General features: G+C 39.0%; 2 protein-coding genes across 2 annotated transcripts in view; one reads left to right on the top strand and one right to left on the bottom strand.

The window, feature by feature from the left end:
• Positions 1 to 3,382, top strand: part of LOC137181789 (forkhead box protein B1-like) — a 5,085-nt gene extending 1,703 nt beyond the window's left edge. The window contains exon 1 of the mRNA XM_067587824.1: positions 1 to 3,382. This exon is cut by the window's left edge and continues 1,703 nt beyond it. The gene's annotated coding sequence lies outside the window, so the exon portion shown is untranslated.
• A 20,052-nt stretch (positions 3,383 to 23,434) lies between these two features.
• On the bottom strand, positions 23,435 to 32,296 carry LOC137188807 (scavenger receptor cysteine-rich type 1 protein M130-like). The gene is made up of 7 exons (XM_067598394.1): positions 32,224 to 32,296; positions 30,907 to 31,022; positions 30,735 to 30,864; positions 30,359 to 30,640; positions 23,851 to 24,156; positions 23,621 to 23,659; positions 23,435 to 23,505 (listed from the first exon to the last, which is right to left on the bottom strand). The coding sequence occupies exons 1-7, from the start codon at positions 32,294 to 32,296 to the stop codon at positions 23,435 to 23,437; spliced, it is 1,017 nt and encodes a 338-aa protein (XP_067454495.1).
• Positions 32,297 to 72,089: the final 39,793 nt, after the last annotated feature.

The raw sequence follows: 72,089 nt of genomic DNA, 5'->3' as shown, positions 1-72,089 counted from the left end.
GTCAGAAAGTAAAATAATTTTGTTCTTTTATATTTTTTTTCTTCACATTCCTTCAGACTGTTGAACAGCTCAGATCATGTGGTGATAAATTATCCGGATCTTTTGTGTTTGCAGCCTTTTCTTCTCAAACTGAAAGAAAACTCTGCAGATTAATGACTTTTTAAGATTTGTTTCTTTGCCTTGTTCGGCCTCTCTGTTGTTTCTTTTCTGCTCCTGAAAACAAAAGTTAAACCCAAAAGGAAGTTTCATTTTCTCACATTTTTCTTCCAAAAAAAAAAAAAAAAAAAAAAAAAATTTAAAAAACACAACAAAAGTCAAAAGGAAAAATGCAAACTCGCATTTGGTAAACCAAATAATTACACAGTCTTTTGTCCTTTTTTAAAAATTTTTTTTTTTGTTTTTGTCGATATGAACAATCGCAGAGAAGATGAAATAAGACTTGAAATCATATATTTATGTCAGAGGTTCTGCACAGTTCAAAAAGAAAACTACTGGAGATATTTGACCATGAATGCAAGGATCTACTGTCTCTGATGCACTTTTTAAAAAAAACTGAAATCTAGATGTTTTTTATTCTGTAGCTGACAGCCTGTTGGTTTAATTTAAAGGTTGTTTTTTTTTTTGTTGTTTTTTTTTTTTAAAGCTGTGGTGTTAAAATGACCCACTGTCTGTGTATTTGTACTGCTGCATGCTCCTCCTGTCTGAAAACAGAAGAAATATTCAGTGTTTGTAAGTTTATTATTTTGGGCTGAAAGCATAAAGCATGAACATGAACACAGGCTTTTTATTCCCTGCGCTCTGTCTGCTCATCCATTAAAAAAAAAAAAAAACCTTTCTGGGAAAAAAATACTTTTAAAAAAAAGCAGTGAAGAGGCCTTTTATTCACCTGCACACACACACACACACCTGCAACATGTCACTATTCTTCATTACCCCCATTTTTGGAGACTTTCTTGATTTATTTTACATTTCACAGAGAAATATTATAATTTTTACTGTATTTATCTGATGGCTGCAGTTTCTGGATAATTTACAGATTCACATTTTAAATCTGGTTGTCGGAGAAAAACCTTTAATCTCTATAATGTCAGCATGAAATGAATTTTTTTTTTAAATGCCTTTTATCAGCTTGTGGACAAGATGACTCTCAGATATCATCAGAATAGTTTTTAAAGGAGAAACTGTGCAGCAAAGTGAGAATTTAATATTCTACATCTGATCATATGTTTAAATACAGAGATACTGGTTTACAGTGATCATGTCTAAATGTACAAGAACAAGTGAAATTTGACTTAAATCATCATCTTAATACAGTTTTTAAACAAAAATATATTTTGTCTTCTTAAAAGCGGAGCTGAAACTGTATGATTATTTTATCATCAATTAAATCTGTCAATTATTTTTTCTATTAGTCTAACAAAAAAATGTCAGAAAATTGTGAAAAATGTCCGTCACAGTTTCCCAATGAGACATCAAACCAAAAGCAAAGAGATAAAAAAAAATTCAAGTAATTTACAAAAATATAAAAGAAAATCAGCAACTGAGAAACTGGAAACAACAAATATATTTCTATTATCAAAACAGTTATAATAGTGATTAATTTTCTGTCAATTAACATGAGTTGATATTTTTACATTAACTTTTGTCACATACTGACATTAATATAATCCTTCAGTTATTACATTTATATATATGTTGTTCATATCTCACAACTTGTAAATCATCCAACTGAGCTGAAAACTGAAAAAAAAAAAAAAACAAACTGAAATATGTGAGAAGCAACAACATCTTTAATTTTCTGTAAAATATTTGACTGAATATTTACAGTAAATTATTTGCTACAAGCTGCGTCACAGAAAGCAAATATTTATTTATGCAGCAGGAATATTAAAACTTCTTCACAATAACAACATGTACAAAGCAGATAAAAACACAGAAAAAGTGACGGTCAACATGCTGGTTATGTTATCTGTATGTCATTTTTATTTATTTATTTATTTATTTACGTATCGATTTATTTAACACTCACATTTTTTTAACTTATTTTAAAGAAAATGATTTTTTCACTAGAAAGCAGTCGATCTTTACTTCATGTTGCGTTCACAGGAGAAGAAAACAGAGAAATAAAAATAACAATTGTGAGACTCAGCTAACAATAAAAAAAATAATTTACAAAGATTTAAAATTATTCTGTAATCATAATCTCCATAACTGAAAGTGCAGAATTTAATGAGCTAATCTGTGTTATGACATAAATCACACTGTAAATTATATGATGACAAACATGTTAAACATGTAAATGTGACTCTTTGTTCCTGTATGTGCTGAAAATTTGAATATAAAAACAATGAAAAGATGCATTTTACATATTTATTGAGCAGTTTTAAAATGAACAGACTTGCTTTACATTTATTTAACTTTGATTCTTGAAGAGTCGTGCAGCGATGGTGTTTTCTTTCCCCACATAATGAAACTAAAAGTCATTATTAAAGCTCCAGCAGGACTCAAACAGAGACTTCGGTAACTTTTCTATCTGTTGTCTGCAGGTTGTTCTCACACATCAGAGGACATTTGCATAAAGCTGAACCATCCTCGACTTCCACACAAGACATTTGAGTCTTGTTGGAGTAGAACCAGGTCAGTTTTAGACGTTTAATTCACCTCCAGTGTTAATCTGAACCAAACCAGTTCATTTCGTCTTTATGTCAACAATCTTTCTTTGACCTTAAACGTGCATTGATTGATTTTTTGGGGCCACTTGAGGGCAGCAAAATAAACTGCAAACACAACATCTGACATATTATAACTTTTTAAAGTAGCTGAGGCTAACATGCTAGCCACGGCCTGGTTAACCTCTTATGGGGCCCTGTTGACCCCCGACTATACCACTGTAATATCCAGCAAAAACATTTGGTGTGTGAATTCTAACATTGTTTTAATTCCACAACTTTAGCCTATTTGTTCACAACAGATTTATTCTTCACAAACACAAATAGGTGGTAGTTGAACAGAAATGTTGATGCAACAGCAGTAGGCTATTCTACTTTCAGTCCACTATAACTGAAGAAGACCACTGTTTCATCGTTTGTGGATCCAGTCTCCAAGTGCAACACAGTGGTCTACATATATTCACATATGAGTCACTTTTAGCTAAATTAGTGTTAAAGTAAGTGTAACTCTATCAGCCTTCACTTACTGATGGGAAAAATAAAAAACAAAACATAAGCTTGTGTTTACACTGTGCTGGTTAAGGCCCCCATGAATCCTAAAAAAATGGCCCATGGTTGAACCTAATTGCTGACCCCTAATCATCTGAATATAATATATATAATTATCTCTGTTTTATACACTGAACAATCAATGGATTATTAAAGATGATAATGACAGCTAAATATATTAAAATCTTCAGAGTTCGTCTTCAAGACCAGGACCACAGAATGGACGATGGAGGACTTTATTGGAAGTCATTGCTGCTAATTTGTAACTAATTTGAGATCAATCACATTATGTAGACCTAAATAAATCTGGTCAGCTGCCCGGTTGGTGATCCAGCATTAATGTTAGCAATCAGCCGCCTACTTCCACATCCAGCAGACACGGAGCAACATGATCGTCCCATTAACACTATTAATAATAACTTCTGGGGTTCCTCAGGGTTCTATTCTTGGTCCTTTATATTTTCAATTCACCTGCAAACCTGTAACACACAGCTCCTCTGATCAAAACAACATCAGAGGTTGATGATAGCTTCAAAAACGTCACAAATGACAGTAATGAAAAACAAATCATATCTCATATCAGCATTTCCTGATCTAACACCTTGAAGCTAAAGGTTTGCTTGAGTTTAGGCGACTAAAACTACTTAATTAAAGCTTTATTGATGATTTTTAGCCACTTTTGGGGCAACACAATACCTGAAAACATATCATCTGACTTATGACCAGCTTATAAAGTAACTGTTCCTCAGGTTTCTATTCTTGGTCCTTTATATTTTTGGTTAAAGCTACATGAATTATTTCTTACTTTTGTCCGTTTAGCAGCAGCATAACAGACTTAAAACACAACATCTGACATACGATGAGTTTATAAAGTAGTTGTGGCTAACAGGTTAGCAAACAGCTACCTACTTCCACATCCAGCAGACTCAGAGCAACATGTTTGTGTCCACCTGATGAACGTACATCAAGTCCAATATTCTCTCTCCTTTTAGCTCCGGTTTGTTCTCCACCAACTCCTGAGAAAAACATCTGGCTTCAGCCACTTCAGCCTGGTCTCACCGAACTCCGTATGAATATTTCATGTGTTCTCACTAAGATGTTTTTACTTTTCACGTGTCATTTCACACCATTTAGGTTGTAAATTCAGTCACCAAAAACAACCTGTAGTTACATTTGAGTGACAAGGGAAGTGACGCATTTCAGATGACGCCAATATAGTTTGACTTTACTTTCTTTTATGAGGTGATTTTGGCCTATTAGGACATTTTAGAATTAGGACATTTTACTGCCATTAAACTGGCCATTTTTACTGCCATGTTGGGGCATTTTTACTGTATTTTAACCCAAACAATGATCTTTCGCTAACCCTAACCAAGTGGTTTTTGTGCTGAAACCTAACCAAAAAAAGTTAGCAAAATGCTTAAAATGTGGCATGAAATGAGGCACAGAAAGCTTAAAATGACACACAAAATGTCCTTAAAAGTGGCGTGCTATATGCCATCCCATGAGATCACATCGCTAACTTTGTGTGTCTGCTCTTTGCTGCTGGGCAGGTAGTGAACAGTGGATTTATCAGAAAACTGCTGAGACTGAACCAGACTGGAAACGTGCCAAAAAAAACAAAACTAGGACCTAAAAAAGACAACCGACACCTTTTACAACACACATAGTGATTTGATCCGTTGTCAAATAAAGCTAATGAGTAGAGCAGCTTTAACTAAATGCTATAAATTGCCGAAACAGAACCATAAAAATCAGAATCAACAAATCTGAAACAAGTATCTGACCCTGCTGTGGATTTCTTAACTTAACCTTAAAATAAAAACATTTTTTTACTTTCACCTTCACAGTGAATGCTGAATTTAATGTGAAACTCTGGAGCTTCAGAGGTTAATGTGTGTGTGTGTGTGTGTGTGTGTGTGTGTGTGTGTGTGCGATGGCAGTTTGTCTGTTCAGTTTAATCGACTCTCCGCTGCAGTTTCTCTAAACGCTGAAAGACGACAGACAGGCTCTTCTGAGGGGAGAGAAAGCTCATCTGAAGAGCTTTTCATTCTTCCAGAGGGACGGAGGTCTGGTGTGTAAACACTGGCCGGTTTGTGGAGAGTGAGCGGTGAATTAGCAGCAGGCAGCGTCTGGGCGGCTGTAAGGGATTATCCAGTTAACACTTCCCTGGTGCCAAACACAATTGTGCGCCGTCAATGCGTATAGGTCTTTGAGTGTGTTGCCGAGAGACGGCGACTGTTACCGTAAAAATGTCAGTTTGTGAACACCCTCCCTCCCCCCCCCCTCAGCTTTGTGACCACACACACAAGTAAAACAAATGACATTTAAAGAGGAAAACTCTCGCCTGCCGTTATTGACATTCCTGCTCAGAGAGGAAGAGTGAAGAAGCAGTCCTGAATTCAAATATTTACTGAGGTAAAAGTGACCAAGTGTTAGAAGTAAAATACACTGAAAGTAGTAAAAGTACACGGAGGAAGGAGGTGAGGAAGAGTTGAAAACGTCTCTCACTTACAGTACATGAATTACCTGAAGACTCACCCAGACTTTATAGCAGCTATAATCAATGTTTTTACAATAACAGTGTATGAAATGACACATAAATGACTTTGTGATGAAACTACAGAGATTTATCAGTGACTCTGCAGCTCATTGTTTATCTGTCCGGCTGCAACTTTACTGTTCTGGTTCACTCTCAGCGTCTCATAGCGTCGTTTTGGGCCGCAGCAGGCAGCTGTTTTCATAGAAGAAGCTGTAAAAAGCCGCTGAACACTACCTGCTCACAGTTAGCTGTAGACTAGCTGGTGAACATAGTGGAGCATTTAGCAGCTAAAGAGCCAGATATTTCCCTCAGGAGTTGGTAGAGAACAAAAACAGAGCTAAAAGAGGGAGAGAGAATATTGGACAGAAACACGACTCCAAATGAATGATAATGTTGCTCCGTAACTGCTGGATGTGGAAATAAACAACTGTTTGCTAACAAGTTCAACATATCAACTTAAAAGATGATGACATGTCAGTGTACATCAGTTAATGCAGGTTTAAAGTTTAAAGATTTTTATTATATCAAATCCTGTTTTCGTTACTATTTATGATCTGCATATTATTCTGCAACAGCTATTCAATGTATTTGCATTAAATAATTATCTCTCTATATCATAGTTTTCGTTGTTAGCGGCAGAGTCGCTAACGCTAACGCTGAGCTCAGACTCCAGGAGTTTTAAAATCCTAAATGGTTTTGAAAGCCAGTTGCATCACATAAAGAGAAACTTCACAGATGTTCTTCTCTCTAATCTCAAACATGCACACTCTGCAAGATTTGAAAATAATGGCACATCACACACAACAGGATGTTAGACAGATGCCAGAGGCAGCGATGATCTCAGGTGATGTCAGGTGATCTCATGGGGAAGCAGATGTAAACAACACGGTGCAACAACTTGCTTTAGTAAAGCTCTTCTCTCTCTGTCCGTACGGTTATGATGTCTTGGAAGACACATTATATAAGCACTTGTGTTCTTGCCACATATCGACAAGCCCTTCCTCCGTCTCATCTCTCCAACGCACCTGTACAACAGCTTCCTGTTGTTTCTTGGCGGTCGCCATTTTAAAAGTCTTCTCATTCACTTCCGTCACCTTGTAGACTTCTCTCTCTCTCTCTCTCTCTCTCTCATTGGCGATTGTGGTCCCGCTCAGAAAGTAGTGACATAATCGTCCAGATTTTAACTCCTAAATATCAAACATGTTTGAAATTATCAGGTGACCCTGATCTGTAAATCATCGGTACCGACCGAGGTCCCAGACCAGATTGTTTCAGGTTAAATCAGCCCAAAACTCCTTAATCTAACATTTTCTACTTCTGCTTCTTTACATGAGAAGACTTCAGGGAGACACATAGAGGGGCTTTTATTCAGCTGAGCAACATAACCGACATCCACACTGTAATCATTACCGACTGACTTCTTCATTAAAACTGAACCGTAAACACAAACAGCTGCTGTTCTGTTGGATTTCTGACAAAGTAGCCGCTCAACTAGTGTTTGCTGTTGTGTTAAACCTCACCTGCTGTTACCACGGTAACCACAAGTGTTGCCAAAGTTCATGGGGACTGAAATCTGACGAATTATAACTTTAAACATCAGCGTTCACAGTCGAACGTTTGTTTTCTTCTGTGTGAAAGTTGTTTTCGATCTCCGCCGTCGTCTTTTAATCATCAGTCATACTTTCAGTTTCTAGTTTAGTTCCTGTGGCTCCTTAATTCTGTGAACTATTTGGTCCAATCAGGTTTTTACTAATGATTAACAGATAAAGCATGTTTTGTTGTTTCGGTGTGGAATAAAAACTTTCAGAAAGGACACAAAACCTTGACATGGAAACATATTATTTTTTATTTATCCACATTACTGCAAATATCAAGTTTATCTTTCCTTCCTAAACTATTTTTTGTGATTTATACAGGTCTGGATTTTTTTTTTCCTGTTTTCAGCTTTCAGTTTGAACACGTTTTAACACCTTCACCATGTTCACTGAGGAAAACTTTATTTAAAAGGAGAGAATTTAAAAAAAAAATCCTTTAACTGACAATGATATAAAACGTCTCGTCTTCATGGATATTTTCACTTTTGACACTTTTGCACATTTTCCTACCAGTAAAGTTTGACTTTTACGTGACTCCTGGTGCGACGGCAGTAAAGAAGTACAACAAAAAGTAAAGAGAGCTGCAGAGACAAGACAAGACGCCACCATCGACGCCATGATGTCATATTTTAGTTCCACCCGAGTGAATTCAGACACGACGCGATTCACGACTAAAATATCACAAACACAATTAAAGCTAAATATCAGCTGTACGTCCGATAAGGCTGTAATTAATCACGAGTCCCTCGCTCGTTAATTAGAGAGTTCAGGGAGAGGCGTGACAGCGAGGTGCTGGGAATCCCTCAACAAAACCGCTAATTAACAAACAGTTTCAGAGGCTCTGTGGAGACGACGGCGAGTGATCAGAACAAGAGATGAAGAATATGATGATGATGACACGGCGGTGCACAGAGCGTCCCGCCCCCTGCCAGCCAGATGACACATGGGTTATTTAACAATGATGAATGAATTCATCAGATGATGAAAACACAGTGAAAGAAGATTTTTCCAGTCGTCAATAAGTCATGAATAGACGAGCGTCACACGGCGGGAGGTGAGAGAGACAGAAGGACGATATAAGAAGATCAGAATCTAAAATCCAAAACTACTGACAGGAAATAAATATATATATTTACAGTGACATATATAAAGAAAGAAGATGGATTTATATGTGTGTGTCATGTTTTCTTTTATATTTTATTATTATCAATTATTATCAAAGTGAGCAGCATCTTTTAGTGTCTCTTGGGCCTTGATTAAAGTTTCCCTCTGTGGGAGATATGGGATGTAAAGATGGACAATCTAAAATACTAGAAGTGTCTTTTAAAGCTAAACAATGGATCAAAAGATTATGTGAAACATTAAAGTTGCCTTTTAGCCTCTTTTAGCTCCTAGTTTTGGTTTTGCAGCACATTTCCAGTCTGGTTTAGTCTCAGCTGTTTCATGATTAAAACCACTGTACACTACCTGCCCAGCAGACACACACAGTTAGAGACTCACTGGTGAACATAGTGGAACATCAAGCAGTGAAAGAGCCAGATATTTGTCTCAGGAGTTGGTGGAGACCAAACAAGAGCTAAAAGGAGAGAGAATATTGGACTTATATTCATCAGTTTCTGCTGGATGTGGAAGTAAGCAGCTGGTTGCTAACGTGTTAGCAACACATCAAAAGATACATTCACGCAGCTTTCAACCAAAATATAAAAGGACCAAGAACAGAACCCTGAGGAACACCAAAGGTTATCATTGACATTTAAAATAGGATGATTATTTTGCTCTGTGTCTGCTGGAAGCAGGCAGCTGATTGCTAACGTTATAAGCTGATATGTCATTCTGCTGCCGCCAATCGATGAATTCATCTTTAAGACCACAAAAGTTACAGGAAACAGAAGGTTTGGATGCTGTTTATGTGTTTACATGTCAAGGTTTTGCATCTTCACTTCACATTTTCAGGTCATTTCTTAACATCTGCAGTCCACCATGAGAACACCACAACAACAAACAGTTAAATCTGTTCTTCTTCATCTTTGTCCATGGCTGACAACAAGCTAACGCCAGCTATCATATTTTAGCATATTTATTATAATCTTTGATGAAGGGGATATTTAATATTTATTTATCTTGACAGTGTCATATGATATTATTCTTAACAATCTCATCAAGAAGAACAGATTAATTGTTACCTGATGACCATCTGTGGAGGTTCTGCCATAACTTAATATTTGGATATTAACAATAATATTCACATTAAATCCATCCATCATAAACTTCAACTTTGTCTTCGTTTTGATTATTGTTGGTCCTGAAACCGGCCTATAGACAAACTACTGGACTAGAGGTAAATTGTGGGATACACTTGAATATCGTTTTGGTGCAGTGTGAGGAGAAGTGTGCATTATTGTGGATTAAGTGTGTGTTGGTATATTTCAGACGTGTACTCACGCTTGCTAAAAACATACAGATGTCCATGTGTGAGTTCATCCACTAGATGAGATCTGTACAGTTAACTGTAATAACCTTAAATTTGAATCTGTGTTTTCCCAGCTGACAATAAATTCACAAGAACTAAAAACCCGTCTGTGGTCTAACGGTAAATATGCCCCTCCGAGTGACACCTGAAAGCACTGAGCTGCTGGAGGGGATTTAAATGCTCCAGACTGTAAGTGTGGATATTTGGACAGACTCGTAGTCTTGTTTCATAATGTAAAACTCAAATGTCCTCACACTTGTGGGCTGTTATTGGCTGGAGTTACACACCCAGAAGCATCACAAACACAGCAAAATAATAGTATAATAGTATAGTATAATAATAGTAAGAAAATCCAGGCAGAGTCTCTGTAGACACATTCACTGCTACTAACCTCTGGTGGGTCAAGTGATGATTGAGAGGAATTACTGTCGTATGAGTCTATACATTGTTTTTTAGGAAAATCCTGCATAGGGTACCTTTAAGGTCAGAGAAGGATCCTGGTCTCTGTTTAATACAGAAAAAAGTGTCTCGAGGCTCAACATGTTTCTGAACATTTAAGTCACACCAGCATCAGGTTTGGTCAGTGAACCAACCACACAGGACTCAGGATGTGAACCCGGGTCTCTGCTGTCAGAGTCCTGCATCTTGTAGCCCCCCCCCCATCCACCCCGACCTCCCCCCTCCCACTGCAGAGACACATATACATGTAGCTTCATTCATTCAAAGAAACGTCACAGTGAACATCATCCAGGCAGAGATTATGTTGTAACTGGGAAACAGTTTAGTTGTGAATGAACGTAACTTCTAGCAAACAGAGCAGCTCATTACAACATTAAAGTTTGTCTTAAATTTAATTACAAAAAAAATGAACAGATATACGGGCAATTTTATTTTTGTAGTTTTCAAAACTAAAATTGATATGAACTAAAACGTTAGAAAATGAGGGAACTTTTTTTTTGAGATTTATAGTTTTATTTTCATTTTCAACAATACATCACAAAGACAAACAATACATGAACAGTGAGACAGAGTGAGACAGCTCCATATGAAATAATGCATCACATTAACTCAGGCAGGACTAAATGTAACAAAAACAAAACAGCAGCAACGAAAAAGACAAAAAACAGCGAGAAACATAAAATAAATAAAATAAGACTATAATAAGTAAGTGTTTTTACAATGGTAAACAGTAAGATTGGGGATAAGAGTTATGCATGAGTTGATCCTCCATCCGAGCCCTCAATGTGGGTTATCCATTTATTCCATTTCAACATATAAAGATCTACTTTACGTCAGTTTCTCCAAAGCTGCCGAGTGACCTATCTGACTGTTCCAGCGGTTGACAGAAGCCTCTGAAGCTTCCACTCTGTATCTGAGGGGCTGATATCCTGAAGAAGTGAAGACAAACTCCTGTATGTGAGGGTAAATCCCATAACGTGCATCAGAGAGCCTGAAAATGAGGGAACTTAAGTTGTAATAATTTGTTGTTTCTTGATCTCATTTAGTTCTCAGTTACCTGGAACTCCTGGTCCTGGTCCTCCCTCAGGTGTTGATTGACCCCTCTCTGTCCTGATGTGGAAGCTGGTTTTCCTGTCAAAACTCCTCCAAACCCCCCCCCCCCCCTCCCCCCTCCCCCCGGGGGGCTGATGTGGCCTTTTTCTCTCCCAGCTGGAGCAACATTTATCTGCAATCCTTTTCTCTCAGTAAATGTTTCTTTCCTCCCAACAATAATCTACGACACCTCATCAATCTGCACATCTTTTCCCTTAAAGCGCTGGGCTGCTTTTTTGGCACCTCGGCCTCTCAGAGCAGCTTTGAAGTGTCGCTGTTAGGTGTTAGTTTACGACCAACCGCTGCAGATAAGATTCCTGAATGGGTCATAAATTAAAAGTCAACTCACGAGGAAAGAGAAAGAAAAAAAAAAAAAAGCTGGAGGCAAAAACACACAGAGGTTGTTAAACCTGACAGAGTCTGTTATCACCTGACACATTCTCCAAATACAAGAGAAGATCTTTAACAGCCGAACAACAACTGTAACCTGCTGAATAACAGAGCTGATGGAGGGAAAATGGATACTTTACAATTAGAAATTAGAAATTAAAGCTTGTTTCTGGTGGTTTATTTTCCTGTAAAAGCTTTTAAATGTCATAGCAGCAAATTAATGAACACAAACAGTATTTTGGGACAGACTCAGTATGTATTAGTAAGTAATATTTGATATAAACTATATAGACAAAAGTATGTGGACACCTCTGCTGACTGTTTTCCTGGTTTGATTCTTTTTGTTAACGTAGAAGCATACAATCATATTTTAGACAACAGTGATCTTCCAGCTTTGTGTCAACAGTTTGTGTTTGTCTCTTTCCAGAGCTCCCATTAACAAACCAGCTCTCCCTCCGTCTGACACACGTCTCCCAGAAACTAAAATCCTGCCTCGTAGTGTTATAAACCTGTGTGCAGTGTTCTAGTTAATCTAACGTTGTTACTTAAAACTTCTTGGATTGAATTTCATGTCTCACCTGAAACAACTCAACTCCTCGAGTTTTTTTTCCAACCAAAAAACTAAACTGTGTGAAACCTTTTTCAGAACAGAGATGAACCAGTGATGTTTAAAATATATATCAATACTGCCAACCGTTGTTTTTTACCTTCATCAGCAGCTTTCAAAGATTAATGAAATTTCTAAATATGAATGGGTGAGTAGAATCTAAGGCAACGTTAACGCTGAAGTGGCCCCAAAGCAGATCAGATCCTGGATCACTTGCATATGTGGTCCAGGATCTGATTCATATCTGATCTCTGTCAGAACGCTCAGATCGGACTTCGTGTGTTTTTCTTTATCTCTCGCTTCTCTGCACACGTTGCCGATAAACAAGGAGGAGAACAACATTTCTTATAGAGTCTGACAAAGCTGCAACATACAGACAAATTTTAATTATATTCTAGCACTGACAGAAGGACTTCAGGAAACTGTGATGACTATCGTGATAATACTGTTTACTGTCATATTTTTACTCATAAAAAAGAATCACTGCACATCTCTCCACCAGAATGTTTAAATCTAGTATTTGTACGTAATATTTGGATATGTTGTCCTTATGACTTTATGCTTTTTAGTAAATTCACAGATGTAGAAAACTTTTATTTAGTTGGTATTCTTTATTAAAACACCCTGAACAATGAATCTGTCATTTTTAAACAGAATCAGTATTTATAATGTTTCATAAACCGGTTCAGACTCTTTATCTCAGTGTTTCCTGTGAGTTCAGCAGTTCACCGTGACAGTTTACGGCGGCGCTGAACCCACCTGACGGCTGCAGGGAGCAACGACACCCCCCCCCACCACCACCACCACCACCCCCCCCCCCCCCCCATCATCATGCACAGGTGCGTTATGGGAGGGCGGAGCCGCCTGCCACAAACCATTTAGAGGCCTGAGAGGGGAGGGAGGGGGGAGGTTAGTTAGTGGGCGTGTGAAAAGAAAACAACACTAATTCATTGGCAATAAACCCCCCCTCCCTCCGCCCCCCCCCCCTCTTGTTCCCAGGCAGTGCTGTGCTCAGCAGTCGACCCTCCTCCTCCCTCCTCGGCCTCCTCCCACGACTAATTGTCAGACATGCGGGGGAGGAAGCTGCCGCTGTGCCAGCAGCCTGCGACCAACACGGCTAATAAGCTTCATGATAAACAAATAAATAAACAGCGAGGGCCGAACGTCACAGACATATCAGACTGTTTCTTTGTTTTCATGTTGATTTCTCCCCTTTTTCCTCATTTAAAAGTTGTTGTTTTGTTTTGTTTTTTTGTTGTTGGCTTTTGTGTTTTTTGGCGTCAAAATATGATATATTGTCTGTTAATTCAGTTTTGCTTCCAGTTTGTCAGAAATTCAATTTAGCTAACCTGAACAGTTTTATTAAAATGAGGTCACAACTCAGTTCAAATACTGAAACTAGTTTGTATTTTAATTTATTGTTTGTTGTGCAGTGACAGTTAATTTATAAGTTTTTGTAAGTTTGCTTCAATGGTTCAGTTCAGCAGCTTAAACAGTTGGAAGCAATGACAAATACACCTACAACAATAAGACCTGTTATATATGAAATGAATTTCTATTGAAGCCCAGAAAGTTGTCAGTGGTTCAGTTTGTTTTTTTTAACACATTTTTAACAAACACAGCAAACCATTTAAAAATAATTATTCACTCCGTCAAAAGTCATTTTTCTAGTTAATTAGAATTTTTCTGGAATATTCTTTCAGAAATCAACAGCTGCTTATAAACTTCTACTGCTCTGCTAATTTCCAGTAGTGGAAAGTTAATTTACTCAAGTACTGTACTTAAGTACAGCTTTTAGGTACTTGTACTTTACTTGAGTATTTCCATGTGATGCTACTTTCTACATTTCAGAGGGAAATATTGTACTTTCTACTCCACTACATTTATTTGACAGCTTTAGTTACTTTTCAGATGAAGATTTGACACAATGGATAATATAACAAGCTTTTAAAATACAACACATTGTTAAAGATGAAACCAGTGGTTTCCAACCTTTTTGGCTTTTGACGTCTTCTCACATGCTTTCATTTCAATAAATGTTCAAATGATCCAATATTTCAGCAAAAATCAAAGATTAGAGAAAAAGTCCAAAAACTGAAAACAGATTTGTGTATCAGAACTTTGTTTTTTCTTCTTTCCTCTCCCATTAATCATCTCACCACCCCTCAGATTTATCTGCTGACCCTTTGGAGGGGCCCGACCCCTAGGTTGGGAACCACTGGACTAAACTAGCTAACTGTATATAAAGTAGTGTAAACTAGCTCCACCTCCAGCAGCTACAACAGTAACATGCTGCTCTAACACTGATGCTTCACTATTAATAATCTAATGATGTCATATATAATAATATATCAGTCAGAAGGACCAAACCACTACTTTTACTGCAATACTTTAACTACATCAAGCTCATAATACTTATGTACTTTTACTGCAATACTTTAACTACATCAAGCTCATAATACTTATGTACTTTTACTGCAATACTTTAACTACATCAAGCTCATAATACTTATGTACTTTTACTGCAATACTTTAACTACATCAAGATCATAATACTCATGTACTTTTACTGCAATACTTTAACTACATCAAGCTCATAATACTTATGTACTTTTACTGCAATACTTTAACTACATCAAGCTCATAATACTTATGTACTTTTACTGCAATACTTTAACTACATCAAGCTGTAGTAGGATTTTCCATGCAGGACTTTTACTCGTAATGGAGTATTTTTACATTGATGTGTTGGTACTTTTACTGCAGTAAAGGATCTGAATACTTCTTCCACAACTGCTATTTTCTGTATAGCGACTACATTGATTCTTGATAAGGATATAAAACTTTATCCTTTGAAGGAAACTATAAATGTAAATATAAATTCCCTTCAAGGAAAATATTTGAAAGCTGTTGTTGTTGTTGTTGCATAATCTGCAACAGGAAATAAATTAGGACCCCATGAACTATTTTTTGTTGTTTTAAACAAGGTTCAGAAACCTGTGTCGACCCATTCAGAGTAACAACACAGGTTTATTCTTGTCACTGTATCACACACACACACACACAGGGGAAAACCTTGTTATTTGGGTCACACATGAAATCAAACTCTAGCTGAGACAGATGATTTATTCAGACGCTGGCAGCCGGTCGGCACGGCGACAGATTGTGTTCTTGGTGATCTGCCTGACGGCGCCGAAGGGAAACTGACAGCCGAGGCTCAGCTGAGAGACAGTTTAGATTAGCTTAGCTGACTGAAAGCTCAGGGAATGTAGCTGAAACAACCATGTCTTCATCTGCCGGACTGTTCCTTTAACTGTGAAACTGATACAACAAATATAAAATGGTCATAAAAACCATCAGTTAACCTGAACAGTTTCACTCAAATCAGATCATAGCTCAGTTCAGCAGCTGAAACAGTGTGGTTCAGGTGAGCTAGTTCAGTCCAAAAGCTAAAATAAGTTTGTATTAGTCAAGTTGACAGTAACTGTTAGAAGCTGAAAAGGTTTTCTTTAAATTAGCTATTAATTCAGTTTAGCAGCTGAAACATTTTGGTTTCGGCTGACTAATGATTTACTTCAGCAGCTTAAGTGGTTATGTTCAGGTTAGCTAACGGTTCTAATTAACAACTAAAACAATTAGCCTCAGGGTTAGCTAACGGTTGTGTTTAGCAGGTTCAGGTTTATTAAGCTCCGTTTTGCAGCTCAGTTGGTTTTGTTTGGGTCACATTCAGCTTCTGATCTGGATTTAATAAAGGCGTCTCTGGCTATTTCTCACTGTCTCTCTCTGGCAGTGATAGATATGAGCTCTCTAGCTTCTCTAGCTGCTGGCAGTGAACTTTTCCAGTGAAGCTCTTTTAAGTTTTGTAGAAAGCCAGTTGCCTGATCTGACACCTCGGGAAGGAAAAGTAGTGAAATCTGTCCAATCAGATTACAGTGAGACACATCAGTCAGTCTCTTCAGTGACAGCAGCAATCAGCGACATTTTTGTTGAGTTTGAAGTACAATTATAGCTCACACCTGCTTTGATGTTTGCTTCAGCGTTCACACCTGAGAGCAGCGTGGGTCAACAAGTCGAAGTTCCCTCGCAGGTGAGCGATCAATCAAATGATGTCTGACTGAGCCGCTGCTGTCAGGTGAATAACCTCGTAAACAGCTTTTTTAAACCTTATTATTGATGCATTCAATATGGGTTTAAAAGGTTTCATACAACTGAGGTGTTGGAGAAATCAGCCTAGAGCAACATCATCCTCATAATTAAACAACCACATTGATTGTACATGTACTCCAGAATGACCCAGAGAGGCGTTTTCCAATATGCCGCCTTTACTGGTGCACATCACTGTTAAAACATAATTATGTTTTATGGTGTGACAACACTGTGGTTAAAGGTAGAGTCAGTCATTCTGGAGAAAGATTGTTGATATTTGAACTAAACACCCAAACAAACCCTCCTGTCATGCTCCTTCAGAAGCTCCGCCCCCCCAAATTCATGGACTTGCATTGCCATGGTGTGAAAGAAAATTGAATAGTAGGTTATCATTTTATAAATCTTTTGTATATATGTTACAAATGTTTTCAGACTAAGGAGTCAATGTTTGTTATCAACTGAATGTGATGTAATGTCATCGTCATTTTGGGGACACGTGTTGGTGAAGAAATCCTACTCCTAGGCTAGTTGAACTCTTGAACCTGTTTCTATCTGAGGGTTGCTTGCTGACCTCTGGGGTTAGCTAGAGATATCTTTGTCTTAAGCCTACTGTTTTAGAGACCATACTTGTTTGTAAGAAGGTGTAATGGTTTGTGGAAGTGTCCATTTAGGGACCAGACTGTTTTTAGCTTTGCTTCTGGAGAGGTATAAAGCTGTCTAGTTTGAGTTCACAATCTTTAGAGAAAGGGCTGGCTGAACAACATGCTTTCTCTCCAAAAATACAAGATGATTGTATTTTTGTTTGTGTTTGGACATTTGTATAATTGTTACTGATGATGTGATGGATTGTACAGTGTTTACAACTGCTTCAACAAGTAACAATGTTTAATGCTTTCTTTATGTCTCCATGTGCCTTCTTTCTCGAGAGAAAATTTCCACAACAATGGCAACGACCAAACGAGAAATACGGCGGAATCCAGAGCGATGCGTCAGCTGTAGAGTCACCTCTGATCCTCTCACACTTTATCACAAGCAGAAGAAAAATTAATCTCGTGAGCACAACAGTCCGTCCAAACTCTCCGCCTCTCTGCGGCCGACCTGCGTTCAGCGTCTCTGTCCACAGAAGCAGCCGTCTGTTTGCATGTCGGCTCCACGGGAGGAAATCCACAGTGTTTGTATTTATAAATACATAATGATCATGCATATGATGATACATGATACATGATTCAATACATTGATTCATTGGCTTTATTTCCCTGCCCACCATAGCCAGTGAGCCTGCAGTGAAACAGACAGACTGGGAGCTGATCAATCAATGTACATACAGTAAATGACACACAGTAAAGTTCAAAACACATACAGCGGGATATTCAACACCTTCCGCAATAAACAGCTGTCTTATTATGCTTCATGATTGGTTGATGCTTTTATTCACTGTGTGAAAACTCAGTAAAACCGACCGTGTTCCAAAAATAACTACGTCGCTTTTTCACCACTTAACATTTGCATTCTGTGCTAAAGTACTCATGACAAAAACAACAGTTTGAAAAAACATACTAGCATGCAAATTAATTGCACGAAAAACAAAATGCTGCCAGTGTGTAAAGGCCTTTATGGTATAGGTAGCCTATTGACAACTGGGACTGTGTAATCCCAAATCAGATGGGCTGTTCCAACATCAAGTGACAAGTAGGTTGAATTTTGTTTTTCCACGTTTTTTTCCGCACATTGCTGGTGGCCTTGCAGCCCACTAGGTGGACGAGTCCATCTGGCAGAATTGCCAGATTGCCAGTCCAAGCCTGATTCTACCAAACGCTACATCCAAGCCAATGGTTGTATTACACATGATGACATAGTGTTCATGGGAAATGTGGGATTAGGACTGGGAGGATTGTTTCTACAGCCTGCTCCAAATAGATGCAGTGATATTTAGAGTTTGATTCATTACTAGCCAAGTTAGCGAGTCACTTTACAATGTTAGCCGCCACATTTACTCGCATTTTGTTATTAAAAGGTCCCCCTAACGTTCTGGGAACGTCCCAGAACATAACAGGAACCCTAGAAAATGATGTTTCGTGACGGTAGTATGGGAACTTTAAGAGACACCCTGGGGGCATTTTTTTAGTTTGTTGAGGTTATGTTCTTTCTTCGTATGTGAAGCTAATAACTGGGTAGTTGAGGTTATGAAACACACCATCTAACATGGTCAGTTTGAGATGTAACAGTGGATGTGATAGAAAAAGTGACTAGTAAAGGAACTGTTTTCAGATCTACCCACAGAAACATGTTTTTGTTGGGCTGCATGTTCAGTTCATATAAATTATTCAGAGTGTAACTGGTTTAGTTTCACATTTGCAGTTAGGAAAAGGGTCCTGATGCTTCAACACTGACAGTTGGCTGGTCAGTGCAAACACAGAAGATGTTGCTTTGCTCTCGGATCATATTCAGAGTGACCCGTTGCTTGCAGTGATGGCCTGTCTCACCTTGGGAAAAGCCTCTCAGGCGACATAGATACTTGTTGACCTCCTGATCCAGGATAGGACTCATCATTCCATATCTCGTCGCTCCTCAGGTGACCCGGAAATCGTTCTGGTCCACCATCATGAAGAAAGACTTCTCAATTCTCTCATTACTCAGGATCAAGCCACCAGGAACACGCCGGGATTTTAAACCAATTTGACATAGTGGCCAAATCGTGTAATTACAACTTCCGGGTCTGACAAAGCATTTTTCCTGTACACAATCATGAGATAAGGGGTGGCTGTAAAACAGTGGATACATTTATTTGAGCGTCACAAACCCTGCAAAATGACTCGTTTCACTATCAGAATTTGATCCATTCAGTCCGATCACATTTCAAAAGTCTAGAAGAGCCGCATGATCGAAATGTTTTATCCAAGCGGCAACCTCTGGGGCTGTAAAATGAAGCCAATGTAGAAGTGCCAAAAACTGCAGTTCCTTGAATGACCACTTGCGAGCCAATCCCCATAGACCCCCATGTTAAAATGCCCAACTTTACAGCAGAAATAAACATGTTTACAGCCTGGTACAAACAACGGTTTTGGTCTCTGTAGCTAATTTCCTCTTTCATGACAACTGTACGGGGGGTGAATGTTTTTATAACTCACCCGTTTAAATTTTATTAAGCCGTAAAGTTCTGCATAATGAAGAAAATGGCTGCTTTGAGTGACAGGTCCGCCAGCCGCTAGGTGGCTTGTTTCAGCCATTCGGCCCGCCCCTTTGCCCATTTTTGATTGGCTGGGAGTTAGGCAGCGTCACGCACTGCCAAGATGGCGACGGCCGGAGCGGCTCGCTTTGAGCTTCAAAACCGCTCTTCAGAAACCAACGAGTGACGTCACGGTAACTACGTCCATATTTATATACAGTCTATGGTTTTATCCCCATTCAAGTTAGCCGGAGGTGAGCGTGCTCTATGGGTGCATGGGGCTCATCTGGGTCATTTTTTTATTTGATTTATTTTCTGATTTCCAGTCTTGTCAAATTGGGGTTTTTTTGTGTTCGCTGTAGGTCTTTTCTAGATTGTGTCCTTATGAGTGCAGTCGTAAGAATATTGTTTTGTGTGACTTTTCTAACTCTTTTTCATGTATTGTCACAAATAAATAATAATTGTATTATTTGATTTTCAGTGTAGAGAGGGAGAGGTGCACTAAATTGACCAGAATATCATGAAAATCCTAATTTCTATTGGGGGTCTAACCTTCAAAATGAAACCAGCAAAGTGTTAAAGTGTTATTGATACATTAGAAATTGATTTATTTACTTGACTGTCACATACAATAAATGAGGGCTGAGTGAACATTCAGCAGAAACACATGTGCTTTAAATTCTGTAAAACATTTTTTTTCTTGAAAACAGCAAAACAAAGATAAAACGTTTAATTTCACTCAATAAGTTTTTCTCTAATCAGTTTCTTTAATACAAAAAGCAAATATTTTGAAAAAAAGCAATAACACATTTCAGCTGAATAACTAGTATATAGTATATTAAAGGCAGTGAAGACAAAAGATATAAACTCATCAAACAAATGGATAGATTTTTAAATGATTTAAATGATGACTCAACATTTATCCAGATGAGACCATAAAACTCTGGATTCATGAAAATATTTAAGTAAAAACAGTTACAGCTGTTCACATGAGAGAAGTTAATGATGATAAAATATAACTATATACAGATAATAATGTTACAAATGGTCCAATCAGATATCCTCTCTGCTCTTCTTCTACTGGTCTTAACAAAGGTCTCACTACTTCCTGTTTTGGCTGGATCTAAATCAGAAGCAGTGGACTTGACCAATATGGACGTCATTCCTCGCTGTACTGGGCTGAGACTGATGATGTTCTTCTTCAGTGGTTTGTGGCTCCTTGGAGGTCCTACTCTGCTCCCTGGGCTCCTTCCTCTTCAGCCGGCTCCCCTTCAGCTCTGGAGACACTGAGGTTATAAGAATCCAGCTCAATGTTCTCCTGTGGGTCTGACTTCTGCCCCCTACTGGCCTGGAGAGACATGACAACACAGATCTAAGTTACTGCATCACTCCTCTCTTCAGTTCAATGTAAATAGGCATAGTGCTTCATTTCAACCAGTCCTCTAAACAACAAACATGTGTTCAGTACCTTCAGGATGAAAACGACGACAGCGACAACCAACAGCAGAGTCACTGGCAGGGCGACCAGTCTGATGATATGAACTGTTGGATCTGACGAGACACATTCAGTCATCACATTAGATCACATGACATCATGAGAACAACAGCTCCCATCAAACAGAAACTTTAGTGACGTTAAATCTCCTAAAATCACTGAAGTGTGAAGCAGATTGTTGATTATAAGATCATCTGATCTCCTCTGTATGCTGATGATGTTGGACAAAAACAACTCGTGTTTACAGCCGGTTTGAAAGAAAGAATGAAAGTCTGCTGATTGTCTCTTTAAAGCTCCTGTCTGGTTGAAATGATTCAACTGATCGTTAACAATCAACATCTTTACATGCAGTTAAATCAAATGTGATCCTGGTGAAGCTCTGAGTTCTCCTGATGACATTCAGCTCATCATGTAAAGTCCTGTTTATTATCATTATAGTGCTTATCTGGCTTCACTGACTCGTTTGCTGTCTTTTACTTTTCACTGAGCTTCACACTCTGCTTCAGCTTACCTGTGACAGTGAGAGAGAGCAGACGGCTCTCAGAGGAGAAGTTATGAGAGAAAAAATAGACGCCATAAACACAGCTGTAGCTTCCTTGGTGGCCGGGGTCTGCAGCAGGAAACAGGAAGTCAGCAGAGTGATTGACAGCTGGCTGCGTGTAGTTGTATGTTGTGTTGGAGGAGGTGAAGGTGAGCTGGAAGGAGCCTCCTGGGTACTGAGGCTGGACGGAGCAGCTGATGGTGAAGTTGGAGCCCCGGTGCACCCAAAACCTCTGCTGCTGGGCCTCAGAGACCCCGTCCATGGTAGAAGTCACCAAGATGACTGGTTGAACCAGCAGCTCTATAAACAGAGAGATGATTGGCTGAATTAGCAGGTCTGTAAACACAGGGTGTTTTTCATTATGTTGGCTAATGCTTCCTCGCATCCTCTCTCCTCTTGTAACCCGGATATCGTCCCCCCTCCACCATCATAGAGGATCTTCCAATCCCTTAAATGCACCTGGAGAAGATGAGGAGCAAGGAGAGAGGAGGCTCCTGGAGCAGCTTAGAGTGAGGAACCACAGGTGTATCATACGAGAAAGTTTTTTACCAGACAGCAACACCCCTTTGATCAAATGATTTATTGACTGGTCAGTTGATCTGACTGGACAGTAAATAGTCAGGCTGTTGTAATACAGCAGATCAGGAAAACTACCTGTGGAAAAGGAATGAAAACACCAATAATAGCCGTTCATATGTATTCATGAAATAAAAATTACTGAATCAATCATGAAAAACATAATAAGCCAAGTAGCCTACTCTAATCGTTAATACATATTCTTTTCTCATTTCAAGTATTTAAAATTAAATAATGTACATCCTAAAATAAAGTGGATCTATCATATTGGGCTCTTAGATTGTTCCTATTCTCTGTGCCTTCAGTTGGGATTTGAGTGGGTATGTTTGCTCCAAAGATTTGTACTTTGTCTGTGGTGATACTTCACAATCTTTGTCTCCAGGACAAACTGGTTTTGAACTGCCTGTGGAAGTATTTGCTCCATTTTATACACTTTATTACAGTCATTGTGTATTGGGCTCTGAGTGCTTCCAAAACATGGTTGACCTACGCTCAACAATGTACCTGAACACTGTGTAGTCACTGGCTGCTAAACGTGCTGCTAACACTACACTTTCTGTCTAGATACAGGGTAAGAGCGTGCATTCTTGATTAAAAGCTCTGTTTTGCTGTCAACTTTTCTTTCTTTGGAGCACTTTTCTCTGACTCTTGTCATGCGTCGTCTTTCCTCTTTCTCTGACATGCAGGAGTCAGTCGGCAGAGCCCGGAAGCTCTGCTTTGCCCCTGCACAGAGCAGAGTGGCTTGCTGATCACTGGTGTATTCAAAGTTTATTAATATTAAACGTATTGTGTGTCCAAATTGAACCAAATTCACCACTGCACTCCCTTTGTTTCCCAGCAATGTACCCACCAAGTGTGGAGTCGATTGGATGAACTGTTCAAGAGATACACAAAGGACATACAGACAGAGATTCCTTCCTTTAGTAGATAGTCGGGCCTCCAGGAACAAGCTAACTTCTCTGTCCTTTAGGATGCCATAGTCTTGGAAAAGTTTACAGTTCAGTCCAATGGAATCCACCGACTATCACTGTGACAGAGGCAGAAAAATATTACTGTCATAGATGATGTCACTGATGGACTTACCTGAGCAGATGATCTGCATGATGGAGGAAGAGGAATCTGATGATGCACATTCCCTCAGTGCAGACCCAGAGTAAACACAGTCAGGGCTGATCTTCCATACAGATCTGTGTTGCACCTTTCTGGGTCTTTTTGAAACAGCAGAGCCACAGTCTAGATATCTACAGATTGCAGTTGCTTCCTTTAGGGTCCCAGGAAGGTTAGACACTGGTCTCCACTTTCCCTGTTTCACCTCCAGTCTACCTGCACAGCGACTGGCTCGTCCCACCAACCTGACAGGCTCTGAACAGAAACAAGAGAGTCATCAGTAAAAGAGTAAAGTGAGTTTCATTAGAACAGAAACAAGAGAGTCATCAATAAAGAATAAAGTCAGTTTCATTAGAACAGAAACAAGAGAGTCATCAGTAAAAGTATAAAGTGAGTTTCATTAGAACAGAAATGAAGCCGAATCAAAGCCGCAGCTTTCCTTCTACCTGAGCAGGTGAGTCCAACAGCTTTGCCAGGTGAGCAGGTTCTTCTAGCTGAGTCTGATCTTCCACAGTCCAGGAGAGCAGACTCATGGCCTCCACACTGGAACTCTTTGGTCCACATTGGAGCCTCCACTTCTTCATAGAGCGTCCCCTGGAGGACTGAAGGAGCCCCACACCCGAGCTCCCTACAGACCACCTCTGCATCCTGCTGGTCAAAGTCAGCTTCACACACTGAGGACCACGACTGCTCAGACTTCACCTCCAGTCTGCCTGAACACAGACTAGTCCCATTCACCAGCCTGACAGATTCTGGAGAGAGAGATGTTCTGTTACATATGGGTTTCGTCCTCTAAGAGCTGTTGCTATTGGGTTTATCCCCGCATATATGCGCAGTCATGAAGATTTTATTTTGCGCCACTGTGTCCTGCACAGTTGACCCTCTCAGGTCTGTATCCACAGTATATTATACTGGCTTAATGAGTCTTCAGTGTTTGTATGCAGTCAGAAGAAACTATGTCTGCCCTGGCCCGGGTGGGGGCCATGGCCATATGTCGGACCTGACATATTGGAAAACCCCTCATGTTCTGTCAACAGGGGTTCCCCTCAGGAGAGCTACATCACACATCTCATTGTACACAGACGCCTCTCTCTTCAGAGGGTGGGGGGGCGTGTCAATCTCATGTGGTAGGGGAAATATGGCCAGAGCCTCCATCCCTCCATATAAACTGCCTGGAGCTGTCCACAGTGCTGAAAGTGCTCAAACACTTTGCTCCACTGTTAAAAGACAGACATATAGTGGTGAGAGTAGACAACATGACAACAGTAGCGTATATGAATCGCCAGGGTGGTGTTCACTCAGCTCAGCTGCTGGAAATAGCCTGAAGCCTCCTGCTGTGGTCTCACCCCAGAAAGCATATGGAAGTGAGCCACTTCAGGCAATGATGCCTTTTTCTGTCCCAGACAAAATGGATGTGAGCCCGAAATGGCCCACATGTAAAACAGCAAATATGGCCCAAATAACCCAAATCAAATGTGGGCATTTTTTGGTAAAGATGTGGTGCTCCTAGGTATGTATATTCTGGATGTGGGCCAGTTCTGGTTTATCTGGTTTGTTCTTGAGTGACATATGGCTTGCTTGTTGTCCAGATTTGGGAAACAGGAGCAGACCACCCAAGTACCATCTTTCCATGCGGTATGTGGGCCGGATGAAAGTGCCAAAAGTGTTGGGTGTGCGCTGGATCTGGGCCACAGCAATTTTGCTATCTGGGACGGGAACCTGCGCTCCATCAGAGCAGTTTATATCCCGGGCAAACAGAATCGAGCTGCAGAACTGATGTTACGTGGAGGTCCCTCCCAAAATGAGTGCAGGTTGAATCCCACACTCATGCAAATGTTGTGGAACAGGTTCTGGAGAGCAAAGGTCGATCTGCTCACCTCACCAGAAGATGCACAGTGTGCGCTTTGGTTCTCCACGTGCACATAAGATGAACCTCCACTGGGAGTGGATGCAAGCTCTCCTTTACGCTTTTCCCCCAGTCACCCTGATTCTTCACCTTCTAGTGTGCATTCAGGAGGAGAGTTTAATAGTTATTCTGGTGGCTCCAGAACGCACAAGCATGTCATGGTTCCCAACCATGATACAGTTGGTATCGAGAAAACTATGGCAACTCCAGTGTCGCAGAGACAAGCTCTTGCAGCTGGATGGTGGGATCCTAAACTTCCAGCAGTCATGGACCTGGCCCCTGAACAGGAGCACCTGGAGAGATTAGTTTTGTCCCCTGCAGTGGTACACACTATCCAGGAGGCAAGGGCCCCTTCTACTACGGCCTGGTATGCAGCAAAATGGTCCGCTTTTCAGCACTGGTGTGTGGAGAGGGGCTCTGATCCCACATCGTGTCCTCTGTCCCAGGTGTAAACCTTTCTCCAGCTGCTAGTAGATAAGAATCTGGCTCTGTCTATGGTTAAAACATATGCTGCAGCCATTTCATCCTGTCACAAAGGCTATGGAGAAAGATCTCTTTTTGCACACCTGCTGGTTAAGCACTTTCTAAAAGGAGTCAGATGACAGAGACCTGTTTTTTGACAGGGCAGTGGGATTTACCCCTGGTGTCAAATGTTCTGGGGGAACTCTCCCTTCGAGCCTCTGTCACCGATCTCTCTCAAACTACTGTCCTTAAAAACAGCACTTCTCCTGGCCTAGACTTCAGCTAAGAGAGTGAGTGATTTATGTGCACTTTCAGTATTCCCGTCTTGTCTTGTTATCAGAGATGATGGGAGTGCAGCTACTCTGAGACCGAATCCCACATTCATGCCCAAGATCATAACCAGCTCTTTTTGATCGAGAGTTATTTCACTGGAAGGTTTCTTGCCTCTTTCCACAGGAGAGAGAGAAGAAGTGTCACACCGACTCTGCCCAGTACGTGCATTCTCTCATTATGTGGCGTGCACAGCAAGTCTCAGACAGACACAGCAGCTGTTTCTACATTACAGAGAGCACTTGCAAGGAAATCCTTGACGAAACAGCGCTTGGCCCACAGATTTCTGGTCACGCGGGTATAATTTACTGTGAATGTGGACCTGAGAGGGGCAATTGTGCAGGGCACAGTGGCACGAAAGAAAATCTTCACGACTGCGCGTGCGCATTGGGATAAAGCTATAGGCTATGCCTATAGTCATAGAGTCTGGGGTTACGGTACGTAACCAATGATTTACAATTTAATACTGATCTTTATTTACCACCTTATATACTGTAATAAATATAATACATCTCACTGCAAACAGAAATATAACAAATCTTAGGACGTCCCCTCCTGGAGCACAGCTGGGGAGTCTCTGGTGGCTGGGCCTTGGCCCATGGAGTCTAGTCAGACACAGCCTGAAGAAGCAACATTGAGTCACTCCGTGGACCCACCACCCACAGGGATTATGGAATATTATATCATGTAAAAAGGTATGCTTGAAAACAGGGTTTTGTACCTATGATCTTAATTTTGTAAACTTTTAGATTTCTGCCCGCAAACTTTATGTTTCAAGTCTGAGCATCCAGTTGCAGGCTTGCAAGCTCACTTTCACACGCTGTGATGCAAGAAAACTAGCTAGGAGATCTAGACTGACTATAGACTTCACACTTACAGCTTCATAGAACCAGCTAAAATAACCTCTTCATCATCTAATGTATTAATCTGTATGAATCCCAGAACAGATGAAATCAAAGGTGGACAGAATTAAGATCATTTTGGCAACTCAAAAATGTTAATATGGCATTAGCATTAACTCACTATTATGCTGTAAGCTAACTTAATTTGTTGCTCCCTTTATGTAGCATAACCTACAGACATATTCACTTTAACAAAGATAGTTTTGTGAGGTTGTGGTTCTACACACTACATATTTGATTTGTATCGTGCTCATATTTATTCTGTATGAGCTATCTGAATGTTTCTGCTTCACACTCTGCTTTAGCCTGTGACTCCACTGTAGCCCTTCGCTGGGACCTCGAGGTTTTGAAGTAGATTTCTTCATGAAAGCGTTTTTTATACCAAAGTGAGTCTTTTCTACTTGTCACAAACAGGCGTGAAGTGACAGCTGATGTTTACTTTGATGTTTACGTTTATTATTATTTCTCTGTGTTGCTTCACTTTCACCTCCATCTATTCAGACTCATCTACATGTTTATCCCACCAATTTACTCTAAAGCTTATTTCAGTGGTAAGTCTTCTATTCAAATAGCACTTTGCCTCATATAGGGACGGTTCCAGCAAGCAAGCAAAGTTTATTTATATAGCATCTTTCACAGACACCAGTCACAAAGTGCTTTGCAGTCAAAGAAAATAAAATCAAATACAATCAAAATAAATAAAAATAAAGATGCCAGATAAAATACACAAGGAGAGCAGATAAAATAGACAAATTAAAATATAAAATACCAAATACTATCCAAAAGGCTGTCTGAACAAATGGGTTTTTAGCTGCTTTTTAAAGGAGTCCATAGTATCCAAGGACCTTAAGCCTTTTGGGAGACTATTCCAGAGCGCAATCTCCCTGAGTCTTAAAATGTGTACGAGGTACACTTAGAGAGCCCTGAGTGGAGGACCTAAGAGCTCGGTTTGTGGTGTAGGGGTGCAGAAGGTCTGTAATATACTGTGGAGCCTGGCCATGTAGGGCTCTATAAGTGAGCACCAAAATTTTAAAATGAATTCTAAAATGAACTGGAAGCCAGTGCAGTGAGGATAAAATAGGAATAATATGTGACCATCTGATGGATTGTGTTAAAAGCCTAGCAGCGGCGTTTTGGACAGTTTGTAAGCAGTGTATTGAAGATTTATTAAGGCAGGTTAAAAGAGAATTACAGTAATCCAAATGTGATAAAATAAAAGCATTAATAACATCTCCATTTCATTTCTTGATACCACAGACCAGAGTTTGGCTATGTTTCTAAGGTGAAAGAAGCATGATTGAGTCAGTGCCTTAATGTGAGCTTCAAAAGTCATAGATTAGTCAAAAATTACACCAAGATTGTGCAGGCAAGACCGAGAAGATGAGGATATGGAGGATAAGCCTCTGCCTGATTGTTGACTGAAGATTATCAGGGCCAAAAATCAGGACCTCAGTTTTATCTGCATGTAACTGCAGAAAATCATTTGACGTCCAATTTCTAATTGCGTTTAAACAGTTGTTCAGTACAGAGAATTAGTGAAGTTCATTAGGTTTAAATGAAAAGTACAACTGGATGTTATCAGCATACAAATGGTAGGAGATGTTCTTGAAACTGCTGATGATTTGTCCCAGTGGCAACATGTATATGGAGAATAGAATGGGTCCCAAGACTGATCCCTGGGTGACACCACATGACAGAGCTGCAGTGTCCTACACAAATTCACCTTCAGAGACTGACAAAGACCTATCTGTGAGATATGAGGAGAACCACTCCAATGCAGTTCCAGAAATGCCCACCAGGTTATTTAGCCTGTAGATTGTGATGGTCCACAGTATTGAACGCTGTGCTAAGATCCAATAAAACTACAACAATATCCGGCATCTGCAGCCATTAAAATATCATTAGAGACCTTAAGGAGAGCTGTTTTAGTGGAGTACAGTTTACGGAAACCAGATAGAAATTTATCAAACACCCTGTGCAATTCCAGTGTTTGAACAAGATGCTTTTCAACAGCCTTTTCTAGAATGTTGGAAAAGAAAGGAAGTTTCAAGATGGGCCGGTAGTTCTCTGGCAGGGAAGGGTCCAGGTTTGATTTCTTCAACAAAGGCTGAACAATAGCCTGCTTAAAGAAGCAGGGGACACACCCTGATATGAGAGAGCAGTGTATGATATTGACTATGCAGGGGCTGATATAGTTAAAACCTTTAAAAACATTGAGGTTTGTTGGACATCGAGTGGGCTCGAGGAGGGTTTCATTTGTCCTAACAGGACTGTAATATCATCCATGGACACTGGACAAAAGGAGTCCAAGATGGATGGATTTGAGGAACCACTAGTAAGCTGACTGGACATGGGTGAGATATTTGCCCGAACATTGACAACCTTGTCTATAAAATATTTAAGTTAAGAAGTTATTGCAGTTGTTGTTTGATAAGATTGGGAGTTTAGGGGTGCTGGGAGAGACAATATAGTTTACAGTGTCAAACAGGACTTTAGGGTTTCTCTTGCTGACAGAAATTAGATTAGAGAAATAAGAGGATCTCTCAGCCTTCACCATGTAGTTGAGGGTACCCATGAGTTCTGAGATGCAGTCTGAGTACTTCCAGTTTTATGGCTCACTAACTGGATTTAATTGCGCTCATCCCTACACACAGTACCTGCTCTGGAACCAAACTCCTGGAGAGGGGCTGGACTCTCTTCTTTTCTGGAGTTGCTCAGTGTGAGAGGTGTGGGGCAAGTGTGGGGATACTCAAGAGCCTCCTGCAGAGTCCTGCTGTGTTGGAGTTCTCCATGCAAAGCCAGAGGGTTGCCTCCTTGTGACTATGTGTCACAGAAAGAACGGCTCTGACTATTGTTTGTGCCCTTACACCAAAATGAAGTTCATAAAGCAGCTATGTTCTTTCTACTGTTGTACTGGAGTTACCTCCTGTTGCTGGCCAGAAGAGTGCAGTCTGTTCCAGGAGTTGGACAGTCTGGGAATTAGGCTGTTTGATGGCAATTAATCATGGGGGAAATGGAGATGCAGATGATTCAACCTCTGTAGAACAACCAGACTACAAACAGCAGATTCTCTGACATGCAAACTAGTTTTAATTTGTAATGTAGTTGTTGCTTGTAAGGTGGATGTGACTGAGCTGCTCAGGAGAACTGCAGGGTGTGTGAGTGAACCACAGCAGGTTGTTTAAGGGTGCAAATTATCTCAGCTTGAAGAAATGAGCCTCCAGGAGCAAGCTTCTCTACCCTTTAAGATGCCGTCGTCCTGGATAAGTTTCCAGTTCAGTCCAATGGAAACCACCGACTATCAAAGTGACAGAGGAAGGAAAATATTATAGATGATGTCACTGATGGACTTACCTGAGCAGGTGAGCTCCATGATGAAGGAAGAGGAACTTGATACTGCACAGTCCCTGAGTGCAGATCCAGACCGAACACAGTCAGAACTGATCCTCCATACAGGTCTCTCTGAGTACTTATTTCTTATTAGTGTTGAAAGAGCAGAGCTACAGTCCAACCTCTCACAAGCAACAGCTGCTTCCTTCAGGGTCCAGTCAGAGCCATCCACTGGTCTCCACTCTCCTTTTTTCACCTCCAGTCTACCTGCACAGCGACCAGTTCCTCCCACCAACATGACAGGCTCTGAACAGAAACAAGAGAGTCATCAGTAAAAGAATAAAGTGAGTTTCATTAGAACAGAAATGAAGCCAAATCAAAGCTGCAGCTCCTCTTCTACCTGAGCAGGTGAGTCCAACAGCTTTGCCAGGTGAGCAGGTGCTTCTAGCTGAGTCTGACCTTTCACAGTCTACTCCACACTGGAACTCTTTGGTCCACATTGGAGCCTCCACTTCTCCATAGAGCGCCCCCTGGAGGACTGAAGGAGCCCCACAGCCGAGTTCCCTACAGACCACCTCTGCATCCTGCTGGTCAAAATCCTCTTCACACACTGAGGACCACGACTGCTCAGTCTTCATCTCCAGTCTGCCTGAACACAGACTAGTCCCATTCACCAGCCTGACAGAGCCTGGAAAGAGAGAGAACCATCATTAGTTTTTGGAATATTTACCTGCAACATTCATACTAATAAACCTTTTTCTGAATTTGAAAGTAATAACTGATAAAGAGAGAGAGCACATTCATAGCCTGACTCAAGTCTTTATTAGCAGAAAATATTTCAAGCTATTTGTAGGATTTGAAAATGTCTTGCTCAGGCTCCATCTTGTAGTAGCATGAAGAATGACGGATGATGGACAGCAATGCATGATAGCAGATAAAAAGAAGACTTTATAACTTTAAAAGGAGGTGTCTCTCTCTTATAAGGTAGTCACACCATCTCATAACTCTCTTCAAAGCAGAGTAATGGATGAAGCTACAGCGAAACTCCTCCTGTATTCATCTGTCATATTACTGAATTCTAATTCTAATTGTAATTGCTTTCAGCAGTAGCAGCTCATGCTATCAGACTTCAGCTAAGCCATATGGTCTTTCTCTTTATCTTTGACCCCACAGGAGACGATGATGCATGACTCTTTCGCAGTGTTGGAGGAACTGACCAATGGCATGTAGGTTCCTCTAACAACTCTAACATTGCCCAGGAGAAAACGTTCCTGTGTTACAGTCTCCCCTGCTGCGGAGTCTCACCTGTCGCAGTCTCACTGGCCACTCTGACTGACCGGGCTGAGCACTTCCCCATCAGTGCACCCTCCAATCTCTCTGTGTACAACAACAGCTACAGAAACCCTCTTGCTCCTTGTTCTTCTTGATATGCGATTCAATAATTAGCCAAATATATCTGTTTCCCCAGTGCCAAAATTTTGTGAATGTTTGAACACATCCCTCCCATGTTCAAAATACTTTTGGAAACAATTGAAAGTCTGGGTAAGCAACATGTCTTTTCTGGTCAGATCCCCACATTGAGGCAAGGCTGTGAGGGATTCAGTTGTCTTTCAGGCATAAAACTAGTGGCTACAAAATTCCTGCATTGCAACTGATTATGGCTTCGCTGGCTGTTTTGACTCATTCTGGACAAGGAGAGATCTCTTCAAAACTGAAACATGAAAGCAACTCCTTGTCATTTTTGTGTTTCTATTCATTACCCTGGTGTCCGCCATGTTATCATATGATCTATCCTCCCTCCAGGAAATCTACACCAGGAGGTGTAGATCCAAAGCAGACCAGTTTATCAGACCCCCAACATCCCAATCATGGTCTTTTGCAGTGGTTACCTTCCGGCAGACGTATCTGCTCCCTCAAAGCAAGAACTGAAGGGTTGAGCGGGAGTTTCTTCCTCCAAGCCATATGGGCTATAACTTCATAACATCCTGCCCACAACTGTCAGCTTTTGCTGCATGGTTGTCTGGTTGCACATCCTGCCTCAGGGAAGGACTATGTTTAGCTGTTTTTATCTAGTGTATTTCCAAAATTGAACAATTCTATACTTTCAAGTTATTTAAATACTTTTTAAATATCTTTTACAATCTACTTTTAGATTTTTTTATTGTGTATTTATTAAAAGGTCATACTGTTTTATCAGCACAGTTTGCAGGTCAGGGCTATTAATTTTTTTTTACCGTAGTTGTACCTGCTGCATGTGACAATAAAGTTTCCCTTGATCCTTGATAACCTACATCTCGACAGGACAGGCATAATTCGACTAGAAACAAAGTTCATCCCACACATAAGTGGCCTACCTACCGACTGACTATTGACACATTTAGCTTTTAATCCTCTCTCTGTATTTAGCATCCCAGTAGTTACCAACAATAGGCTACATACCTCCCTCCGTCATCAATCTGTCAACAGGCATAGTCTTTCCTATGTTAACTGCCACCTCTGGTGGATGCTGTTAATCAATCAAGACACATAAGATTTGTCTTACACAATGTCAGGTCATTCCTGAATCTGTCACTAAAAGATCTCCTCATCTCGCTAAAAACATACTACATTGGATGATCATTATTTTGCATAATATTCTTGAGCTTCCTACCCATTCTTTGCTCTATGATCATCCCTAGTGAGTCAGTGGTCAAGCTAATAGCCTTGATCAGTTTATTGAACTTGTTCCTGTTCTCTGAACTTAAGCTACACCCCCAGCAGACAACGTCATAAAATAAAGGACTTGCCAAAATACTCTGATAAAACACATGAAAGAGTGACCTGCTGACTTCAAAAGACCGGAGCTTCCTGAGGAAAAACAGCCTGGACTGGGCCCTTTTAAAGATGGCACTGGTGTTCTCTTTGCAGTTCAGCTTATTATCCACCAGACACCAAGGTATTTATGTGAGGAAACCACCTCAATGGCCTCATATTTAATCAGGACAGGAGTCACAGAAGCCTTTTTCTTCCTAAAATCAATAGTTCTTTAGTCTTACATTTAAAATTAGGTGGTTTTCATCACACCATTTTACAAAGCCATCCACATCCTGTTGGTAAGCTAGGTGGTTATTGTTTGTTTTCTTGTTCTTAACAAAAATTACTTCAGTTTTGAAGATTCTTTTTATTTGCAGTGTCAAGAAGTCAGTATGAGCAGTTCAATTCCCCCAATTATGCCAATTTATTTATGGGAAAGTCTGAAGAGAATTATGTTCACCACAATAACTCTTTTCTTTCTCTGTTGAAATATCGGTTTCGATATATATATGATATATTTTTCATATTCTCAGGTAATGCTATGTTAAGGAGGTGATTAGAGGCTTTAAAAGTTCCCCATACAAGCTCTTAACTTGGAAAGACTGGTTTCCGGTTTCCTTACGACTGGAATGAACTGCAACACAGCTAAAAGTTAGAGAAGCTTGTTCCTCTGAGGGACTTAAAAGGTTTACTATCCGCTATTCTTCATAGTGTTTGTGAGTGTTTTAAGTAGTGTGTCTGTCAGTATGTATGATGGTTGTTTTTTGACTGTGATGTGGATAAACTGTCTTATTGTGATTCTGTGTATATGTGACCTGTTTTCAGGTCTCTATTGCAAAAGAGATCTTGATCTCTGTAAGAGCCATCATTGACCCTATTAAAAATTATTGTAAGGAAGAGAATTTATTTATTATCATGTTAATTATGTTTATTGAAATGAGTAAATTGTTTGAATCGTGAGCTCACATTGAGACATGGCTACTGCCTATGGGCAAAAAGCCAACACTTGCTTTGAGAAACATCACTTACATTAGAAGAAAGTCAGGAGAAAGTTAAGAGTTGAACAAAAAAGGTGTTTGACCATGTTAACGTATTAATTGTGTTAATGTAACAGAACAACAGGTTGGATATTACCGAGTTTTCCTTTTGAGAGAAGCACAGTTAGATTTCTCTTGGATGGATGTTAATAAACTGTCAAAAGATGAATGGATCTCTGCTCTTCTGTGGAATTGTGGATCATTAACTACATGAATAGGCGCCAAAATATTCTGCCTGGCTGGCTTTCCAAAGGGTATGTAAAAACACTGAATTTCGCCCCTATAATCTATCATTTTGGTTTGCTTGAAATAATAAGAGACTTCCTGAATAAATAAAGCTTAATAATGAATATACAGGACACCCAAGTCCATTGATGGTTTAATAGATTATAGAAATACACAGAAATGTGTAAAACTGACACCCTGACCCAGCTTTTTCATTGGTTTTCAAATGATAATGAGAATAACAATGATAACTAGGAAATGCAATTTCTGTAGAAATTGCGTGTGATCGCTGAAAGTGGATTCAGATTGCATAACTGGAAGCTTAACACTATTGAAAAATCTACCAAGATTAAAATTAGCAATGGGTGGAATTGAACCTTCACCCTCATGTTTGTAAGACAGACATGCTAAGCATTGAGCTAACATGTCACACAGCAGTAACAGGCCAGATTTTGGTGTTTAGTCTGTCAATTGCATTGACAAAAAAGCAGTTGAGTTCAGCTCAGCTCAGCTCAGCTCAGCTCATTAAGCAGATTGACATCACCTGGACTCCTTCATCCTTCAACTCTACTGAGTTCTGCCCTAAGCGGGGCTCGAACTCACAACCTTTGGATCTAAAAGAGTTAAGAAGTGACATGAGCTTAAGCCACTGGACTAATCAAACAGGATTTGTAAAATTGGAAAAGATTTTAACAATACATAGAATATTTTAACAACAATACTTATCAAGAATAGCAATCCACATTTTAGGTAATGATGTTAAAGTAAACTAGAGTGGAACTGAATTATGGTACATGATAGAGATGTAAAGCAACTTTGTACATGAGAGCAATATAATGAGGAGCACTGCAGTGAGCAGGTATCAAACACACAACCTTGTCATCTGAGGTAAAGCTGATCAGAGAACAGCATTCTAAACCACTGAGCCAACAGACATTCACGAAAATGAGAGGAAAAAATCTCCATTTTGATGAGGAAAATGTATTTGTCTAAAACTAGAGGTTGAAGCCCAGAGATTTGTACATCATTAGTGAAAGCAAGACTAGTTTAACATGAGAAGGAATGATATGTGTAAAAAGTGTTTGAAGGAAGAGAGAAACTGTAAGTTTAAGAAACCGGAGTGAGAGGAGACACACATGCTGCAGACTGTATTGCAATCAATGAGAACATGACAGGGACTCTCTATCAATTAAGGTTCAGATCTCAAAACCTATAAGTCCTATGTGAAATGTATTTACATGTTGAGAGAGAGGAGGCTTGTGGCAACATACTGAGGCAAGATTTGTGCTTGAGGAGTTAAAATTGTGGGAGTGACAGCAGTTTAGAAAAACATTTCTGGTCTAAAATTATCTGTGCTCTCCACTGTGCCTGATCACATGACACACTGGTGAGACCTGAAAAGGTCTTCAAAACCCCTGACTTTGGGCTTACATTGCTGAAAAACTACAAAAGATATCACTAAACAATCTGATAACTTTGAAAGTTCAAAGTTTTGTGAACATTTTACAGTTTGAATGGCATCTGTACGATGGGAAGGGACTTCCGAGCAGTTGAGTGTCAAAGTGACCAAGGTTCCAACTCAGTTGGATGGTTCGACCCATAGACTGCCATTATAAATTTTAATGTTTTAAAAAATTATATAAAATCACTGAAACATGTTACATTTCAGAAAAATACAAGCACACATCTGCTGAATGAGTTGCACAGATTGACAGTTGAATGGTTTTTATAGCACAAAGTATGCAGCAGTTGAAACGCGGCAAAAAACATACGGAAAACGGAATAAGAGTAAAGAGTGAGAGGAACTATGTGCTTTATTGTGTTACATTATTGTGTGATTGCTGGAAGCAATCACACAATAATGGAGGAAAGGCGGGAGGTGGGGTATGGCAGTGTGAGTGCGAACACCGCGACAGTTGGACATCAGAGGCGAGATCTAACATGGCAGCACCCTGTTGCTGAATGTACTGAGTAAACACGTAAACTTTAAAGGATTTACAAAAGATTTAAACACTTCCTGATTCAAATTACATTCACCGATCGTCTGTCACCACCAACCCGGACCAGTACATCTTTACAGTGGAGGACATAACAGATCTTGAGGCATTCATCGACGATTACTACAACCGGCAGATCAACATGGAGACAGACTCAGCCAAACCCAGCACAAAAGACGAAAGACAGACGCTTCAACGGACACAGACGATCTACAAACCACCAAAGTTGAGGTTAGTGTGCTAGCAAGGATAAACAAAAAACTGGACTTATTAGTATCACTGCACGAAGAGATTAAAGACATACACAATAGCCTGGAGTTTGCCCACCACAACATCGTCACACAACAAAAAACCAACCAGGACTTACAAACCACTGTTAAAACTCTCGACGAACAAATACATGCCATCTCCAAAGAAAATAAGACTCTGAAAGAAACTATGTTGGATTTACAAACCCGTTCTATGCGCAACAATCTCATCTCTGGCATCTCCGAACAAACACCCAACAACCAAGAAAACCTCATAAAAAAATTCATGAAAACTCAACTGAAAATCCCCCCCAACACTGTACAAAACATCACTTTCCACAGAGTACACCGCCTCGGAAAACCATCAACCAAAGGACTCCGGCCCATCGTCGCAAAATTCGAACACTTCAAACAAAAAGAACTGGTCAGAAGCAGAGGAAGGGAACTCAAAGGAACATCATTTGGACTCAACGAACAATACCCACATGAAATAAACAAACGCCAGAAAGTACTGTACCCCATTCTCAAAGAAAACAGACAAAACAACAGACGCGCATCAATCATAGTGGACAAACTGTATATCGACGGACAATTATTTTGCAACTCCAAAATCACGCCATGGCTCTTCTGAAAAAAGTGTAATAGACTCATACATCTAACTGTAACAACCCTGATTATCTGACCAAAAGCCTCACTCCCAACTTCGCTCCTCTGTAATAAGGAAACCGCCTGCGTTCCCCTACAGAGGAGTTAAAAAATCTACCTCTCTCTCGTAATTTTCATTTTTTTGTGTGCGTTTGTATGTGTGTGTTAATGTTTACATGTTATGTTGTTGTCACCATTCACCGTTATGTCTAGACAGTCTAAGGCAGTTATAGCAACCAGCTCGAAACTCAACTCCCCCCACCCTGCTCCTCCCCCCTCCTTCACTGGCTTCTTCTTTACGCTTGATGCAAAACAAGATAAACCAAACACATAACCATGCAGTCACTCAACCTGGAAACGTGGAATGTACGTGGCTCTCGTACACAGTCTAAAAGAATCAAAATCATCAATCATCTCATAAAATTAAAGACTGCTATATGTTTAATGCAAGAAACCCACCTTACAAACTCTGAATTAGAATATATTAGACTCAAACAATTTGATAAAATATTCTCATCCACACTCAACACAAAACAAAGAGGAGTTTCGATCTTAGTCGATAAAAACATCCCATTCATCCATAACTCATCCATTACTGACCCACAAGGAAGATTCATCATTGTTAATGCATCTATTAATCAGACAACATTCACATTTGCAAACATTTACGGCCGTAACAATGATGATCCATCCTTTTTCCATAATTTTTTCTCCTTACTATACAATTCAGCAAACATCATAATAGCTGGAGATTTCAACACTGTTATCAATCCTACAACCGACCGCTCTAGCACACCCGGTAACACAAGAAGCTGGCACTCAACTGAAGTTATTAAACAATACATGAAGGAACTTGGAGTTGGCGATAGTTGGAGAATGAAAAATCCATCATCCAGACAATATTCATATTTTTCCTCTCTCCATCAATCTTTCTCCAGAATTGACTTATTTCTTGTAAGTAATTCACTCTCCCAGCACATCCAAGGAAACACAATCCATCCAATAATAATCAGTGATCACGCTCCAGTTTCCTTAGCAATAAAAACTCAAACACATATCAAGTCTCCCACAAGATGGCGTTTCAATACATCACTCTTGGAGGATCCAGATTTCATCACATTAATTCAGAAAGAGTGGGCATCCTTTCTGGAGATTAATGACTCTCCAGAGATCTCACCATCACTCTTATGGGAAACAGGAAAAACAGTCATCAGAGGAATAATCATTTCATATTCATCACATAAGAAACAACAGCAACAGGAACAAGAAACTAACTTAGAAACAAAAATCAAACACCTAACACACCAACTAATCAGCAATCCCTGTGAACAAAAACAAAATGAATTAGCTGAACTTAAAACCCAATTGGAAAGCATCATATACAAGAAAACACAATTCATTATCCAACAGCTCAAATATGAAAACTTTCAGTACAGTAATAAATCAAGTAAATATTTGGCTAATCTATTACAACACAAAAAAGAAAAAGCAATAATCCCATCCATACTCAATTCCACAGGTGCAGTCACACATAATCCACAAGAAATCAATAATATATTTCATAAATTTTATAGCAACCTTTATTCCTCAAATTACAAACCCACTCAAACAGAAATAGACACTTAAGTAATCAAGTACTCAAGTAATCTGGACCTACCAACAATACCATCAGATTTAGCCCACCTTTTAGATTCACCACTCAACCTCGAAGAATTACATAAAGCTCTACTCAAAATGCCAAACAATAAATCACCTGGACCAGACGGTTTTCCTGCAGAATTGTATATACATTTCTGGAACATATTATCACCACTATTCTTCAGAGTAACTACAGAAATTAAAACTACCTCCATTATACCCACCCACATGAACACCACCGTAATGACATTACTGTTAAAACCCAATAAGGACCCAACCCACCCCCCCAGTTATCGCCCCCTATCACTAATTAATACAGACCTCAAAATCATTACAAAAACATTGGTTATCAGAATAGAAACAGTCATTCCACTTATAATCCATCCCGACCAGACAGGCTTCATCAAAAATAGACACGCTTCAGACAATATCCGTAGACTTTTTAATTTGATCAATACATCACAGCAAAAACAAAACAAAACCATAATTGCATCACTGGACGCAGAAAAAGCATTTGAGTAAACTGGACTTTTTTATTTTCCATCCTCCACAGGTTTGGCTTCGGAGAGTCATTCATCCACTGGATTAAAACACTATACACTTCACCTGGAGCCACAGTTATCACAAACGGGATCACTTCACCAAGCTTCACACTCCACCAGGGAACCAGACAAGGATGTCCACTCTCGCCATCTCTATTTGCAGTTTTCATCGAACCACTCGCCACAGCCATACGACAAAACAATAAAATCAAAGGAATACAATATACAATACAATATATTGTTTGATTCAGAACATAAGCTTAGCTTATAAGCAGATGATTTATTACTACACCTACAAGATCCTTTCACATCATTACAAGAAACATTCAAAATAATCAACAACTTCTCCTCAATCTCACACTATCAAATAAACTGGAACAAATCCACTATTCTACCTTTGACTGCAAAGGCCTGGGATTCTGCAGCCCAAGATCTGTCTCTCCCACTCCACATTGGTAGCATCAAATACTTAGGCATTAATATTTCCTCCAGGCTGTCAGAGTTGTTTAACCTCAACTACACCCCTCTGCTGAAAAACATAGAAGATGATTTTAAACGCTGGACCAAGTTACCACTTACTCTTATTGGACACATTGCAACAGTTAAAATGAAAACCCTTCCACAAATCAACTACCTATTTTCATTACTTCCCATTACCCCCACTGACAACTGGTTTCAAACTTTAAACTCTTTAACAACTCAATTCTACTGGAAAAATAAAAAACCAAGAATCTCACTTTCAACATTACAGAGCACAAAATCACAGGGCGGCCTAGAAGCACCAAACTTCCTTCATTACTTCTTATCAAATCAACTACAATATTTACTCAAATGGATCCATAAAGATAATTACAGTACACCATGGTTACAGATAGAACAAAATCAATGTAAAACCACTTCACTCACAGACCTCCCATTCCTACCACAATCAATCAAGAAACAAGATTACTACAAGAACATCACAATCTCCTCAACTCTGACAGCCTGGTGGAAAGCCCACAAAAATCACCAAATCATCACTGGCACCATGTAGGTTCACCCCGATTTGGCACAATCCGGACTTTTAACTGTACAACACTTCTGTTCACTTTCCATCATGGCACCAAAAAGGAATCACTCACCTCCATCATTTATTTGAAAACAACCAGTTCATATCATTCAATACACTTATCCAGAGGTATGGGGTTGGGAGAGACCAATTCCTCCAATATCAACAACTAAAATCCATTATTAAACCTAAAATCAACATATCCAATAACACATTACAGCCTTCCAAATTAAGCAAAGAAATCTTCAAAATTACAAACCCCAAAAGAATAATTTCAAAAATGTATAAACTTCTTTCATTGTCAGACACCTCCATAACACTCCCAACCTCAAAATGGGAAAAGGACCTGGCTCTATCTCCCAACCCCGATTTCTGGATACACATCAATAAAAACATCTTCTCCATCACTACCAATACAAATTTACAACTAATACAATATAAAACCATCCACAGAATACACATCACTCAAGGAAAAATGTTTAAAATGGGATTGATCGATACAGATATCTGCTCACAATGCACCTTGGGTCACATAGATGATTATTTTCACGCCACTTGGTCTTGCCAGCCAGTTCTTTCATTTTGGATAACAGTCACAGAAAAACTCTCGAGTATCTTGGGCTGCAGAATTTCAGCATCCCCATTGCTCTGCTTGCTGGGAGACTTGACACATATCACAATCCCAACTAAACACAAAAACCCATTATTGATTTTAACTATCGCCAAGAAAATAATATTTCAAAACTGGAAATCCAAACATTCCTGCCATATCACTCACTGGACCAATTTACTCTCAGAACACATCTCAATAGAAAAAATAACAGCTTGCTAAACAAACAATATATCAGCCTTTGAGGAAACATGGACCATATTCATTAATCACCTAAAACTCCACCCAGAATCCAATCCAAATCAATAACCAAAACCAGAGCCACGTACATGACCACATATCAGACCACATGCCCAACTAATAACATACTTTTTTTTTTTTTTTAAATTTAATTCACTTTTCCTTTCCGTCTTTTTTTTTTGTTTGTTTTTATTTCTTTGTTTTACTTCTTCCCTCCCCGCTCCCTCTCATTCCAATTATACATATATATAATCAATATGTATCATGATAGGCTGATTATTGTTGTTTAGAAACTAAATATCTTTATCATTATTGTTATTATTATTATTACTATCACTACTATTGTCATTTATGCCAGATACTATGTTATTATTATTATCATAATCATTATCATTATTATTATTATTATTATTATTACTACTGCTGTTGTTCTGGTCCTTGAGTGTGGTGTCGGTGGAGGTAGAGGCAGTCGTAAGTCCGGGTAATGTCATATTTGCAGGGCGGTGGGGGGTGGAGCCATGCGGGGCGGGGGGCGGGGGGCGCCCGCCTCTCCTGACTCCTTGCCCTCCGGTGGTATGGCCGCGGTCCTTGACGAGAGCGGCGGGAGGTAACTGGCTGTGGTACCTCCACCTCTACCCCTCTTTTAGTAAAAAAAAAAAATCTATGGTCACCTTCCACTGGACAAACTCTCTCCCAAAGAAAGAAGCAAAACAAACAAATATTATAGGAGGAATACCCCTTAGCTGGTCTCAGCTGGTCTGGTCCCTGGGCTGTGGCTGTGTTGCTGGGGGGGCTGGCTGTCGTGAGGGAGGGTGATGGTGTCCTCCCCTCCTTTGGCTCTGTGTGTTTGGCTCCGCCCCCCATAGCCATATTAATTTAATTTAATTGATATAAACTCAAATAGATATAAATTGATATAAATTAATATAAATATCTAATTATTTAACCCATTTTGCTGTTATTGTGGCTGCCTCTGCCGCTACCGCCGCCACAGTATACTATATAACAGGACTATTATCATTATTACATTATATTGTTGTATTGTTATTATTATCATTATTATTATAATAATTATTTACACAACTCACAGGGAAGGCAAGCTGTTGCCGCACTGGTGATTTCAGGGAAGCAAGAGGATTTTCCAGTTCTGTTGTTTCTCTATCATCTCTGACTCAGGCAGTGGCCATGTTGTCTTGAAAAGTAATGTAGCTGCAGCCTGCCAGTAAGCTACACTGTGTTGACTTTGAAATATTTTCTTGCCCTTCAGACACGCCAGATGCATGCATGTAGGTGGGGGTGGAGATAAAAAAAATTACAGGGAGAATCACCAATCCTACTTTTGATTTCAAAGGTCAAAATCGAACACTCATTTCGCTCGATTTTTGTTTTAGAATTGAAATCGTGACACCCCTATTCATGAACGCATGGAGAGAAGAAGGGGAGGAGGAGAGAAACTGGAGGGAAGTAATAGAGAGAACCAGAGTTCAGTCAGAGGCTGAACTGAATACAAACATACAGACACACTCCCTCAGACACGGTTGGTGTGTCGGTTGTCAGCTAGCTTACAGCTAATGTGCAGTCATGTATTTTGGCTGTTTGGGGCGAATAAACACAAACGATCCAGCGGTCAAACTCGCACAAGTAATGCAAGGAAAAAAATATGCTTCATGTTTGGTCTGAACCCACCGTAAGGCTGTGTCTGAAATATTTATCTCCACTTTATTTGAGTGTCCAAATTCTGTGTGTAAATTTATTCAACATGTAGAGCCCTCAAATGTTCCTCAATGGAACAAAAAAGTAGCATTCATGGCACGTGAACTACTTGCGGTGAACAATCCCACAATGCCATGTGTTGCATTTTATAGATATTATAGACACAGAATTAGGCGGTGTGCAACTCTACAGCGGACAGTGACGTTAATCTGTGAGGATTAGTGAGTGTCCAAAATCTGGATTTTCACTTTTTAATGCTAAAATTAGCATATTTTATTAGCTATTAGTTTTGAGGGTATTTGGTTGTAAACCAAAGTGGATTCATTGTCCACCACTGATGGAGGTGTGGGTAACGTCCTCCAGCTCCTCCTGGGGGATTTTTGTATCAAATTGTTGCAGAAATAGGTACCAGAGCAAAAAACTCTCTCTTGAAAATAAAAAGGGAGTCAGAGGTCCAAGCAGCAAAGTGTTCTTTAATGCCGGCAAGAAAGGAGAGCAAGTAGCACTTTTACAAAGAACCAAATCGCTCCAAAGGTTTTTCTTTGGGGCATGGTTTTTATGCCCTTGGGTCGGCTTAGGTCACACCTTATCATCCACCCTCCCTAATTTTTGACCAATTATTATATTACTTTTATCTCCGTCACTCGTTGTTGGTCAAAACTCTTCAAAACAGGTTTTGAGCTGTTTGAGGATATGTACTGGCATATTCAATTCTACCTGATTATATCCAATTTTTGGGATATAAAGTATTGGGAATCATTTTACACCATTATTGCCAAGTTGTCTTCTGGCCTTTTATTTTTTTTATAAGTTATTCTAGTCATTTTACACCCTTATTTCTTGATCTCCTCCAGAGAGTATTTTTGAAAGGTGAAGACTTTAGCAGACCCAAGCAAAGTGACATGTAATACAAACACACTCAAATTTCTCCAGTGTATGATTATGATTCTTCTATCGTGCCTCTATACGTACAGTGTGATTAAATATGGGTCATGAGATTATAACTACACCAATACAAATTGTATCACACTAGCCCTTATTGCTTATAAACTTATAAAATCAATCTGCATAGCTTAATATTGTCTTTAAGCACACCAATGACTTTTAATGAAAATACACCACAGGATCAGAGGCGTTCCCAGACCAGATGAGATATATTCTCTCTTTTTACCTGTTGACTGGTGTTTATCTTCAGCCTGGAGTCCTGCAGAGAAAATCAGAAAATTAATGTTTATATTGTTGCAGAGCTGTGAACTGAACAAACACTGAGAGGCGTTCTAGCAGCTCAAAGCTCATCTCAATGAAAACATACAGATTACTGAACTTTTAGTGACTATTTTTCATGTTGTTCACCTTCATGATCTCTAACTCTCCTGTCATTGCAGATCCTGCTACACCCATCTGCCCTGCAATCACCTCATTCCCCTCACCTGGATCCCATTAGGCTCATCAGTCACTCCTTATATATACTGGTCCACATTCACATGCTCCTTGCCAGATTGTCTAGTGTGTTTGCCTAGCTTTCCAGCATTTCTATATCTACCTGTTCACTCACCTGTTACTTGAGATCCTGCCTGTTTCCCGGTCTTGAGATTTGCCTAGTCCCTTGGAGTTGTCTGCCTGATCTGCCTGGTTTGTGACCCCTGCTTGTTTTTTTTTTTGGATTGATTAAAGAATATTGGACTCTGCTCCTGTCTCTGAGGTCGTGCTTTTGGGTTCTGAGGTTCTGAGTTGTTACAGAACTCACTATTTGACCAGTTGACCACTGCCCTGTGGACCAGAGTCTGACTTTTACATTTGTTTTACCAAATATGCTACAGACAAATATAAGTTGTTTGTGAAAATAACATTTTAAATATTCAGTAACTAGAAAACTGACCTAAAAACCAAGTCAGACTAAAGTATTTGCTCTCTGGCTTGGAAACCTGGAGACTCTGGAAGAGAGAGACAGTCAGCTAGACATCTAAAGTAATCATGTTTTCAAACCACAGTTGGTTTGTTCTGGTCTGAATCAGTTAATCAGCTAAAGCTAAATATAGGTACTAAATATAGTGAGCTGTGAAAATGAACTTGAACCAACATCTTGGTAAATAAATTTGTTATCCCAAATTAAGCATTAGCTAAATCCAACCCTGGAGGAAAAACAAAACGGCTAAACTCCTGCTAAAGCTAGCTTAGCTTAGCTTAGTTTATCTTATTTTAGATTAGTTTAGCTTAGTTTATTTTAGATTAGGTTACCTTAGTTTAGCTTAGTTTAGCTTATTTTAGATTAGTTTAGCTTAGTTTATTTTAGATTAGGTTACCTTACTTTAGCTTATTTTAGTTTAGCTTAGTTTGGCTTAGTTTAGATTAGTTTCTTATTTTAGTTTAGCTTATTTTAGATTAGGTTACTTTATTTTAGATTAGGTTACCTTACCTTAGTTTACTTTAGATTAGCTTATCTTACTTTATTTTAAATTAGTTTAGCTTAGTTTAGATTAGTTTGTTAGATTGGGTTACCTTAGCTTAGCTTAGTTTAGCTTATTTTAGCTTAGCTTACTTTATTTTAGATTAGGTTACCTTACCTTAGCTTAGTTTAGCTTAGCTTAGTTTGGCTTAGCTTAGTTTAGATTAGGTTACTTTAGTTTAGCTTAGCTGAGTACCAGTAGCTCCCATCTCAGCTTTTGACTCAAGTGGAATTCATATGATTTTGTTTTTGTCAAGTACATGAATGCATTAAAATGTAAATTAATTGAACCTGTTTCAATTTAATATCACAAATGGTTCATGAACAGACAGACACAAATAGAGTCAATAAAATAATTACTATAAATACAATACTTTTTTTCCCGGACAAAAAAAGCAGAAACATGTTTGTGTAGATATTACATGTTGTCCTCACATTCCTGCTGATTGTGTAAAGGTAGACTGCAGTATGAGGTACACTCACTGATTTAAGGGTGAAAATAATCATCGTAAAAAAACAAAGGAACAACAAACATCTCTCTCTTTGCCTGGTCAGTCTGAAACTTTAAAGCCTTTTTTCTCAACCTCACTGCTTCTACTTTCTGCTGCTTGAAGAGCAGCAGATGAGATGAACACATGAACACAAGCTCAACAGACGCTTCATACAGAGTTAAAGAAAAACTAACATGTTGGTTTGTTTCCTGACTGCTCGTGTTTCTGACGATGTTTCTATCAAACGTCTTTTTACTAATGTCGCCGTGTTCACAGATCTCAGATATTAACTTGTTGTTACGATGTTGTTATTACTGATAGAAATGCACAAAACTATGAAAAATAAGCCACAATTATGTTTAATAGCGGTTCATATAGAGTTAATGCAACACAGCAGCTCAGAATAACTTCAATACCCAGAAATCCTTTGTGGTGACATCACATAACCACTATGCTATTTAAGGACTGTGTGTGTATGTGTGAGTGTACTTGTCTTCCTTAACGTAAATCATTACATCATCATCATATCTGACAGCTGCAGTTACAGGTTTTATATTCAAAACACAATACTGTTGTCAAGTGAAAACCTTGTATCTCCAAATATCAGCTTTTCCAGAAATTCAGTGAAACAAACTTGCAATTTGCATTTTTGTCATCAAAATTCAACTTATTACAACTTACATGTAAACACATCAGTCATTAAACTCTGTGAAAAGAAGAGATATGAAACTATCAGGACTTTACGGAAGCATAATGCATTCACTTGAGAAAAAACAAATTTGCCCCGACATAATTATCTCAGAATTCTGAGAAAAGTTTTAATGAAATAAAAGAAATCGGCTGTTTTTCTAAATAAATGACAAACCTCAAAATCTGAGAAAAGCTACCATGCTGAAACGTTGGGAGATACTCGTGTCTTTAAGTGATATAGATGGTGTTATCAGCTGGTCAACTTTGCGCACGCACCTCAGGACAGGCAAAAATATTTCATCAAAGGCCAAAAATAGATGAAACAAACACACCAGATCACCTACAGAGCTGAGAGCTTATATTATTTTTCAGTTTCCACAAACAGGTACAGTTGGAAGACTCAACATTAATACTGTTAAGAGAGAAGATCTGGACCAGCGATGTTTAGCTTATAACAGGTCAAACAGTGAAAAACGTACAATGCATTATGTTCATAAAAGAACACAGACAGAACATGAAAGAACACACATATATCTTTCAGGACCTTTGCCAGGTTCAGACGCCATCCTTACCGTAATTACACTACTTTAGGCGCAATGAAATTCAGATGGCTGTGTTTTTGAGGTATCTCATTAATTCAGAAAAACATTTTCTCAAGTGAATACATTACGCTTCTGTAGCACTGAACTGAAGATACTTACCTTAGTTTGTCTTAGTTTAGATTAGTTTGTTAGATTGGGTTAGATTAGTTTATTTTAGATTAGGTTACTTTACCTTAGCTTAGTTTAGTTTAGTTTAGATTAGTTTAGCTTAGCTGAGTACCAGTAGCTCCCATCTCAGCTTTTGACTGAAGTGGAATTCATATGATTTTGTTTTTTTGTTGTTTGTTTTTTTTTCCCAGAAACATGTTTTTGTAGATATTACATGTTGTCCTCACATTCCTGCTGATTGTGTAAAGGTAAACTGCAGTATGAGGTACACTCACTGATTTAAGGGTGAAAATAATCATCGTAAAAAAACAAAGGAACAACAAACATCTCTCTCTTTGCCTGGTCAGTCTGAAACTTTAAAGCCTTTTTTCTCAACCTCACTGCTTCTACTAATTAGGTTTACAGTCAGTGAAGTTTTGAATGCAGGATTTTGACTTAAATTCAGTATTTTTACAAAGGGGTTTTGAACCTTGAACGTACCTGAGCTCCACAGCAGCACCAGCAGCATCAGCAGGTGATCCATGACCAGGTAGACCGTCTGTCTCTGTCTGACGGACTTATCAGCTCTCATCTGCTAATAACAACTTCTGTTTCCTCTTTTATCTCCTCATCAGCAAGGAAACTTAACTGATGAGCAGCTTCTCAGAATTGGAGCCACTAACTGCAAGTTAAAGGGTCTGTCCACTGAACTTATCTGACCAGATTTTGAGATATCGGCCTTTTCTTCATCATCGTCCTCAGTACGAGGTCATACTGTGCAGCCAGACTTTGTTTAAAGCAGCAGGACTTTATTTTAAATTTTAGATGAAATCTCAAAGTTTTCAAAAATACCCAAACTGTCCTCTGAAATTTGGGGAAATGTGTCTAAAATGATGCAGCAGCAGAAATGTAGATTATTTTCATCTGATGGAATGATGAGCTCATAACAGACATGTCTGAATCTGTCATTATTTTAACAAGGCTTAACACTTACAGGAAGCTGCTCAAACACATATATGTGATTAGATAAAAATAAGGTATTTCGCAACAGACGGTCCTGTACGTGGTCTGCTGTTGCCTTGGTCATCTCACATCATCAGTTAGTTTGTCCTCTTAGACTCTTTCCTGTCACAGAATAAACCTCATCAGGGGTGTTTCTAGGATTTGAGGACATTTGGGGGCTCAGCTCAGACCTCTGTGAAGAGGAGTCCTTCTCTGAAATATGTTTTTTGATAAATAAGATCTATTTTGATGTTTTTTTATGCACTCTGGCACTTTATTTACATTCAAACTACATGTCTTAATCATTGAAAAATAATTGAAATGTGTACCTCAAAAATGGTTGTTTATATCCAGATTAATTATGAATTGTGATGATTAAAATATTAATAATAGTCAGTAATTAGTGTTGAGTAAAAGCAGAATACTTCACAACTGCAATCAATAAACATTTATTGACATGCTGCAGTACCAGACTAGAGAAAAACAGTTAAATGCATTTATGTTAATATTAGTTTATTGGAATATTGATATAGAACCAAATAATCTCAGTAAGTTTTACTTTTTCAGTTTTCTTTGGATATTTGCTGTTGTTTTCCCTTCTTTTAACTGACTTCACTATAAAACAATGAAAATGCCCACATTGTTCATAATCAACAGTATGTATAATGACTTACTTTATCTGGGTTCATTCCCTTTTTGCCTCTCTGAAGCTCCACGTCACCTCTCACACCTGGTGTTTGGGGGCTGGTGGGTTTGGGGGATTTGTGGGTGGTGATGTTGGGTTTGGAGCTGTTGTAAATTATTTCGGCCCAGCGACCACAAATCAGCGTCCAGCCCTCTCGTCCTCTCTTTTCTTTTCTTTACTTTCCTTTTTTGTCTTCTTTTTATGACCCGCCGTCCTGCACCTGCAGCCTTTTTTATCGGGCGGCGAGGACGATCCGAGGCCGCACACATTCACATTCACGTCTACAAGGAGAAGATTAGACCCCCAATTCAGTCTCCTTTCATCCTGCTGAGACTGAAAGACACGATGAGGGGAAGGGGAGAAAAGAAAGAGGTGAAAGCCTCCTCTGGTGGTTTCTGCTCCCGGAGGGTGAAAGGCAGAAAGAAAGAGGGAGGAGAGAAAACAGAGGCCATTGTGTTTCTCTTGAGTGCTAATTCACAATAGACACCTCTTAATGCACTCGTGAGACTCTTTTAATTGTCTGAGTTTGCATTTAAATGGTGTTTGTAGCTTTTTAATTACACTGTCTTTTTGACATGTAATTGAAACAAACCAGTGTTTAAACACTTTAAACATCTCTAACCTGCTCTGGATGCTTGTTGTCAGCACTGATGAATGACTGCTGACCAGAGACATTCTCTACTTCAGGTCATGTTTACCGGACACTTTTTGCAGAGATTGGTTGTATTTATCAAGAGTTGGAAAAGAATATTGAGTGACACATGAACTTGTGAGAGTTTTCCAAAAATCTACCCAGGAAATTATAATTCTCTCCACGCTTCCAGAAATAAAACTCTGATAGAGAAAAACTCAATCCTTTATGTTTCTACTTTGTTGGCCAAACAGTAGTCAAATTTAAGCACAATGAGCTGGAATCAGCCTTAAAAGATCCCCACCTCAGAGTCCTCAGTGGTTCCATGAAGCTTCAGAAAAGACTTAAATAGGATTAAAAGAAAAACATTTCTATTAACTTACAGTTGATTAAAAACCAAGAAATACAGATACAGAAGTGATAATTTTGGATGTAACAACTGTGATTGTGTTTCTTGAACCTATGTCATGCATACTTAATAATTTAATCACCAATATGAACTACATTTCAATGCACAAGCATACCTGAACCATCGAAATATTAGTGTCAAGACATTTTAGATTTAACAAGACTTAAAGACTTAATGACTAAACAGCACAAAAAGCAGCACTAGATTTATTCAAAGTACATTTTCAGTTTTGTCTGTCTTTATCTTCCATATGTATACATTCTATTTTTACTGCATTTAAATACATTTTCTTGAGTTTATGGTTCATGAGTGTCATTAAATCCCAAATTCAGGCTTTCTTAAATAAGACCTAATCATAGTTTAGTCGTAGCGATTCTTAAAGTGATTCTTGATAAATATGGGGCCCCGATGTCTATAAAACCTTCCTTCGTCTCTCTGGTTTTCAGAATAAACCTGTTGGATTTGTGTTGTGTTGAGAAACCTGCTTTCTGTGGTCACGTAAACTCCTAATCACGTCTCTAAAAAGGTTTTTTATGAGCGAGCATTTGCATGACAAAATCTGAGCTCAGGGGAGAGAAGAGTATCACCGAGGCAGCAGAGCAGGGGGGTGAAAAAAGAGAGATAACACATAGCTGTGAGTCATGATATCCAAAACAACGGAAACTGAATAAAACTTTTATATGTGTTAAACTATGTAAGTTAAATAGACCAACCTACAGAATCTCTATATTTAACAACATGTAAATGAAACTGAGACTTTTTCTCTTCTGATGAAACTATAAGATAGCTTCCAGTCTAAGCTAAACACATCCTGTGTAGCGGACACACAGAGATGAAACTGATATCATCTCATCTGTGTACCACTTCCATACTACATACTTAATAACGTAATTATTTCAATCATTTATTAAGTTTATCTTCTGGTTCCAGCTTCTTAATGCTGTTTTTTCTGTTTTTTGTCATTATAAGGTGAATATTGTATAGTTTTATACTGTTGTTTGAAAAAAAAACAGAACATTTAAAGACTTTGTGCATTTTTAACATTTTCTGACATTTTAAGGCTAAAACGGTTTAGCTAATGATCCTGTTTGATGTTTAAAGACATTTCACTTGCAAGTTCTAAAGTGTGTTAATTTTACTTCATCTCTTATTAGAAGCTGAATATGTGTCAAAAAAAATCATTGCCAGCTTCAAAACAGACACATTTGACTGGGATGTTCCTCTGCTAGTTACCAACAAGCTAACGGTCAAAGCAGGGTTAGCTAGTCATTTACTCAAGTACTGTACTTAAGAACAGTTTTGAGGTATTTGTACTTTACTTGAGTATTTCCATGTGATGCTACTTTCTACATTTCAGAGGGAAATATTGTACTTTCTACTCCACTACATTTATTTGACAGCTTTAGTTACTTTTCAGATGAAGATTTGACACAATGGATAATATAACAAGCTTTTAAAATACAACACATTGTTAAAGATGAAACCAGTGGTTTCCAACCTTTTTGTCTTTTGACGTCTTACAAAAAGCAGTGTGTAGTCGGGGTCACATTTCACATGTCTATGAGTTGTTAACAGCTCCACCAAATAGTGATTTTTCCCTCTAAACTTCTCACATGCTTTCATTTCAATAAATGTTCAAATGATCCAATATTTCAGCAAAAATCAAAGATTAGAGAAAAAGTCCAAAAACTGAAAACAGATTTGTGTATCAGAACTTTGTTTTTTCTTCTTTCCTCTCCCATTAATCATCTCACCACCCCTCAGATTTATCTGCTGACCCTTTGGAGGGGCCCAACCCCTAGGTTGGGAACCACTGGACTAAACTAGCTAACTGTATATAAAGTAGTGTAAACTAGCTCCACCTCCAGCAGCTACAACAGTAACATGCTGCTCTAACACTGATGCTTCACTATTAATAATCTAATGATGTCATATATAATAATATATCAGTCAGAGGGACCAAACCACTACTTTTACTGCAATACTTTAACTACATCAAGCTCATAATACTTATGTACTTTTACTGCAATACTTTAACTACATCAAGCTCATAATAACAAGGGATGAATTAAGTGATAAAACAACATTAAAACTTGGAAAATGTATTTTTCATTGTCTTAAAAACAGGTTTATCCTTATTGATTCATATTACTTGGCTTGTGTACTTCAGGTTAGCTAAAGGTTAAGTTTAGGAGCTAAAACTGTACGACATGAAACTAATATTCATCTTCTTGTCTGACTCTGAGTTGTCAGACTGTCATCTTTCATTAATCTACTGTAACAACTATTAAGTTACTTTTTTCACAGCATTTAAAGGGAAGTTGGTCTCTTAGAGTCAGTGAGGAAATGTTAATTGTTGGGAAATTATCTCAGTGGCCTCTTTGCTCTCATCTGCTCTGCGGTGAAGTGTTTTCCCTCCACTCTTCACACTTAAAATCAGTAAAACTAACAGTGCACTTCCAGCCATATTTGCTCACAGCCATTCAAACGCGACACAAAGCACAGTTCAATCACTTTTTTCCACAAGTGGGACTCACGTTTTGTTTCGACAAAATAAACTACCGGAGCCGTCTTTTTTCTTTCATTCAACCTCCTCACAGCTTTTATTTCACGGCTGCTCCGAGTCTCAATGAGGGTGTCAGCGCCGAAGAATGCTTCGCCCTCCTCCTCCTCCTGCTCCGCTCGCCAGGATTCAGCCGCCGTCCAGCCGGCTGACAGCTTCCCCACCGCATCGCCTGGCGACTGAAGGGACCACACACGCACTCTCTCCATGCCCTCCATGCCTGGGTAATTCTTCTTCTTGGCTTTTTTTTTGGGGAGGGTGAGACTGTTTGCAGCCACAGGTCTTTTCTCTCTGGAAGCTTTTTACCCTCAAGGACTTCCAAACAAATTTCAAGCATGAGAGTAAAAGCTGTCGAGTGTTATTAGACAATGAAAATGTCCCCTTTTTGTGTTTCAGGTCAAAACTACACAACACTCCCCTCTGTATCTGTGTTCATGCATCAGCTGCACTTTAGAATATTTGGTGTCATGTAACATCTTGTCAGGACCTTCTTACACCAATTCAGCAATGAAAAATAATCCTGTCTTGTGTCAAATCATCTGAGAAGTATGAAAAGTAAATGTAGTGGAGTGGAAGTATAAAGTAGCATCACATGGAAACACTCAAGTAAAGTACAAGTACCTCAAAATTGCACTTAAGTACAGTACTTGAGTAAATGTACTGGGTCTGTTTGGAAGTTTTACACACTATAAATCACATGTAACCTTTTCAAACGGAGCTGTTTTGAACTTTCGGATGTACTTTTCCAGCCTGTAAAAACCTGACACCACTTCCTGTATCTCTGACCGCTCTGCACAATATAAATATGACACATTTCCTCTGTAAACCAGCTGTTTCTTCACTCACGCAGCACTTTGTGTGTTTCTCTGCAGTTTTTTTTTTTTTTTGGTCTAATTGGACTCTGAAAGCAGATTAATTAGTTCTTCGCTAACGGGCACAAACATCCAAAAACAAACTTCTTTACACTGTAACTCTGAGTGGTTTTCAGTGTGTTCAAAGCAACCAGAGTCTCAATTATTCTGCTGGTGTTGATTCTAGTGACAAAAGAGAATTTGTTTAGCAAGGGGGGAATTAAAACTGAAATATTCTGCTTATTTCAACTAATTACACAGTGAGAATATTCAAATAGGAGATAAATGAAAGAGGAAGCTCATCAACATGCAACCTGGTTTCTTAAAAAAAAAAAAACCTGCACTGCAAAAAAGAAAGAAAAGTAATTTATGAGCCCGACTGTACGATAATTAAGACAACATCTGTTACTTGTTTTCACATTTAAATAAAGATAAGTAAATAAACAACCATTTTGTCACGCTATATTAAAATGACCTTTCTACTTTTCTGTGTGTTAACATTTAAGTCGTCAGGTATTAATTACTTTCCACCGAGGCAGTAAAACAAGTTACACCAGCAGTCAAACTGGTGTTCATTAAACTGGACTTCTTAAATACTTTTAGTGCTGACTGATGCTAAAAGAGTCACTATAAACGGCCACAACCCATGATGCATCACTCTCCAGTAACAGCCTGTTGGAGTCTCAACTCCATTCAAAGAGAACATCTGCTGTTGTGAATGATTAAATGTCTGGTCCTTGAATATAATTCGACCTGCGCTGTTTTTTAACGTACATCAGTCAGGGTCAGAGATTAAAAAAATTTAAAATTGCCCTTTGAATTGGGATGATGGGGCTTTTAAATGCCCTCATAAAATGAACAGTTAAAGACTCAAATGCACAATATGTAATTTCAGCCGCTAGGCGTCTCAATCAAAACAATAACAAAAGACGGAGTGTGATGACGGTGTGAAGCAGCAAGGGATCATGGGAGTTGTTGTCTTCGTCGTTAAATAACCAGCTTCACCAGGATAGGATTACTCCAGTGTTCATCATTCAGGATGTTTTTACCAGCAGAGGTCTCCTCCTCTCCAGAACAAACGTAAACGCAGATTAAAATTGTTAAAAACACTAATTAAAGCTGTTTCACCTAAAAAATCAATATTTCTCCGACGATGTTTGGTGACCACCGGACTTCCTGGAGGGGCTGTTAGCCGAGCTGCTGCTAACGTTTGTCCAGTTTATTTCTCTGATAACTTAAGATCCAGACGTCCAATGACTAAAATCCTTCATCCGATGATACCCGGACCACTAACGTTGTTACATAACGTTGTGTTTATTGTTTATAGTTTTGAAATTAAAATCTGCACAGTTCTAATCTGTGACTGGGATTATAATTCAGTGATTTATTTTACATTTATCATTTATTAAATGTTCTTCATTATAAATCCAGCGGCTCCCTTCACTGCTTTTAATAAGAGTCATTGATTATTGGTTTGTCATGCAAAACACAACTAAAGTGTTTCCCATCATTTGAAAAAATTGCCCTGGAAATGATCTAAATCCGTTTTTTTTGTTTGTTTGTTTTTTTTATAATGATATCGTCTCCCATTCATTTCAGTACAATGAGTCTAAATTATGAGATAATGCATCAGAGTTTTGTGACCTTATATGAAGTTATTATTATGACTTTGTATCTTATTATTTTTACTTTCCATGAGTATTTTTAGCACATAAGATCAATATCGGTCTGTTGATTCACCTCTTTGGTCTGATTGTAACAACTTTGATCTCCTGACGTTTCGTCTGGCGCCACCTTCAGGTCCAAATCTCATTTTATCTAATAACTGTAAAACTAACGACATTCTCATCAGCTGTACTTTATGTTTAGTGCTAATTAGCATGTTTGTAGACTGTGACCAATTCAATACTACATACTAGTTGTTTACAGTATATATTAATCTTCATATACTGTTATTTTTCTGTTTGTTTTAAAGGAATCAACAAACTACACCGTGTTATAACAGCAGGTTTAATGTTGTCAAGCAGTTCCTCCGTTTCCTTTGTGCATTGCATTGTGGGAGAATAGCATCCGTCTACACAACATTAAAAAATCAACAGCTTTTTAGTTTTTATGAATGTATTTTCACTTTTCTGACTGAAATGAGCTCCCATACATGCTTTTATTTTCTTAAAATAACCTTTAAATAACCAACATCACCAATAAAGTGAGATTGTTTCACTTGTTATCTGAATCATGGAGACACAGAAGGACAAATGTACAGAACCTAACCCTAACCCTAACCTGAAACACAGAAGATGCTGATTAACTGTAGATATCTGTATATTTTTCATTCGTCTGTGACTCCTTCCTTTCTCGCCCAAACACAACAGACTGTGAGGAAAAATGTCGTGCATCAGTTAGCTGCCGACTGACTGACGGGGGTGAAAATAAATCGGCTCGGCTCCCGTCTCACAATCCTTCTTAAAAGTTAAACAGCCATAAAAGGCTGCAGGAACTCTGACCTTCACAATCTAACCGAGCAGGAAAAGCCAATGATGTGTACAAGGCCCCGCTCGGCCTCGGCAGATTATGATAAAATATGTCTCCGCGTCACCAAAAGATAACTGTACGTCTCCCTGTGACAGATACTGGCCCGCTATTTTAATAACAGCCCAATTTCTGCGGCACTAAAATGTTTTACTGTCGGATATAAAGCATGCAGCGTGTGACACGGGGAGGCATGCGTCGTCTGCGAGCTTCAAAGTAAGATGGACCATGTGAAGCCGCGGAGGATTTAAACCAGCCCATCCAGAGGTAAGAGCCATAACATCAAAAACGTGTAAACCGGAGCTTCTGCTCGACCTCAGCCGGATGAGATTTGTTACTTTTGATTCCTTAACCATTTTCCTATGATAAAAGAAAAGTTTCAGTTACAGTTATGTTTTTTTTTTTATGTAAACGTCCTCAATACAACCAGCTTTTTATGGGCATAAACATGGTCTAACAGGGAAATTGTTAAAGACTTAAAAAGCCAGGATATGTTAAAGTTCAGATGTCTTTATATGTTTTTACTAAAAAATGTTCACAAACTGACCAAACTGCTTTCTATCAAGTCTCAGTGTTCATATATCGGACAACTTCCTGCCTGCAGATACGTGAAATAGATGAGATGATGAGAAAAAATTAAGTTAATAAAACATGACAGGATAAGGCATGATGTAGACCCTGTTTTTAAATCAAATCATTAAATAAAAAAATTGATTAATCGTCATTTTTTGTGGGAAAAAAGTCCAAATTCTCTGATTCCAACTTCTTAAATGTGAATATTTTCTGGTTTCTTTAGTCTTCATGACAGTAAACTGAATATCTTTGGGTTGCTGACAAAACAAGACATTTGAGGACGTCGTCTCTGTGGAAAACTGATCCACGTTTTTCACCATTTTCTCACATAATTGACAGATTAGTTGATAATGAAAATAATCATTAGTTACAGGCCCAATTTTAACGTTAGCGTTTAGCATTAGCACATATACATGTGGATACAGTTTGTTTTATCTGTCTTGTTGTTTTTAATCCAGATTTTGTTTTATTGATTAATTTGTGATATTTCATTTGTGATATTATTATTCATATATGATATTGTTTGAATTTAGTTTTAAAAGTGTAACCAGGGACGGAGGCTGCAAATTAGCTTCAGGCAGACGCCCTAATCAACAGGATCTGGTCTGTAACAGACATGGACGTTCAGCAGGACAAAGCTGTGGAGAGATGAAGGTGAGGAGGTGAAGAAGAGTCATAACTCAGATCAGATCTGAACACACAGACATGAAACACATACTGACGTCGTTCAGCGTGACTGACACTTCCTGAGGATCATTATCTCTGATGTTCATCACCAGTAAACCTCCATAAATCCACTTAGAAACCAGAGAACAAAGAGAATCTTCTTCAGCATCACAGTGATCAGTGATAGTTGGAGCTGCTAACAGCTGATTGACATGACTTTTAATGGAGACTATTTGACTGAATGTAAACAAATAGGGTGTAAAAACATGTCTGAAAGAGAACAGATCGATTCATCATCTGTCACCCAAACACTTTCAATTCTCAATAAAAGCTAAAAATACCAAAAAAATAATCTTAAAAAATAAAAATAATAAATGCAGTCAGGATGAGGCTTTAGATCACAAAGACAGAAAGTGGAGACTAAGTTGTTGTTTTTTTTTATTTCAAATTACAAAGTACCAGACTTTTCTTTTTTTCCTATTTATTTTGTCCCTGTGCTATAAGATAAAACCAGTATTAAAGATTTATCCACTCTGAGGGGTTTTGGTGTTTTGTATTACAGGCTCAATGGGAATAAAAGAACAAAAACTAAGAAAAAAAGCTGTTGTCAAGTTTGTGTTGGTAAATTTGACAGTATGCCCATCACTTCTTAACATAATACCACTTCCCCCTTGCCTGCCCGCCTGCCTCCTTTCAGACTGTGAATATTTGGCTGGTGGTGAGCGTCTCATGGGACGCCCCACCTCTCCCGCTCCCCATCAGCAGCAGCATCTTTTTTAAAACATGGACGCCGCTGCTGCTGCTCTCTGTGAACCAGGAGCTTTAGTGTCTGTCTCAGTTTTATTCACTTTACACAGTCGGTTCCCTCTTTGTGCTCATTAAATATTTAATGGGGGGTTTAAGCGTTTGCTGGGATTAGGCTGCAAGTCTCCAGGGAGCCGCCGCATTGTTTCTCTCCACGGCTGCTAGTTTACAGTCTGTCTGTTTAATCTGCCATTTACATCTCACACTTCTGCTGTATTTAGTTGATGCTGTTGATGCTGTAAAAATGAAATGTACTTAAAAATAGCAGCGTGACTAAAATCACTGGATTTTTCAGTGTGATGTTGATGGACACATGTTCTCCCACAATGCAACAGAAAGAGGAGTGAGACAGGTCCAAAGACAAGGGTCCTTATAAAGGTTTTAGGGGTCTTTGAAGAGGATAAAAGAGGCTTTTGGTGGGTACCTGGGGTCAGTGAGGAGGTTCTATGGATGCATGTAGGTTCTTAGGGTCCTCGCAGATGTTTTAGGTGTCCTTGTCAATGTTCTAGCGTTGCTTAAGGAGGTTTGTTGTGTCTTTGACAAGGTTCTATGTGTGTTTAAAGAGGTTTTTAGTGTAAATAAGTAGGTTCTAAGAGTTCTTGAGGATGTTCCAGGTGTTTTTTATCATCATTAAAAAGGTTCTGTGGGACCATGTACCATCTTGGGGTCCTTGAGGATTTTTTGGGTGTCCTTGATAAGGTTCTATGGGTGATCCAAGAGGTTTGTCTAAGTCTTTGACAAGGATCTAGGGGTGCTTAAGGGGGTCCATAAGGTTGAAAAGGTTCAGTGGGTGTTTGAAGAGGTTTTTGATGTGAATGGGTATGTTCTAAGATGTTCCAGGTGTCTTTGGTGAGCTTGAGGATAGACTTCAAAATCCTCCTACTAGTCTATAAGGTACTAAACAGTCTTGGGACCAAATACATCACTGATCTGCGTGTACGTTATGAAGCACCCAGACCCCTCAGGTCATCTAGGACAGGCTTACTCACTGTTCCCAGGATCAGAACCAAGCAAGGTGAAGCAGCCTTTAGTTTCTATGCTCCCCACCTGTGGAACAAGCCTCAATACCTGAGATCTTCCAAAACTGTCAGCCCATTTAAATCAGATATATACCATCATGTTAATCTTTAACTACCTATCTGCGTGTTTTTGTTTTGTTTTTATTGTTGTATAAATGCAATCTTAATGTCTTCTTAATGTCTTATTGTCTTATTTTCAGTGTATTTCTTTGCCTTTGTAAAGAACTCTGAATTGCATTGTGTCTGAATGGTGCTATATAAATAAAATGACCTTACTTTACCTTGAGGGTGCCTGATGAGGTTATATGGGTGATCCAGGTGTTTTACACATCTAATGAGGTTCTTGGACTCCTTGAGGAGGTTTTAGGTGTCTTTGATGAGGTTCTGTGGGTGTTTGAAAGGGTTTTTGATGTGAATGAGTAGGTTCTAAGAGTTTCTGAGGAGGTTCCAGGTGTCTTTGGTGAGCCACTAAAGCTGTGTTCAGACAAAACGTTAAGCAAATTTTTTACTTGCTAAAATTTGACCGCTGGATCATTTGTGTTTATTTGCCACAGACAGCCAAAATATATTACTATGCATTAGCTAGCTAGCAACGGCAGAGACCAACCATATCTGAGACTTAAATTCAGCAGTGACTCCAGTTCTCTGTTTTTTCCCTTCAGTCTCTCTCTTTTGACCCTCTCCTCTCTGTACGTTTGTGAAGTACATTCATAAAGTTCTACAATACGCATGAATTTTTTGCTCAAGTTGAAACATTTTCAACTCATGCAGAAGCATATTTGCATCAGTTTGTGTTGCCTATGCATTGACTTCGTATGTAATGCCATGCAAAACATTCGCTGTGTTCTGTCTGAACACACCATGAGGGGGTTTGAGAGGTTCTATGGGTCCATGTAGGTACTTAAGATCCTTGAAGATGTAGGTGTATTTTAGGTTTTTGGGTTTTAGTTTTTGCTTTTAGTTGTCTTAGTAGGTTCTAGGGGTGTTGGATTAGATTTTAGGTGCATTTTAGGTGTTTCTAGGTACATCTGAGGAGATTCTATATCTCTGTGGAGGTTCTGTTGGTATTTGAAGAGGTTTAACTAACTCCAGGTAGGTTTCATGGGTTTTTGAGGAGGTTTTACATGTCTTTAGGGAGGTTCTTTGAATGGCTGTGAAGGGCACAGGTGTCTGAGCCTTTATGGGTGTTTAAGGGTGTTTGGGGTGTCTGATTAGCTTCTAGATGTTTTTGAGGAGGTTCTATGGGTACTTCAGGGGGCTGGTGGGGTTTGTGAGAGGTTATGTACAGTATGTATTTGGGAGGTTCTGGGATTGAGGTTGTAGTTTTTCTGTCACAGTGAGAGAAAAAAGAGTTGTAGAGTAAAAATGGATGAAATTACAGATGCTGTTGCTGCAGCCTTGTTCTCCGGTTTCATTCTGCGAAGGTCCTAATTAGATGACTTTATAACAAAGATCCACTGACGTTCCTCAGTGTGTCTCTCAGAGAGCCTGAAGTCTTCTTCTGTCCTCTGTGTTGGCAGGTTTGGCTGTTTACATGTGTGGACGTGAACCCAGTTTAACAGAGCAGTTCATATGTGACTGGCAGTCCTGCTGTCTTTGTAGTGGCAGAGCTCTAAAAACTGACACCCCGAGGGCCTCGGGGGCCGCGGGACGTTGGTATTGGGGGACTGCGGGGCCACGCCTTCCAGCTACCATATGCTCGGGATACCAAGTCAAACACGGCACTCTTTTCTTGGCTCATTAAGATGTTCGACATTTGGCAGAAGACGGCTCAGTGTTTTCCTGACCTATTTTTCAGTATTGAGGCTTTTCAGCAAATGTTTCACTGTATTCAAAATCCATTCTGTGTATTAATGCTGCAAGTAACTAATGCTAACTGTGCATTATTTAGATACAAAATAGCAAAGTATATACATATATTAGTATATGTTATACTTTTAAAATAACAGGAGATGATGCAGACGTCAATCAAACTGCAACTTAGAATCACAGCTGCCAATTTCAAAGTTGAAAAACTCCAAGGACGTATTTGTTGTTTTAGTTTTTTGAGATTTCTCAACACCAGCTGACATTTTCTAACTTTTTTCAGTTGTGAGTAACCCTAACCCATCTGTTAAGACACCAAAACCCTTACAGCTTTCTGAAGAAGCCTCCAGAACCCCTTTAACCTCTTAAAAAAATCCTTGAACATGGCCATGGACCACCTCAAGATTCATTCTCCTCAGATTTTAAGAGCAAAACAATAGATTATTTCATTGGCCCCAATTAAGGATGTTATGTTTACTTTGATATTACATTTTCAAAAGTCAGGGTTGCATTATATTATATGTATTTATCAAAAAATGGCATTCATAATTTGACAATGTCATCAAATTGCTTATTTTGTCCAACAAACAGTCGAAAATGTTAAGATATTCAATTAACTGTCATATATGAAAAAGAAAAACGGCAAATCTTCACATTTGAGAAGCCGAAACCATCAAATATTTGTCATTTTTACTAAGTGTAGTTGCTGATTAATTTTCTGACAATGGACTGATCTTTGCAGACACATTTATCAGTGTCAGCTGAACAATTATAAAATATTAATTAGTTGGGTTTGTCAGCTTCTGTCTGCATTCTGATTGGTTTTTAGATATTAACTTTCAAAGTTTTGACATCCTAGTTAGCAAAAACTGATATTTAGTATCATTATATCAGTTTTTGTAATGACTAATTTACTGAGTTCAAACAATAAAAAAACGGACTTGATTTTTGTATCAGTGTCATTCATTATGATTTTAATAAAATAATCAATTTGGAGGTTTCAGCAATATTTCATGATCTTTTCAGTTCCTTTAACCACAGTCACAGAGCAGTGAGGTAACAGTAAAGAGGTGGAACCTGATTGGTCCTCTTGTCTACATTCAGAGCACTGATTGGTGCTTTGCAGTTGGAACCTTATAGCACCAAGTTAGACATTGATTTTTGAGAGAGAACCTTTGGTTTTCTCAATTTTTTGGGCTGATAATTCATAAAACAGAAAATTAAACCTACATAAAATGTTAATAACTTTTTAAAGCTTCATGTGTCATTTTTGACAAATATATCAGATAAAACCTGATCATTCTGAGGCCGAGAGGTGACGGAGAAGGAGTGAGTTATATCAGAATCAGATTTGTCTTTTGTTCAAGCCAATAAATGACTTAAGATGGAGGATTTGATTGCAGGTTTTCTCTGAAACAAATAATAAAAACTTGGATGATAAAAACAGTCTAAAATCAACACATTTGTCTGTTATATCATCAGTGACCCTCTTCAGCTGCACAGAGTCTCTAAAATGATTAAAACCAAAAACAAACATGAATGAAATAAAGTGAGTCAGTCTATCTGTCTGTCTGTGGTATTATTATTAATGATAATAATAATAACACCTCCTCTTCTTATTGTCCCGGCGGAGCGGCGTCTCCTTTTATTACCCTGCAGGGTCATTTACAACCTCGTCCCGTCTATTCATTGGTTGAGGAGATAATCCTGTGATAAATCCTCCGCCGTGCCCTTCACAGTTGTCATAGCAAGACCATAAACAGCATTTATAACAATCTGAGTGGGGGGGCTCTGCTTAGCATGCAGAACAGATTAAGATGGGACGGGTCGGCTTAGAGCCGCCGCTCCATCCGTGACTGACAGACGGACTCATGGGAAATGTTCCATCGCCGCCCCGCCCGCCGTTTATTCTCAACAGGAAATGAGCTGCAGGGACGGATCACTCAGCGGAGAGAAATACAAGAAATCTCAGAACTGTTCTGCAGGAAAACATTTCTGAAAAAGAAGAATAAATAAAATTATTATTATTATTATTATTATTATTATTATTATTATTATTATAAGATGTTGAAACTGGAGCAACTGTGAAAATGTTTTTATAAATATTTGTAATTTTATAACTTTTTTCACAAATACCCCACAATTAACATATGTACATTGAAATACATTAAAATATAATGTATATATAATTTTATTTATTTATACTGTTCAGTCATTAGATTTTTTGAACAAAATAACTTTATTTATTTCTTAAACAAAATCATGAGAAGATGCCACCGTAAATGTTTTACAATTTTTGTTTTTTTAAATATTTGTAATTTTCTTTTCCTTTATTAGATTTTTTATTTACATTTTTTTTTTAAATACAAATATGGAGATACAGTAAAATATTTTGTAAATGTATAAAATAAAGATGTTGGATTTTCCTGGAACCACAGTGACACCAAATCAATAAATCAATCAATAACTAAAACCTATAGTTTCTGTTCCCTGCTGTTTATTTCAGACCTCGTTTCCTCTCCGGGATTTTGACATGTTGAGTCGCCACTGCGGTGTGACGACATTTAGCTGGTGGCGTCCGGGCTAAACACCGCCAGAGGACTCTTCACAGGTACACGATTAATCTTAATTAAAGTTGAGTGTGACAAACACACACACACACACACACACACACACACACACTCACACACACACGCCTCCCTCCTCTTTGTTCTGCCTTCAGTCTGGATGAAATCACTGACGTCTCCTGGTGAAATAAAGACGTTTAAACACAGTCAGCTGGTGACGCTCTGACAGGCTTCATGTGACGTTTAAAATCTTTGTTAAATAAAAGTAACAACAGACAGAAAACACAAAACACACGTCAGATATAAACATCACAAAAACAGAAAATTACCAGTAGAAATCAATTAAAAACATCAGATAATAAACACAGACCGACAAGTTCACCATTTTAGGAACCACGTTTATAAAGTGGATCCATAAAGCTGCAGGACACGTTTATTTTCTTACGTGTGATATCTTTGTGTCATTTCGTGTTGCGTCAGCAATTTCATGTCTTTCCACTGACTTAAAATTGGCTTCACAGTGGTGCTTTGAGCTAACTGCTTCCATATTATGAAGCACTAAGTCGGATATATGAGAGCTTTCCAAAAAGCTTTCCAGTTTCCCAGTCGCAATTACAATTTGGAGTTTGATGCTATTTACAAATTGGGAACACATAATTACAGTAACTCTGATGTGACTTGAATTTTTTTAAATAAAGAAAGTTGCTGGGAGACATACAGCCAAAAGCCAGAGTACAGGAGCCCCCATGTCACTCATGTCAGTGGATGGATTTGATTGGCACAGTGTTAGTATAAGTATTCCTACGGTGCTGAAAAATGAATAAATAAAGACAGAGAGCAGAAGTTGGGTTTCAGGTACAGGATGCAGATATTCTTTAGCAAGTCACAGGTGAATATTAGCCAATTCTGTTCAGAAGCAACTAAGCTGCTGCTGACTGTGAACATTAAGCTAACTTACATGGCTGCTAGCATGCATGAGGTCAGTCAGGGTAGCTAGCTTATTTACGCTAGTGCATTTGTTTACTAGCTAGACATTCCAAACCTCATACGATCCTCTAGAACAATAAAGGGGAAAAGTGGATTCAGTTGTGTGTGATGATGACAAGCTACAAAGAGGTAAGAAGCTTTAATCATATGTAGAGTGATGATGAGCTGTCGCAGGAAGTAACACTCGCTGAGTCAGCGACAGCTGCCCATCGATTTTAAAGGAGTTATGTTGCCCTCTGGTGGTGGTTTACATTCAAAGCCCAATAACAGAATTTATTTTAATTTAAGTTTCAGTGTACATAATACTTTGTGTGAAATTTGGGTATTTACAGGATATTGTCATGGTAATTGAGAGTCCAGTAAGCATAATTAAATCCCTGCAGTCATTCTGACAGTTGCACTTAAAGGACACTGAAAACATCTTTTCTATGACTGGAAAATAATCTGTTTGTATACTCAAGGCCAGTGATCAATCATCTCATTGGAGGAGTTACAGATAAAATCTGTGTATAATAGAATGTTAATTTCTTTCATGTTGTTGACGTATATACTCATTCACACCTCACATCAGCAGTATTAATATTTCTGTGTTGAGTGTTGGCTGAGTTGTTTTTCTGCCTCTCGACAAGAGTTGTATCACTGTCATATTTCGTTTCAGAAAGACTTTGTGCCTTCAGATTGTTGCTGAGACTTTTGATTTAAGGCCTTTAATTCTTAAAGAACATCTACTGAATGAAGGCATGTTTACTACAGATGGGCAGAGGCATGAGCAACACTCTCTACTCTACTCCACTCTGGGCGCCCAACATACAGATGGCAAGACCGGGGCCTTGAAATACCTTGGACGTTCGATCCATTTTGCAGGAAGCACGCCCTACAAAGACTCAGGTTGCTGGTTTAGTCCATACTTTGCCTGCAGTGGAGGTGTTTTGTGTATTAATGTCATGATTATGCTCACTTTATAGATGCAGGAATGTTCTTGCCACATTGTGGTATCACACTATCAAAGGGTTGTCATGTTGTCATCATAAATCAAATAATAGTTTATATATTTTTTAAAAATCCATTCAATAGTTGTTGACATCTTTGACTCTGAACCATAAATAACCTCATGGTGGCTCTAGAGGAAAATTTCAGTCTGGTGGACCAACAGACATTTCCATTGTTGTGGGAATTTTCTTGATAAAGAGGCACATGGAGACATAAAGAAAGCATTAAACATTGTTACTTGTTGAAGCAGTTGAAGACACTGTACAATCCATCACATCATCAGTGACAATTATACAAACAAAAATACAATCATCTTGTATTTTTGGAGAGAAAGCATGTTGTTCAGCCAGCCCTTTCTCTAAAGATTGTGAACCCAAACTAGACAGCTTTATACCTCTCCAGAAGCAAAGCTAAAAACAGTCTGGTCCCTAAATGGACACTTCCACAAACCGTTACACCTTCTTACAAACAAGTATGGTCTCTAAAACAGTAGGCTTAAGACAAAGATATCTCTAGTTAACCCCAGAGGTCAGCAAGCAGCCCTCAGATAGAAACAGGTTCAAGAGTTCAACTAGCCTCGGAGCAGGATTTCTTCACCAACATCTATCCCCAAAATGACAATGACATTACATCACATTCAGTTGATAACAAACATTGACTCTTTAGTTTAAAAACATGTGTAACATATATACACAAGATTTATAAAATGATAACCTGCTATCCACAAACCACACTGCTAGTATGTTAAAAGCAACCGTTTGTGGTTTGGAGGAGTTTTAATCTGGAACTATTTCTTGGAGATTCAGTTGGTGAGCTCAGGTTTGGTTTTGGCTTGATTGGACCAAACATGACGACTTCACTGTGAAGACAAAGCTGATGTTCAAACTGTGGACGGACAGCTTAGAGACCAAAACGTAAAAACAGAAGCTTCTCATTGTTGCTGTTATATTGATGCTAATAATGCACATTAGCTTATGTAGCACAGCGCAGCAGTACGCAGATATACTGTATGTTTGTGTCCTTTCTCTACTTTCTCCTTTCTTCCTTCTATTTCCACCTTGTTTCCTTCAGTTTTTCCTTCCCTCTGTCCTTATAGAGAGCTGAAGTCATGACATCACTTCCTGTCTAGCTTCTGTAACTCAACACAATCTCTCATTCAGCGTTTCTTTCTGGAAAAAACGCAGCATGTTCCTGAAGTTTACTTTCCATATTCATCCGTCCACTCGGCGGCTCCGTTACAGTGGCTGCTGTCAGAAATTTAAACCTTTGTTATGTTGACATTTCTGAACAAACTACAACTCCCATTAAAAGAACTACAAGTGCAGTAGCGCGGGTCCATCACCATAAACAGGTCTTTATTGCATTCCCTCTTTCCTTTATCTTTCCTGCCTTATTTAATTTCTTTATGTCTTCAGTATTTTTCCTTGTTATACTGGATTACATTTGTTAACTTTAACTGGGGTAACAATCATGAATACAGGACTGTTATTTTTCATCTGTAAAGTAAAAGTAAACTGATTCTTCCATCACTGCTGATAAACTGAAACCAGAGACGTTGGGCTTGATGCTGCTGACTGTCTGCTGACTGTCTGCTGACTGCTCTGTAAAGAAAACAAAGGACAAAAAAGCGATTAAGTCCAGTAATAAAAGGCCAAGTACCATAACATGCTACATTAAATATCTATCGAGCTCCATAAATTAACACCAAGTAGCTTCTCAAGCAGTTTGTCTCATTGAGGTTGTTTACTGCAAGAAAAAAAAAATGTTGCAGCACTTTGGATTTTTATTGACCACAAACACTGAACTGTATGGAAGCCCATTTATGCCAAAAATAAGAGAGTATATGAGGAATTGGAATTATAAAGTCACAATTATGTTATTGTCTCCTAATTATGATTCATTATTTCATAATTATATCTCATCCTCAATAGATGTAATTATGAATTTTGTCTCCATACACAGACGCAGTGAAATAAAACAAAATTATTTGTTTATTTTGCTAAAATTGGTTATCAGCCATCGTAATCTACACCTACTTAAAATCATTTTAGTTTCCTTTATAGATACCTGGTACTTTAAATTTTTTATAACCTGAGAACTGAAGTTGTCAGTACATTTCTTCAGCTGTGTAACATCATTACCGTAGAGCTGCAACAATTAATCAAGTAGTCGATTGTCAGGAATTTAATCGACAACTATTTTGATTATTGATTAATCATCAAAGTAATTTTAAGCAAAAAATGTCAAACATTTCTGGGTTTTCACTAAGCAGCAACCTCTGGGGCTGTAAAATGAAGCCAAAAACTGCAGTTCCTTGAACGGCCACTTGAGGCTCCAAAAGTGAGTCAATCCCCATAGACCCCCATGTTAAAATGACTTTACAGCAGAAATAAACATGTTTACAGCCTGGTACAAACAACGGTTTTGGTCTCTGTAGCTAATTTCCTCTTTCATGACAACTGTACGGGGGGTGAATTTTTTATAACTCACCCGTTTAAATTTTATTAAGCCGTAAAGTTATGCATAATGAAGGACATGGCTGCTTTGAGTGACAGGTCCGCCAGCCGCTAGGTGGCTTGTTTCAGCCAGTCGGCCCGCCTCTTTGCCCATTTTTGATTGGCTGGGAGTTAGGCAGCGTCACGCACTGCCAAGATGGCGACGGCTGGAGCGACTCACTTTGAGCTTCAAAACCGCTCTTCAGAAACCAACGGGTGTCGTCACGGTAACTACGTCCATATTTTTATACAGCCTATGGTTTTCACGTTGGGCTGTCAGACACTGTGTGAGCATCATATGAGGCTGAAGACCTTCAGCTGGAGGTCCAACAGAGGTGTCAGTTAGTTAGTGGTTCTCCTTTCAGCTTTTACCACCAAACATATTTTGTTGTTTAGTTTCTCTGAGTCATACAGGCCAGTTATGTTTAGTAACATAATACACCAAACAGAAAACCATCTACATCACAATTTAATTATCACACCTGTGTATGTACAGTATTGTATTTGTCTCGTCTCCTTCAGATGAATGAAGTCTTGTGATGTGTGTGGAGGTGTTTGATAGTAAGACGTGTTTGTGTTTGTTCGGGGGTCTCGGTGGAGGAGAGAGGCGAGGAGGCGGAGGGATCTGTTGTTTTTGTTTGTCATGATGCATCCTGACTCCGCCTCCAGGGAGAGGTGGAGGCAGCAGACTGTGGAGACACAACCCGAGGCTTTAAATCTGATTCGTCTTCATCATCAGGAGAGCACTTCCTTTCATCCAACACACACACACACACACACACACACACACACACACACACACTGTTACTGGACAGATAAAAACATACTGAACCAGTTTTCCACCAGAGACGCTGCTGATTCCTGAAGAGTTTTTCCTCACTGTAAATTTCTACTTCCAATTTGTTTATTAATTCAGCACAAATAGAGATGAATTTCTCCCTGATTGGCATCAGTCAGTCTTCAGGCTCATATCTTCAGGTCTGTGATGTGCTCATATCACTCATCTCTTCCTGTTTGTTTCATCAACGTAACGTCGTCACTCTCGGTCCTGCTGCACAGCAAACAGCCTGAACTGTGTTTGGTTTCATAAATAATTTGTCTCAGTTGGGACTCAGACTGTTGGACGTCGTTGTTGTTTACCTTCACAGAAAAGTTAGTAAAGGAAAGGAAGGAAAGAGAGGGAAAGAAGGAGATGGGGAAGGAGAAAGGATGTGATAAAAGAAAAAACAGGGCTGGAATTAGTGAATATTTAATGAATGATAGAAGAGAAAGGAAGAAAAAAGAGGGTGAATGAGGGATGGAGAGAGAAATGGAGTAAAAAAAATGACAAGAATGAAACAAGAATGAAGAGAAAAAGGTAGAGGAATAAAGAAGGTGAAGGTAAAACGAGGGAGAAAAGTAAAAAGAAAAGAAAGACGTAAGGAAGAGGAGAAAGAGTGTAAGAAGAGAGATGGATAGGAAGAAAGAAATTACAAAAAAAGAGGAATAGAAGGACAAAGAAGGAAAGAAAAAGGCAGTAAAAGTGAAAAAGTTGAAGAGTTACGAAAGGAGAGATACAAGAAACAAGGAAGGAGGACAGGATAGATAGAAGGAAGGGAGGAGAAAGGAAAACATTAAGACGTAGGTAGAAGAAGAAGGAAGGAAGGATCCATCCAATCAGTTTCCCTCCTCAGGCGTTAACGAGCTTAACGATCCGCCCGGCTTCAAACAGCGAGAGGAGGGCGACTCATTCATTCTGCAAACGCGTCTAATCGGCATCAAACTCCACCTGCTCACATGAATAAACAGCGACATGAACACACGGGACTTTATTCTGACTCAATCCCACAGAAATACTCACTACAGCACCACACGCAGATTCATCCACCGCTGAAAATAGTCCGCTAGAGGATTTCACATTAAGATGACGTCATGCACATAAAAAATCGCCTTTCTAGTTTTATAAATATAAAACAAGTCAAAAAGAGTAATAATTAAGTCGTCTGCAGGTGGAGGCGTCCTGTCGAAGGTTTCACAGACGTCTTTGTGATGGCGGTCTGTGAGGAAAATGCTTTTTGGGCTGCAGGGGATTTTTTTTAGTTGCAGTACTGTTGTTGACCACTAGGGAGGCTGAGCGGCGGCGCTGAATCATTGCTATTAATACGTCCATGTTCAGGCCTCCACCTGTAGAGCAGGACGAGACTGAACTCTTTAATTTACAGAGACCCAACAATTCCCCCATGAGCAGCACGTGGTGACAGCAGTAAGGAAAAACTCCCCTTTAACGGGTAGAAACCTCAAGCAGAACCCGGCTCTTGGTGGGCGCCATCTGCTTTGACCAGTTGGGTTGAGAGAGAGAAAGAAAGAGGGAAAGGGGGAGGAGGGAGGACAGAATAACAGTCATAACAATAACAATAAGTAGCAACAGCCAGGGAAGGACGCCAACAGGACTGCGAAGGACCGCGAAGGCTCAGCCTGCAACCCAGGGTTTCCTGCGAGATGAGAAAGCACAACAAACTCCGGGGAAGAAGCAAAGTTAGTGACATGCATTAACATTACATGAATGCATACTGTGGTCTCCTGCAGCAGCACCGAGAGATAAGTTCACTGTAGTTACGTTCATAAAATGGACAAAAATAAGCTTAAAGCGCAAAAATGCGCTTTAGATCACAGTTGGCGTGTGTAGACGAGCTGTAACTGTCTAATACACACATACTCAATAGACAGACTCCCGAACAAATAACAATTTAATCTGGAGCATAGATACAGTATATACTAAACTTTTAACAATTCATTCATTCAAAACATTAGTTATAATGAGTTATAGGAGTGCAATGGTTAATCTGTAGATTACTCTTTAATAATTCCTAAAATAAATAAGTAAATAAATAAAACCTCATATTTACATTAATCTCACCTTCATTCAAGTCAAGTTTTACTTCTACAGTCCAATATCATAAATCACAATCTGTACAACAGCTTCTATCCTTAGACCTTCGATTCGGATAAGGAAAACCCTTTGATGACAAAATTATAGATTAATTGATAACATAAATGAAGAATCTGATCTGGACAACTTCTGGTGGCGTCAAACAGAGATAACAGAGATAGAACCTGAACCTCCATCACAAACCCCGTAAAGTCTGTCACTGGAGTCGTTAAAGGAGAATACGACCTTCTTAAACAACTATTTAAATAGTTTTAGTGTAACAGTCTGAACCATAACTGTTGATTTTCTAATATAAAGGAAAAGTCATGGAGATCAGAACAAACCAAAAGAACAATCTTAATCTTTATTAAGAATTCAGAAATTAATTAAACTAACTGAATGACTGTAATGAGTAAGGGGTCATTTAATGGGTCATTTAACTTTAATAACACATTAATAACTCTGTAAACCTACACAAAAGCTTCTAAAAGCTCCTTTAAATACTGAATCTTCATGTATAAATAAACTGACTCTGACCCTCGCTGTCTAATGAAGAATTCATCTGGATTTAATGAAGAAATTGAGGACATTCAAGGGATAAAATAACATGTTTAGGTTCATTCAGGGGGGACGTGGGGGGGGGTGAAGAGCATCCTGTCAGAACAAGAGCACAGATCTGGAAGATGGAAAAGAAGAAAAACACATTAGAGAGGAAACGTTGAGAGTCTGAACTTCGTTTGTCTCGGAGCTCCAAAACAGCAGCCAGCATGGTGCCAATTAGCGGAGCACGCTAACATACGCACTCCTGTAGCTTCTGATTAAAGTGCATATTGATGGTATAAATTATCTCCCGCTACAATAGATAGCTGGGCATCTATATGTAAATGTTTAATTAACCCGTGGCTGAATCGCCGCACCGGTCCAGAGTGGAGGTTATTAATCTGATGATGGCGGCCATAACGCCGAGCCAACGCCGCCGAAATGAGCCGTCTGGACGCGGTGGCAGATTCATCAGAGACGGCGCCTCATTTCCTAAAGTGCTGTTTGTTCTCGGTGATGAAGTCAGCACCACGTTGCTCTTTAAGGTGGACTCAGATCTGCTTAATGGTTGTTCTGGCTGAATTTCACACCCGCAGGATTTAAAACAGGATCTTTAAACACATTTAACCTGAAAAAAAAAACACAACTGCATCTAAAATCAGACTTCTGAGTTCCATA

Source organism: Thunnus thynnus, chromosome 1, assembly GCF_963924715.1.
Source record: "Thunnus thynnus chromosome 1, fThuThy2.1, whole genome shotgun sequence".
In the NCBI taxonomy this organism is placed as follows: Eukaryota; Metazoa; Chordata; class Actinopteri; order Scombriformes; family Scombridae; genus Thunnus; species Thunnus thynnus.
Note: the sequence above shows the minus strand (reverse complement) of the source record. Positions and strands in the feature narration are given on the sequence as shown.

Coding starts and splice junctions, on each gene's coding strand:
- LOC137188807 (XM_067598394.1), bottom strand. CDS start 32,296: ATGGCTTGGAGGAAGAAACTCCCGCTCAACCCTTCAGTTCTTGCTTTG. Junction 31,023..32,223: donor GCAGATACGTCTGCCGGAAG/GTAACCACTGCA, acceptor CTCTCTTTCCAG/GCTCTGTCAGGCTGGTGAAT. Junction 23,660..23,850: donor TGTTGGACTCACCTGCTCAG/GTAGAAGGAAAG, acceptor GTTTCTGTTCAG/AGCCTGTCAGGTTGGTGGGA.